This window comes from Rhincodon typus, chromosome 16 (genome assembly GCF_021869965.1).
Source record: "Rhincodon typus isolate 14 chromosome 16, sRhiTyp1.1, whole genome shotgun sequence".
NCBI classification, from domain to species: Eukaryota; Metazoa; Chordata; class Chondrichthyes; order Orectolobiformes; family Rhincodontidae; genus Rhincodon; species Rhincodon typus.
In genome coordinates this window covers 41,675,167-41,741,919 of record NC_063347.1, presented here as the reverse complement: position 1 = coordinate 41,741,919, position 66,753 = coordinate 41,675,167, and the positions used below count along the sequence as shown (strand labels likewise).

Below are 66,753 nucleotides of genomic sequence, written 5' to 3'. Positions count from 1 at the left end.
GGTCTAGGCCCGAAACGTCAGCCTCTCTGCTCCTATGATGCTGCTTGGCCTGCTGTGTTCATCCAGCCCTGCACCTTGTTGTCTCGGATTCTCCAGCATCTGCAGTTCCTACTATCTCTGATTCAATTTTAACCCCAGCTGCCTGCACTTGGCCCATATCCCTCCAAACTTGTCCTATTCATATACTTATCCAAATGTCTTTTAAATGTTGTAACTGTACCCACATCCATCACTTCCTAAGGAAGTTCATTCCACACACAAATCACCCCTGAGTAAAAAATTTGCTCCTCATGTCTTTTTTAAATCTTTCTCCTCTCACCTTAAAAATGTGCTCCCTAGTCTTGAAATCCCCCATCCTAGGGAAAACACAATTCATGATCACATTGCTGTATCTGGAAGCTGATTGTACACAAATTAGCAGTTGTATTTCCTATAATATAGGAGTAACTACACTTCAAAAGATATTTTAATTGCCTAGAAAGGGCTTTTGGAAGTCCTAAGACCATAAAAGGAGTCATACAAATGCAAGCTTGCTATTTTTTCTATGTATCTCATAGCAACTGATTTGCTTATTAAGAGAATCTTCTGCCTGAAACAAGCATTGCTCCAGCTTCGCCATTTCTCTCAATTCTAAAATTTTGTCACATGCTGTTTTTGAAATCTGCATGTTTTTCTTTCATAGAAGCATCATTCAACAGTCCTGTTAATCAATAGTGACCAAATTTTGCCCTAGAGATTAATAGCATTTAGTTTAAGTTCAATGGTTACAAAATATGATAGAATTAAAATGGTACAAAGAAAACTTCTCCTTTCCATATTTATACTTGTTTATTCATTAAAAAACTTTTCTTACCAAGAAGTGAGAGAAATTTCTGACCTTCACAAATTTCCCTTCCACTGTTACAAATGGGCTTAAAATAGGACACAAAAGAGATAGCTTTTTATAACCGACTAAGGCTCCCTCTTATGAAATATTTTGCAAATTGATGTGATGAAAAAGAATTTTCCTATTCAACTTTGAGATAATTCGATTTCAAGAAATTGCTAAAGGTTGGTAATCTCAATATTGTTGCAAAGTCTGTTACAGCTTTCAGCTGCATGCATGAATTTCAGGGTCTTGCATGCTTTCATTGGACTGTCTTGCTCTACACAACATGCTTTTCCAATAAATGGCTCCTCTGATAATTACTAGTAGGAGTATTCAAAAGCAATTCAAATTACTATTCCCTAATATTAGATACAAAACATGCAACAATACTATGGCTTTAAGCGGTGTACTTTGTACTCGTTTTATTTTGTGAAGAAAGCTTAAGGCAGAGGTGAAAAGCAGTCTGCCCAAAACCAATAAAGTAAACAGCTTGTGAGGTCATATTTTTTTCAAGTTGGAACAATAGAAGCAGACAGAATAGTTGGGGTCAAGCTCCCACAGAAGCATGATTTTTAGTTGCTGGTGTCTGGAAGCTGGTTGATGAATCTCTTATTCCTCTCTCTGTTATAACTAAATGCTGGTGTTCTCTTCCTGCTGCTCGAACTGCACATGAAACAACCTATTTTACTGAATTTGCCTTTGCCAAATGGGATGTTACCATATTTGAACATTTAATTCGTAATAGTTTATATATATTATTTTGTTATGCATTTCGATAGTGTTACAATTAAGCCGATTCTTTTCTTTTATTTTTCTTTTATCTGTATTTTAACTGTAGTATAAAAATAAAGTGTATTTTGCTTAAAATCCAAATTTTTGACCAATTGAATCGCATCTGAAATGCAACATCTCACATTTACCTCTAAAAGAAGAAAAAGTTAGGGTCTAGGCTATTTTCTTAATATATTTTGAGAAAGTTTGGTCTGATCCATAACCAACTGGGGGCTCTTAGTGGGATCAAAATCTTTAATTCCATGTTGCATTTAGGATTATTGGACTCAAAGACAGTGAATGGTGATGTTGTTTTTTTTTATTTTGGGTGTTGAATATGGTTGCTTTAAAATAGATTGTGCTTTGTGTAGTAATGGCTCCTTCAGTCACTAAGAGTGTCATGGAGATAAAAGAATTCATGTCAGGAGTTTTTCGGAAAGTGAGCAAGGTAAAGCTTTTAGAATTGGCAGACAAGCTGGAGTTGGAGTTGCCTTTGACCATGCAAAAAGGGGAGACAATCGCAGCAATAGCTCAACATTCACAATTGCTGAAAATGCAATCAGAAGAATTGGAACTGGCTAAAATTCAACTGCAAATGAAGCAGCTTGAACAGGAAAAGGAAACAAATCAGTCTGAATTACAATCAAAAGCAGAGAAAAGCAGAAAGAGAAAATAGCTCTAGTAAAGGAAAAAGAAAAGGCAAGAATACCCCTGGCAAAACAAAAAGAAAAGGAAAGGAAGACCCTAACATAAGAAAGGGAGAAAGAGAAAGTTTTTGAACTTCGGAGGTATGAAAAATGCACCAGTCACCTTTCAAAGACTAACCAATAAAGTCATTTCGGGATTACCCAATTGTGTGGTGCACATCAATGACCTGCTGATTTTTAGTCACACTTGAAGAATCTATCAGAATTGTTTGATCGACTTCAGGAGGTGGGCTTGGTGATTAACCTGGCTAAGGGTGAGTTCGCTGACACCCAAGTCACCTTTGTGAGCCATGTCATTGGACATGGAAGGATGGGCCCATGGAATGTGAAAACAATAGTTATTGGGGAGTTTTTGACAAAGCGGGAGTATATATTTCCTGGGACTGAACGGTTTTTGTCATATCGAATTTTAGCAGTGCGGTTTCTCCACTGACTGACTTGTTGGAGAAAAGCAGAAACTTTCAGTGGACGGAGGAATGTCAAAAGGCATTTGACAGCCTAATAGCTATGTTAATCACTACTCTAGTATTAGCCACACCTAATTATGCAAAGCCATTCAAGGTGGTTATCAATGCAAGTGATGTGGATGCCGGTGCTGTACTCTTTCATGACCATGAGAAGATAGAAAGCCCTGTTGGGTATTTTTCCAAAAAACTGAATAATTATTAAAAGAAATATTCCCCAACTGAGGAAACCTTGGGATTAGTGCTGGCATCGCAACATTTCAACATTTATATTGCCAGTAATGTGCCTGAGACAATTGTATATACTGATCATAACCCCTTGATGTTTTTAGGAAAATTTAAAGATGAAGATTCCAGACTGTTCAAATGGAACTTATTATCGCAGACATTCAATTTGAACATTATACATTTGGCAGGATGAGAGAACATAATTGCAAGAGAACATGTTGTCACGACCTTGATAAAGGAAGACGGAGGTGTTCAGTGGCACGAAGAAAACGGACTGAAATGGACTGGAGTATAGAATTTTTGTATGCTTAGAGTCAATGTAATGTAATGTATGTACTGATAGCTATTTTCTTAATATATTTTGAGGGGCAAAAACAGAAATTGTTGGAAAAGCTCAGCACGTCTGGCAGCACAGGTGGAGAGAAATCAGAGTTAACGTTTCTGGTTTGAGTGATCCTTCCTCAGAACTCCTCAGAATAGAGAACGTCACATCACATGTGAGCAAGAACAGGAGTGAATTCTTCTTTTCAGTAAGGTGATAAATATAGTTCTTAGGGCTAAAGGTATCAAAGGGTACAGGCAAAAGTGGGAACAGGGTATGGAATAGGATGATCAACCATGATTATATTGAATGGAGGAATAGGATCAAAAGATCAAATGGCCTAGTTCTGTTCCTATTTCCTATTTTTCTGTGTTAAGTACGGAAACTGGGCCTATGCTTTCTGTCAACGTAGGTCTAAAAGGCAGATAAATTGTGGAATTTTGCATCATTTATAGAGTCCTTAACTTTTATGACGACTGCCAGAATAGTGGGACTTGATTTCAGTGTACTTCTCCATTGAGGCATAACAATTCTCCTAAACAAAACACTGTGAACATTCATGCAGTTCTGGTGAACTCAGAAGAACATTTCAGACTGCAATTTACTATGCAGTCAGCAGCTGGAAGAGCTAAGCATTCTGGAAGCCTACAGAAAAGCAACATATGGCAAGATTCAATGAGGCAGAATCCACAGTAAATGGAAAAAGCAGTTTATAGTCTTTCCACCCATGGGCCTATTGAGGTCCTCAAACAGGCTAATAATGGCTAGTTACAGGCTTCAGCCCACTACCACCGATATTTTACCCATGACATGGCAAAGCTAACCACACAGGAACCCAACAGCTTGGGTTGTATGGGCTAGTGTTAGAACAAGAGAGGAAGCATCCAACCTCAAATAGTTTTCCCTTTAATCACCCCTAACGTGCTAAACTCTGACACCCGTGTCTCTTGCACCTCTCATTGAGGCCATGTTGGCCTGCCCCAGTGAGATCTGAGAGTTAGCCTTACCTGAGCTCTTCAGAACAGTGAAACCCCAGCAACGACCTCTGCTCCCAGCAGTGTAGCGGGGATTATGGAGCTGCTAGCTCCCATTTAGTGGCAATTCTGCAAAGTTGGAAGCCCTACAAGTAGAGAGGAAGAAGCCTTACCTTAAAGCAACTGACATTGTTTGCAGTGCTAAATTTTTGTAGGGCAGTGTTCAGAGCATTCACAGGCTCCCACCGACATGTTAGGTCGGGGGCAAGGACCAGGGTGCCCTGTAAAATCTAACCTCATATCTCTGCAATGTTGGTTAGATATTAGCCATTTATCTCTATCTGTGCCATTAATTCAGCTACCTTGGTGCAATTTTATTATGCATTCAGATAATGTACCAGTACAATTAAACTCATGACCTCTTCTGTTCCAATTTGTTGTTTCACTATTCTGTTCTTGACATTTTTCTTCAGATTTCTAAATCTCCCTTTATCTGAACATTTCCCCACTGCTCATCCATTAATAAAATGAGTGTATCTGTGTGTCAAGCATATGAGGACATGAGCTCCTCCATTGAAAGAGTGACCACCATCATGGAGAGATAGTTTCCACAATGAGGCTGTTTGCCAACTAGGTGTATGAACAACAAATTGGTATGAACAGATTGTATCATATGTTCTTAGTCCATTACAGTGAATGCCCACTGTTGTATTTTGTTTTATTCATTCGCGGGACGTGGGCGTTGCTCATTAGCATGCACATCCATTGAAATGTTCTCCTGCTCTTGGTAAATAGAGACGAGTGAAAACTTCAAAAGGACTGAGACACGAAGGATGAAATAGATTGTTATGCAATTCAGAGGACCCTGTCACCTGAATCCAATCTCCTCTGAATTAGTCACATGACCAAGGCTGTCCCTCCACAAATGCAGCTGGCACAATCTGCATCAGTGCCATCACATGCGGCCCAACTCTAAGGAGAGGCACGACAGGGCATCTTAATCACTAGGGCACCAGCATAAGCAGCCTGCCTCCACATCTGCTCCAGCCACAGGGATAGCACCAAGTAGGAACTCTTGAAAGAGGGAAGGGAAGTGGAGGTAGCATCACACTGGGGTTCACCTGCGTTGTTGTTGACAAATCCTTTCCTCAATACATAAATTACAGTTTGATGAAAGGGACAATAGTTATATTATTTGTTCTGGGAAATTGTAACCTAACTATAAGGCATTAACTGTAGGTGTAATCTGGACATCCTGAGATAATGTGTGCTTCCAGGAGGTTTGCAGCATCATGTGTGCTAAACCCCATGAGAAGTGAATCTGATTAGGGGGTTACTGTGTGTAAACTTGAGACACCAAAAGTCTGTCTATCCCAGCTTTAAATACAGTCGCTGATGGAACATCCAAACACTTTGGACAAGAGAATTCTAAAGATCCCCAATCTTCAATGAAGTGATTTCCTCGTCTCAGTTATAAATCCTTGTCACCTCCACACTCCCCCACCCACACACCACCCCCCCACCCACCCCCTGCCGAACTTTCGTCATGCTGGACCCCTGTGTTTTAGATGTCCTGGTGAGCGAAAATAATCTCAATGCATCCATTTTATTAATCCCTTCAGAATCTCATATATTTCAATTAGATCATCTCTCATTCTTCTCAACTCCAAAGAACAAAGGCATGAATTACTCAGCTTCTCCTCATAGAACAATCAATTTAATCCAGGGAGGATTTTATTGAATCTTCACTGTACTGCCTCCAGTGTTAGTATATCCTTTCTTAAACATCAAAACTAAAGCTGTTTACTGCATTAGGAATGTAATCTTAGCAAAGCCCCGTACAATTGTTCAAGACTTTTTTTTTTAATTTCTATACTTCAAAAAACATTACTTGGTTCTATTCTTACAACCTAAGTGAACAACTTCACATTTCCCCATATCATACTCCGTTTTCCACTCACTATGTCTCATTGCAGCTTCTGTATCTTCCTAACAGCTTACCAAAGCACCTTAGCTTAGTATTATCTACAAATCTAGATACTTTTTCTCTATCTTCACACAATTTGTTAATGTAGATTGGAACGAGCTGAGGCCCCAGTAATGATCCTTACAGCACTCCATCAGTCCCAACTTACAAACTTGAAACCCTCTTGATCATCTCAGTAGAATAGTTATTAAAAGTGAGCAGTAGCAATGTTACTTAACACCAGTATACTGCCACTAAGTGGAAAGCCCCATCTGTCAATATTACAGATTAATATTATTATTATCAAAATTGTTAGAAAAATTGGACATCATTATCAAGGCCAAAACATACTCACTTTATTTTTCTTACATTATTACAATTGTTTAATATTGTGCCATGCCTCATCTTAGGTCTTTAAAGGTAGAAAACAAAATATGCAAATTTTGAATGGAACAGCCAATAAATATCAGTTCCTTATAGCTCCTCACTTAAACTTGTTATCAGCGTGAAATATTGTGTAACTATGAGGGTGGGGAAGAAGACAGCAGGCCTGGAAAATAATGTAGGAGCTAAGTCTATCTATTTTCTTTTGCTTGATCACTACTGGAGTTGGTCATGTGGGGCATGAATTGGGTGAATAACCAAAGGTCCTTTTCCTAGGGTGGGAGAGTCCAAAACTAGAGGTCATAGGTTTAAGGTGAGAGGGGAAAGTTGTAAAAAGAACATGAGGCGTAGCTTTTTCACACAGACAATGTGGCCAGGATCCCATCATCAAGTCGCCCATGATTTACATGTGGAAAGTCCTTAACACTGATCCAGCTCTCTCAGACCTAGCTCTCAGAGTGAACAGTATCTCTAACACTCCAGTTCTTATCGTTCAGCCAGGGATCCTTGACTGGGGCTGTTAACCTGGTCCAATCAGGAAACTCATATTCTATGAGGTCCACCTGGCTGAGCTCATTAGAATCACAACAAGTGCATGTATGGAACAAGCTGCCAGAGGAGGTGGTAGAGACGCGTAAAACATTTAAAAGGCATCCAGGTGGGTCAATCAAGTGACCATATTCTCATCAGACCATAGGGCTGCTCTATCATTAGAGAGAGACAACTGTTGGTAATTTAACCTGAGGGCCACCATACCTCAGGCGAGAGGGGAGGTTAAGAAGGAGAATCCTTAATGGTAACATCAGCTGGTAAGCGAATTGAACCCATGTTTTCAGCATTGCATTGCTTTGCAAACCAATCTTCTAGGCAACTGAGCTAAAGTTATGAATATAAATGGTTTAGAGGGATATGGGCCAAATGGGACTAGGTCAAATTGGAATGTCTGGTCAGCGCGGATGAGTTGGACTGAAGGGTCTTTTTCCATGCCATATGACTCAATGACTATGACTCTATGATTCCTATAAGCTGTAGTAATTTTCCACTCCACAAAATATCTTGAAGTCTCTAAATTAAAATAAAATTTAAAAAGGTATTATTTCACTCTTACCCAATTATACATTTCAAGATAAAAATGTTTACAGTCTAAGTAGCTTGTCACAACATTTCTTGTTTCATTTGGAGAGTCACCCTTGGCAGACTCCCTCACTTTCTTGCCAGAAATCCCAATAATTGTGAAAAATAAGCTGTTTATCCAACTAATTGTCAATAGGGTGAATATTTCCAAACACAATGAAAGAATCTAGAGAACTTTGTTCCCGTTAAATTGAATGAATATGCTGTTTACAAATGACAGTAAATTATTCAGTGTAAAAGACCAAATTATTTTGCTGCAAAAATGAAGCCATGGTAAAATTGACCTGTTTTATTAAATGCTTTTTTTTTGGCTTGTTGGAAGAAGCCTATATTTTCTGGCTCCAGAATTGCAAATAAAAAATGAAAGCTTTCTTACTTATGAAGCTATTGCATTTGTAACAAATTGTGACCTCTGAACTATGATATTTGAAAAGTAATGACACACATACAAAACTTGGATGAGTGTTTCATCAGTGCCAGAAACCTTGTTTTCTGAGCACAGGATCATTACATTGTGGAGCGCTGAACATAATATTCACCTCCTAAAGTGCAATTGTGTGTAATGTAGCATATCTCTCCCAGGTATTATTGAAACTGCTTGTGTTCATTAGAGGGTAATTGTTCTTGAACAAATTGTCTGGCTCGATTAGAAGTCAATTTGACATTTTGTACCTTTCTACAGTGTGCCATCTAAAGCAATTTACTGTAGATGGTATTTTTTGTTTCTAAGAAAGTTTGGTCATGAAGTTCAGGTCCATTGCGCTACTGATGCCAGCACAACAGGAACCCAAAACTCTAAAACATGTCCTTAGCTAAAATACTGCTAATGGCCTTTGACTTGGCCCAAGCTCTGTACTCTAACTATAAGGGTGCCCGTATCACCCTATCACGCATATACTGTCAGCATGCAGAGTGAGCAGATCGTGACGACAAAAAGTGATCATGCTGATTTGACACAAAATATTCCATTTTGTGATAACAAGGTGTAGAGCTGGATGAACACAGCAGGCCAGGCAGCATCAGAGGAGCAGGAAAGCTGACGTTTCAGGTCTGGACCCTTCTTCAGAAATGGGGGAGCGGAAGGGGGCTCTGAAATAAATAGAGAGAGGGGGAGGCGGTGATAGAAGGTCGATAGTGGAGCAGATAGGTGGAGAGAAGACGGACAGGTCAAGGAGGCGGGGATGAAGCTAGTAAAGGTAAGTGTAGGTAGGGAGTTGGGTATGGGCGTTGGTCAGTGAGGAAGGAGGGGCGGGTAGGTGGGAGAGAAGATGGACAGGTCAAGGAGGCGGTGATGAAGCTAGCAGAGGTGAGTATAGGTAGGAAGTGGGGATGGGGGTTGGCCAGTGAGGTGGGAGGAGCAGATAGGTGGGAGAGAAGACAGACAGGTCAAGGAGGTGTGGATGGGAGAGGGGCTGGTCTTGGGATGAGGTCGGGGGTGGGGAGATTTTGAAGCTCGTAAAGTCCACATTGAGACCATTGGGTTGTCGGGTTCCAAGGCTAAATATCAGGTGCTGTTCCTCCAGTTTTCGGGTGGCATCATTGTGACACTGGAGGAGGCCCAGGATGGACATGTCGCCCAGGGAGTGGGAGGGGGAGTTGAAGTGGTTCGCGACTGGGAGGTGTCATTTGTCGCGAACCGAGCGTAGGTGCTCCACAAAGCGGTCTCTGAGCCTCCACTTAGACTCTCCCCGACGTAGAGGAGGCCACATTGGGAACAGTGGATACAATAGACCACATTAATGGATGCGCAGGTGAACATCTGTCTAACGTGGAAGGTTTTCTTGGGGCCTGGGATGGGGGTGAGGGGGGAGGTGTAGGGGCAGGTGTAGCACTTCCTGCAGTTGCAGGGAAAGGTACCGGGAGTGGTGAGGCTAGTGGGGAGTGTGGAGCAGACAAGGGAGTCATGGAGAGAGCGGTCCCTCCGGAAGGCAGATAAGGGTGGGGAGGGGAAAATGTCCTTGGTAGTGGCGTCAGATTGCAGGTGGCGGAAGTGGCAGAGAATGATGTATTGAATCCTGAGATTAATGGGGTGATACATTGAGGTCAAGGTGAATTCTGTCTTTGTTTTTATTGCAGGGAGGGTGTGTGAGGGCTGAGGTGCGGGAAACGCAACAGATACAGTTGAGGGGGTTTTCAATCACTGTGGGGGGGAAATTGCAGTCCTTGAAAAACAAGGACATCTGGGATGTCCGGGAGTGGAACGCCTCATCTTGGGAGCAGATGCAGTGGAGTCGGAGGAATTGGGAATAGGGGATCGCATCCTTGCAGGAAGGTGGGTGAGAGGAGGTGTGTGAGTCGGTGGGCTTGAAATAGATATCAGTTTCCGGGTGGCTACCAGAGATGGAGACAGAGAGGTCCAGGAAGGAGAGAGAGGTATCAGAGATAGTCCAGGTGAACTTAAGGTTGGGGTGGAAGGTGCTCATAAAGTGGATGAACTGTTCAAGCTCCTCGTGGGAGCACAAGGCAGCGCCAATACAGTCATCGATCTAACGGAGGAAGAGTTTGGGATAGGGCCAGTGTAGCTACGGAAGAGGGATTGTTCCACGTACCCTACAAAGAGGCAGGCATAGCTTGGGCCCATGCAGGTACCCATGGCCACCCCTTTCGTCTGTTGGAAGTGGAAGGAGATGAAGGAGAAGTTGTTAAGGGTAAGGCCGAGTTCGGTTAGGTGGATAAGGGTGTCAGTGGAGGGAGACTGGTCGGGCATGTGGGAGAGGAAGAAGCGGAGGGCTTTTAGGCCATCTGCATGGGGAATGCAAGTATACAGGGATATTCCATTTTGTGCCTTGCACATCCATTAACTGCCTTTCTGAATGACTTTAAGTTGAGGATACCTGTACAAGTGCTAATTAAAGGCTCTGTGCTGGACTTCCAAGTAAGGTGCTTTTGACTTTCTTTTGCTGGTGCAAAGATGAAGAAGTACTGCTTTAAGTAGTTTTGGAGGAGATTAGAATAAAGGTTTTGGATTTCCAGGGATCTGTGTTGTACTTTGACAAGGAAGTCAGAGGTGTTGCAAGGTCTGTCAGCAGGAAGACTGCTGTCAGTAATGGGAGCTATGTGATTTCTGTGTGGCACTTGCAGGATTCCCAATGGTGCAGCATACTATTAACTGCACGCACATGGTCCCACTTGTTAACAAGAGCATGTACCACAACTGCAAGGCTCCCACTCTGTGCATGTACAATTAATACACAACTATGCACAAAATATTGCACCAGAGAAAGCCAATTATTATGGCAACAGCAACAGCCATTTTATCCTTAGGCAGCCAGCCATACCTGCTGAGACCATTAAAACACACAGAATAGCTACTGGGTAACAAAGGTCAACACCTGACACATGGCTCTCCTCTTCCACTCAACTAACTTTGGACAGCACCAAAAATGATTGCTCTGCTTCTACCAAGCCATCGACATCCATAATCAACAATTCCACTCTTTGAACTTCCCAGCAGGGTTTGAGATGGGGATGTGGTGCCCTCTAGCACTCAGTGGGTAGGATTCCAAGTTTGTGATGGTCTGTGTAATCTTCATACTATTGTTCTTGGTAGGCTATAGCTCTCACTGATAGACCAGGAAGAGAAGGAGGAAGAAGAAGAAGGGAGAAGGCATCCAGCACTCTTTCATTGCAGTCAGGCTGTTGGTGAGCAGATACTCAGACTTCACCGCTCCCCTGAAATTCAATCGCCAGATCTCAATTGTTCCACAATTTCCCATCTTTCCAGTCATCTGTATTGGCCCATCACAACACTGTCTTGGTTAAAATGCTTAAATAAAATCACCAATAGGAAAGCCATTCCATTAAAGCTTTAAAACTAACATTTCCAACAATGCATTCAAAGCAATACTGTTCACCTTTGTGCAATTCCATAGCACCTGTCCTAGGGATACCATTTCCTGCCCACTTGCTCCTGCACAACATTACCTCTGTGGCTCTGTAATTGTTGACTTTCAATGGTGAAAGTTGCAGATATCCTTGAGCAGTCCTGAGCCTTGAGGAGCCAACTATAGACTGCAGCATTTAACTATGGGAGTAGCAGTCTGGGTTGGCTGAGAGACAAAGGCAAGAGCACTGGCAGAGTGGCTCTGGTGGGAACACAAACGCTGTCAGGCTGAGAGACCAGTAGGTGTATGCTGCATGGAACCACTGTCACATTTCCAGCACATCTCGACAATCCTTGTGATATGCTGGAGGACTGATTGTTGGCCTTCTGTGTGTGACCCTACAAATTGCTTTGCCCCAATATAGCAGCAGTGTGAGCTCACATGATGACAAGCACAGCTCTCCCACTTTCAGTCCGAACTTCAACTGGAGCATTCAGACAGGTTGCTTCTGCCTGTACTGCATTAGAAACAGAAGCATTAGCTATGAGACACTGCATCACAGTTGAGTTCTAATGCATAGTTGGCAATGATCACACTCAAAGGCTGGACTCTAAACTCTGTGCAAAGTCCTGAGTCAAGTCTGAGCCCAATTCCACCGTGCTCCTTAGAAATGGTCATAGTTAGAATCATAGAATCCCTACAGCATAGGAGCAGGCCATTCAGCCCGTTGAGTCCACACCAACCCTTAGCATCCCACCCAGACCCACCTCCCTACCCTATCACTGTAATCCTGCATTTCCCATGGCTAATTCACCTGGCCTACACTCGTGAACATTATGGGCAATTTAGCATGGCCAATGCATTCACATCTTTGGACCTTGGGAAGAAACTGGACCACCCAGGGGAAACCCACACAGACACAGAGAAAATGTGCAAACTCCACATAGACAGAAGCCCAAGGGTGGAATTGAACCTGGGGTCCCTGGTACTGTGAGGCAGCAGTGCTAACTACTGAGCCATTGTGCTGTCCTGCGCATTCCGTGGCAAACTTCTCATACGAGTGTCTGATGTGCATCTTGAACAACTCTCCCCTGTGCGTGCAACATTGAAGTCCTCACCTGAGACTTCAATAGTAGAACCTGTCTGCAACCTCTCAATCTGTGAACTGAGGCAAATGCTTCCTTCCTTGTTGGCCTGGCTGCTGCCAATTAATATACAGTGACTCATTAGAAGATGATCTTGATTCTGTACAGAACTCAAATGTATGTACAATGGCATTAACTGAATTGGTGGCTGAGAGTGTCAGATCACATGATGACACTCCATCAAAGATCTGGTATAGCTTCCAACCTTCACAGTGAGCTGCACCAGATGGTCAGGCAGCATTTCCTGAGTAGCAGAAAGCACAAATGCAGAAACAGGATGTTCAGCTGAAGAAGGCGGCTGGAGTAGAAAGCACAAGGTCCATTGTTAACTGGTAAACTGCCAGCAGCCTCCAATTCATGCCAGGAGCAGGATGAGGATAATGTGGAATTTCAGAATGCACACAAGGCAGGATAACACTGCCAATCTGAGTGTTCTCAGGGTGTGGGAGCATGGGGAAATGGTAACGAAGGGGGTGCAGAGCCAATGGGGATGGAGGGAGAGATGCCAAGCGAAGCTACATTCATGGCCTTGACCATGCATGTTAGAGGTCATTGAGCTTTTACTGACACTGTAGTCAGCTTCTCTGGACCAGGCTCTAAGAATTAACCTCCCTATATTTTTTTATTCACATTATGTGGGCTTCATTGGCTAAGCTAATATTTATTGCCATCCCTAAATGCTCAGTCAATAACATTGACTGGGTCTGGAGTCACATACAGCCAGATCAGATAAATATGGCAGATTTCCTTCCCAAAGGGACATTAGTGAACCAGATGAAGTTTTCCTGACAATCAACTGTGGATTCATGGTCGTCTTTAGACTTTTGATTCCAGGTTCCAGATCTACTTGTATCAATTGTTGTAAAAGTCCATCCAGTTAACTAATGTCCTTTAGGGAAGGACATCCTTACCTGGTATACAGTACTAGATTAACTTAGGATATCTGGTTGGCTGGACAAGTTGGACCGAAAGGTATGTTTCCATGCTGTATGACTCTTATCGTCTGGCCTACATGTGACTCCAAACCTACAACAATGTGATTGACTCTTAACTGCCCACTAGCAAACCACTCTGTCCAATGGCATAAATGCTGGTGTTGACAGAGATGCCCACTTACCATGAAATAATAATTTATTAAAAAACTCAGCTTAGCAGCAAATAGTGTGACATCTGAAGCAAGACAATTTGATGGTCAGTAGAAATGCCTCAATCATTTATTAGGACAGGATTGTTTTAATGTGTTATACCCAATATAACATTCTGCTGAAAAATTAAGCTTTGTCAGCTATGGTTCAATGGTTGAATTCTCACTCTGAGTCAGACTTTGTGTATTGCTGTTCCATCCAAGATATTTCAGCACATAAACTAGACTGTCACTTCAGCGCTGTTCCAACTGAATGGTGCATTACTCAATGCATTATATTGGATGAGTTGTTAATCAAAGGCTACATCTGCCCTCTCAGGTGGATGTAACACTGGCATCTACCTGACAGTGTGGAAAATTGCCCAGGTATGTCCTGAACACAAAATGCAGGAAAATCCAACTCAGCCAATTACCATCCCATCAGTCTACTTTCGATCATCATTAAACTGATGAAAGGAGTCATTGACAATGCTATCAAGCAGCACCTGCTCAGCAATAACCTGCTCAGTGATGTCCAGTTTGGGTTCCGCCAGGGCCACTCAGATCCTGACCTCATTACAATTTTGCTTCAAATATGAACAAGAAAGCTGAATTTAAGAGGTGAGATGAGAATGACAGCCCTGGACATCAAGACTACACTCAATCATTTATAGCATCAAGGAGCCCTAGCAAAACTGGAAACAATAGGTATCAGGAGATAAACTCTCCATTGATTGAAGTCATACCTGGCACATAGGAAAAGTTGTGACTATTGGAGGTCTGTCATTTCAGCCCCAGAACATCTCTGCAGAAATTCCTCAGGGTAATGTCCTAGACCCAACCATCTTCAGCTGCTTCATCAATGACCTTCCCTCCATCATAAGGTCAGAAGTGGGGATGTTCGCCGATGATTGCATAATGCTCAGCACCATTCATGACTCCTCAGATACTGAAGCAGTCCATGTTCAAATGCAACACAATCTGGACAATATCCAGGCTTAGGCTGACAAGTGGCAAGTAACATTCACATCACACAAATGCCAGGCCATGACCTTCTCCAACAAGAGAGAATCTAACCATCATAGTTGGACATTCAATGACAGTATTATTGCAGAATCTTCCACTATCAAGACACTGGGGGTTGCCATTGACCAGAAACTCAATCAGACGAGTTAAATAAATACAGCAGCTGCAAGTGCAGGTCAGAGACTAGGAATTGTGCAGTGAGTAACTCACCTCCTGAATTCCCAGATTCTGTCCACTGTCTATAAGGCACAAGCAGAAGTTTGATGAAATACTCCCCACTTGACTGGATGGGTGCAGCTCCAATAACACTTAAAAAGCTTGACGCCATCCAGGACAAAGCAGCTCACTTCATTGGCATTATACCCTCAAATATACATTCCCTCCATTACCATCATTCAGTCACAGCAGTGTGTACCATGTACAAGATGCATTATAATATTCACCAAAGATCCTTAGACAGCGCCTTCCAAATCCATGACCACTTCTATCTAATAGGACAAGGGCAGCAGATACATGGGAACACCACTACGTGTAAGGTCCGCTCCAAGCCACTCACAATCCTGATTTGGAAATATATCGTCATTCCTTCATTGTCGTTGGGTGAAAATCCTGGAACTCCCTCCCTAATGGCATTGTGGGTCAACCTATAGCACATGGACAGCAGCACTTCAAGAAGGCAGCTCGCCACCATCTTCTCAACAGTAACTAGGGACAGGCAATAAAGTTAATATAAAAGAAAAGATTGCACATCACTATTCAAAGAGCAACAGAAAATTTTTCCCATGTTCTGGCCAACATATATTTTTCAATCAATATCTAAACAAATTATCGAGTTGTTTAGCTCATTGTTCTTTGGGAGAGCATTTCTTACAGCTTAGAATTGCCTCATTAGGTGTAAATCACTTTGAGATGACCTGAACTCATGAAAGGTTTACGTTAATACAATAATTTCACGAAGATGCATCCTTCATGGTAACTAAGTCCTGTTGTTGTTAAGCATAGGTAAGGTCAGTTCAAGTTTAGGGAATATTATACACACTGTTTGGGGAAACTTGAGAATTGGAACATGCTTGGCACTTTCACACTAAAACTGATAAGCACTCAATATCTTAACTTTGTTTTTCATTTGCTATCCTGTGTGATATCTATGATTGCTGGATGCACTTAAATGTTTTAGTAGTACAGATTATCAAGTTCCAAAAAAAAACAAAATTAATCAATGATTTATATAAATGGTGTGGATGTGAGCGTGGGAGGTATTGTTAGTAAGTTTGCAGAAGACACCAAAATTGGAGGTGGAGTGGAGAGTGAAGAAGGTTACCTCAGATTACAATGAGACCTGGATTAGATGGGCCAATGGGCCGAGGAGTAGCGGATGGAGTTTAATTTAGATAAATGTGAAATGCTGCATTTTGGAAAGGCAAATCAGGGCAGGACTTATACACTTAATGGTAAGGTCCTGGGGAGTGTTTCTGAACATAGAAACTTTTGAGTGCAGGTTCATAGTTCCTTGAAAGTGGAGTCAAAGGTAGGCAGGATAGTGAAGGTGTTTGGTATGCTCGCCTTTGTTGATCAGTTCATTAAGCAAAGGAGTTGGAGGTCATGTTGCAGCTGTACAGGACATTGGTTAGGCCACTTTTGGAATACTGAGTGCAATTCTGGTCTCTCTGCTACAGGAAGAATGTGGTAAAGCTTGAAAGGGTTCACAGAAGTTTTAAAAGGATGTTGCCAAGGTTGGAGGGTTTGTGCTATAGGGAGAGGATGAATAGGCTGAGGCTATTTTCTCTGGAGCATTGGAGCTGAGGGGTGATGTTACAAAAGATTATAAAATCACAAGGGGCATGAGTAGGGTGAATAGCCAAAGGTAGGGGTGTCCAAAACTAGAGGGCATAGGTTTAAGGTGAGAGGGGGAAAATCTTAAAGGGACCTAACACGCAACCTTTTCACACAGAAGGTAGTGCATGTATGGAATGAGCTGCAGGAGGAAGTGGTGGAGGCTGGTACAATTACAACATATAAAAGGCATGTGGAAGGGTATATGAATACAAAGGGTTTAGAGGGACATGGGCCTAGATTAATTTGGGCTATCTGATCGGCATGGACTAGTTGGACAGAAGGGTCTGTTTCCATACTGTACAGTTCTATGACTCTGTAACTGTTCAATGGTGCAAAGCCTAGAATTTAGCATAAACCTATTAATAAAGATTTATTATAAAATAACCAGTAAGTCCTCAACAGATCAATTTACTGCAGATTAACTGCTTGAAAATTTGCGTGTTTTAAAATTCTTTATGCAAGGATTTGTTTCAAAGTATTAATTTCCTTATCACAAAAATAGAAATTTGGTGAAACTCAATAGGTCGGGCAGAACTGAAGAAGAGTCACCGGACTAGAAACATCAACTCTGGCTTTCTCCCCACAGATCCTGCCAGACCGGCAAACAATTTCTAGTTTTGTTTCAGATCTCCAGCATCCGCACTTCTTTATTTTAGTTTTTATAAATCCGTGTAATTGGGTTTTGGCATCTATTTGCAGCAGTTGAAGTTACAGCACTGTCCTTACATCCGTAATGAGTCCAAACAATAAATTATGGTCCCCGCTCCTGAACTCGCATTAGGAGAACGGCTTCTACTTGTTGATGACTTTGGGCAGTTTCATGTTATTTTTTCCAGGTATGCAGCATGACTGAGGGTCTGGCAATTGTGGAACTTCGCTGTGAACAGCGCTGGGACTGACAGAGTGTGTGTGCTTCGACAATGTCAGAGTCCCAGTTCCTAATGCTCTTTCCCAAGTTTGCTGCGCGGTATTTCACGCAGTATTGACAATTAGCAGTATAGCCGCGACCTCTGATGAGTCATGTCGAGCTATGCTCAGGCTCCGTTATATTACAGCCGCCCAGGTTCAGCACAGCCGATCCAGTCAGTCTGACAGGACGAGCAACCGGTGAGACTTCAGCAGCGAGGACCAAACCGCCGAAACTTCATTGAAAGAACACCATGAAGCGACTTTTCCTCACCCTCATCAGCTTTGCTGCCATCAGTTGTATTTCCACTGCCGTGATTACTGGGGTAAGTTCAGGAATTTCCATTAAATCGATTTTGTATGGGTTTGTTCGTCAGCGTTTCAGCTTAAGGACGTGAAAATTCAGGTCATCCTGGAAGAGGTTGCTTGGAGTTGAAATAGACAAGCTTAAAAGTTTGCGATCTGCTCAACATTGCAATCTCTAGAACGGTGACAATTCTCCAATGAGCCTCGCATAGATTTTATTTAAAAGCAACGATTGATATCGAAAATTATAACGAATATTTGCCATTTGAAAAAGTAGGTTTTATTTCTCTGTAGTTTGGGGGCTGTGTTAAATAGATTTTATTCCCTTTAGAAAGTGCCACAGCGTTCTGGTTTAATAACAATGCATGTTAGATCGATTGGCAGGCGTTTCTGGTACATTTGCCCTTCAACCAGTATCTGAGCTCCACAAACAGCAGAACTTCTGACTTCACAGCAGCTTAGAACAGTACAGATTCCTGTCTAATTATTTTTTTCTTGCAACAACACGGACCGCGCACTGTTCTACTTCACCTGCCATCAGAAACCTCCAGGTTACACACCAGGTAAAATCCTTAAAGTGAAAAAGAAAGTGAGTCAAGTGATACATTACTTCGGTTTTGAAGTCACGGAATTCATTTACATCTGTGAAGTCGATCATTTCATTTAATTGTCTCACTGACCAACTAGTGAACTCAAAAGATCATTCCAAACTGCACATAATTTGCACTGGCAGATAACCTCCAGTGCTCAATATTTCACATAAGACATCTTATTTTGACTAAAGTGCCTCTGAAATGTTATACGGTAAATGCAGCTGTTTGTTACAAGGCAGCACAACATTTCTGAGTTTCTATGGTGCAACAAATAATTTGAAAGCTTATTCTATTGTCTCGCCTTCTGTCTCAACTACCTATGTTGCAGTTCTTCAATACACAGACAACTATCTGTCTAACTGAAAATACTTAAAATAACAAATGCTCTAGAACAAAGTATAATTATTAGGTTGCAGCAACACACAGATGTGCATTTATATCTTATGTGAATGAAGAATGTGCATTAGTATCATGCCTCTCAATGTCAGGATATTCTGAAGTGTTATTCAATATTGCGTCGTCACCATTGTAACAACAGATATGCGACAGGCTACAAGTCCCACAAATAACAATGTAATAAGGGCCAAATATTGCCCAAATTTTGACACTTAGCACAGACCCTGAAAAAAATAGATCTAGTGAGTTCTGAGGTGTGGATTTGCACCTTTTCCAAAAGCAGCTTAAATTTGGTGCCAAGTCAAGGGCATGTCTTGATGTGCAACAGCAGGGACTGTGAGCAAGCAGAGGAGCGACCAATCTCATTGAAGTATTCTCAGCAAACCAGGGAGTTTGGGCACAAATATTCTAGTGCAGGAGGCCATTCAGTGCAACATGATTTCACTAACTGTCTGAGCATTTTAACTTTCTTCTCAGAGTATTAAGAGCCTTTGGAATTCTCTTCCTCAAAAGGCAATGGATACAGAATATTTAAATATTTGGAAAGCAGAGGTAGATAGATTGTTGAGTACCAAGGGTGGAAGGATCATCAGGGATGTGCAGGAATATAGAGTTCAGGTTAGCCATGATCTTACCGAATGGCAGCCCAGACTTGAAGGGCTGAATGGCCTACTCTTGTTCCTTGTTCTTACGTTTGTAACTTTGTATCAATCTCCTGCCTTTTCTCCATAACCCAACACGTTGATTCTACTTAGATAATCAACCAATGCCTAGGTTAAGTCTGCCTCCACGTAAAATTTATCATTCATTTCCAAATTATGTTTTCAGATAGTGAAGTAAATGATTCTTACTGGATTAAGAAAAATATTTTTTTAATAGGAAGTTTAAAAAAAAATCCACAGTAAAGATAGCAATTGAGAGCCAGTAAGGATTTTAATAGTACCTATTATGGTAAGCACGAGTAAACCTATTTGCACTTCAATATCTAATATTTGCAGCAAACCTAGCCATGTAAAAGTCAACATTTTCATCAAATTATGATTGCAATGGAGATTGCAGTCTGTGGAGATCTTTACTCAAAAGCATCCACGTTTGATGGGTGATAAGGAAGATAAATGGACTGTTGGCCTTCATTTCAAAGGGAATGGAATATAAAAGAAAGAAGGCTTTGCTAAAACTATGCAAGGCACTAGCCAGACCAAGCTGGAATACCGTGTACAGTTTTGTGCTCTTATCTGAGGAAATATATATTGGCATTGGAGGCAGTCCAAAGATGGTTCATGAAGCTGATACCAAGCGTGGAAGGATTATTTTATAAGGAGGTATTGAGTAGGTTGGGCTTGTCTTCATTGGAATTTAGAAAAAATGAGAGGCAACTTTATTCAACTGTACAAGATTGTAAAGGGACTTGATGTAAAGGATTCAAAAAAGTTGTTTCCCCTTGTAGGATAATCTAGAACCAGAGGGCGTAATATCAGAATAAGGGGTTGTCTATTTAAGACAAAGATGAAGAGGAATTCCATCTCTGAGGGTAATCAATCTGTGGAATTCTTGAACGCTGTAAAGGTTGGGTCATTAAGTATATTCCAGGCTGAGATCAACAGATTTTTAATTAATAAGGGAGTCAAGGGTTATGTAGAAAAGGCAATAAATTTTGAGGATTATCATATCAACCATGATCTCATTGAATGGCAGTGCAGACTTGATGGGCTGAATAGCCTACTTCTGCTTCTCTGTCTTGAGGTCTAGAGTGCACTCTATTAAGAATGACTGTGACTGACAGCAACTTCTCCATCTAGTTTCAGTGGAGTAATGGCAACAAATGCTCAATGTTTCACCATTGTTACTATTGCAAACTGTGTGCCCATTTGTTTCTTGGTCATGCTAGTTGAGGAATAAATTTTGACCAGGTCACTGGGAAGATATTCTTCAACATTGTGTCATGGGATTTCTTATATTCACCTGGGAGGAAGACAAAGGATCCATTTAACATCCCATCCAAGAGCCAGTGTTTCTGACAGGACAACACTTCCTCAGCACCAATACATCAAATTTGAGAGCTTGTGTTCAAGTCTTCGGACCACAAACTTCTATCTCTGAAATTAAAGTGAATCAGGTCTAACTTCTTACTTCTAGGAGGGGAATTAGGAAGAAATGAAATAAAACAGCAGCTGAAATTAAGAGTTTTCAGAAGGTAATATCAAAGACAGTGGAAGGGTCAAATTGTGTGTAAACATACTGAAATGTAGCCACAATCCCAACATGTTATTAGTCACATTCAACAGCATAGACTCTGGATAAGATAGAAATCAGACTAAAGCATCTAAAATAGGACGTAACAGAAGAGGAAATGGTGAATTTCAGGTAACCATGTGGTGTTGCAGACTGTAAAACCTGGCCCAAAAAAGTAAGTGAAAAAAATGTTTGGAAATTTAAGCCTAAGAAGAGCAGGAGTATTTCTCTATGCTCCACTAAAATAAAATGGATTGCCACACTGGCCATCACCCATTCCCAAAAACTACCTTTCAGCCAACCCAAGCAGACTGAGCAATGGTCACATTATAATGATACACACATTGAAATAGATTTAGATTTCTACCTATGGATCCAGAAAACAGTCTGTCGGATCCCTCAACCAGGCATCTGGTATCTAAAGTCTGTTCAGTAAAAGAAAAGAATCAGAAAAGACTCCCCGTCTTTACACCACCCCTCTACACCACACATCATCACCACTGGCTTAAAAAAAATTTACATTTCATTAAATAAAAACCAAAAGAACTGTGGATGTTTTAAATCAGGAACAAAAACAAAGTTGCTGGAAAACTCAGCAGGTTTGACAGCATCTGTGAAGGAAAAAACAGAGTTAACGTTTCATGTCCAGTGACCCTCCCTCTCTGATGAAAGATCATCTGGGCCTGAAACATTAAGTTAACAGAACTGCTGAGGACGTCCCACAATTTTGTTTTTATATCAGAAAAGACTGTACAATCCTTATGATGCCCCTAAAAACTAATATTTCAATTGACAAGATTATTCAAATGCCCATTTGAAAACAGGAACGGTAGCATCATGGTTATGTCATTTGAGCATTAATACAGGTGCCCAGTCTAAGAATCTGGAGACATGATTTCAAATCCTACCATAGGAGCTGGGGGAATTCATATTCAATTAGCTAACAAAATGTTAAACTCAAAGATGACACTCATAAAACTGCTGGATTGTCAGTAAAAGATAAAACCACCATTTGGTTATCAATGTCCTTGAAGGAAATTTGCTTTCCTCACCCACTCTGGCCTATATGTGACTCCAGACTTACAACCAACATAGTTTGTGTGATTGAATCTTAACTGTTCTCTAAAATCACCTAGCCACTGAGTTGTATCAACTACAACATACATTTGAATCAGAATGAAACTGAACAGACTATCTAGCATCAATATAGGCACTAGAAACAATAAAGAGATACCCTATGTACTTGACCCTGCAAAATCCTCTTCACTAACATCAAGGGACTTGCGTCAAAATTAGTGTCAGATTAGTCAAGCAACAGCCTTACATAGACGTATTCATCAAATTATACCATACAACAAATCGTACTTCCACTGAACTTTCATTTCTCCGTAGTAAATAATGTCAAATTCTCATCTCCTCTTGTCTTAGTACAAATACCTTAAACTACATTTCATTTCATTTACTGTTTTTTGCACTACTAACAATGACTGGATAAGCGCGCCATTTGTTGAGTAGAACTTAAACAACAGTGTAGGCGTGGCCATGTCAGTGTCTTCATTCCCCTCCTTTGAGACTTTTCTTAAAACCTAACTCACTGACCAAGGTTTTGGTTATCTGTTCTAATATCCTTTGCTGATTTAGTACCAATTTTGTTTTGTTTGCTTAGGTGCCATGGGATGGTTTACTACTTTAGAGGTACTATATCGATGCAAGCTATTGCTGTTAGACAGACTCATTACTGTGATTCTTGCATTATCCCTCTGGCTATAATAAAAGAATTCCTTACTGCTACAGCACACTGACACTAGGCTCAGTAAACAATTCAGCAGTTTCCGCAGATCTCTTCTTGCTTTGTGTTCTGCAGCCAAGAATCATTGACATTATATACCCCCTCTTATTTCCCTTCTTCAGCAGCTTCATTATGCTGCACTTGTATATAAGTATTATTTCTAAATCATCAGTTCACCTTTTCTGCCTATCTCCCTTTACTTTGTATATACCTGTTCCCTAAGGCTCAAACACCAAAATTTAGCTTTGTTTCTGTTCCAATTACAAACATGCTCTGTAAACATCAAGATCTCCAGCATCAATCCCTGTGGCACCCATGAGTGATTTCTAGGCTGTCAAGTGAGTTAGTTTCATAATCACCCTCTGCATTCACTGATCTAGTCAATTTTCAATCCCCTTCAGGAGCTTGCCTGCTATTCCATTATCTTCCTGTCATGTGGACTAATTGAGACATTATACAATTGTGTATTAAAAGCCTTGCTGAAGACTAAATATATCACATCACAGAATTTTCAGTCGACCAAGTCAGTCAGTCCCACAAAGAACTCAAGAAAATTTTTTTGACAAAATGGTATATGTACAGCTCCATGTTGACTCCGTTAAAGCTCGTCAGACCTATCCGGGCTTTTCATTATTTTTTCATTTAGCATTTCTTCTCATATTTTGCCCTTAGCAGATAGGCAACATATATTAGGACAAAAAAATGATAAAACAATAAAAAGGGTGCAGCTTAGGAATCACAATGTGCAATTAACACTGGTCATTCCTTCCAAACCAGGCCGCATGGGAATCAGAAATTTACAACAGAAAGGAGGCATTCAGCGCATTAAATTTAGACTAGATGACAATTAGCCATCTGGCCTAATCCTACTTTCCAGCTTTGTAGCCTTGTAAATTACAGCATTTCAAATGCAGAGGGTTTCTGCCTCTACCATTCTTTCAAACAGAGAGTTTCCAGATTACCATTCCTCCTTTGGGTTAAAAAGTTTCCTTTTCAATCCCCTCTAACTTTCTACTTCTTACAATGAATCTATGCCTCCTAATTACAGATGCATCATTCAAGGAGAATAGGAACTTCCAATCCACTCTATCTGGACCCCTCGTAAATTGATGTGCTTCAATTAGGTCTCCCCCTAGAGTCCTTTGTTCAAAAAAAAACATATCTGGCCGATCTAATCTTTCCTTGAATGAAAATTCTTCAGACCAGACAAAATGCTCAAAGATTTCCTCTGCACCTTGTCTAGTGCAGTCTTGAGGTGAGTTTTGCCGGAGCATGTATTCCTCACTGTGTACATGCGTGTATCTTGGAGGGGAACTTGCAGATCATGTTTTCCCCATCATTCTAGGTGGTGGCGATTGCAGGTTTGGAAGGTGCTTAAGGACCCTGGGTGAATTACTATAGTCCTTCTTGTATTGTTGGAACTGCACTCAACCAACCAAGTGAGGGATATTCCATCATACTCCTGACTTATGCTTTCAAATGGTGGAAAGGCTTTGAGGGTCAGTAGGCAGGTTACTCACTATGTAATTCCAAGCCTTTAACCTGTTCTTGTCACTACATCATTTATATGGCTGACAGTTCTATTTCTAGTTCTGGTCAACAGTAAGCCCCAGGATTCTGATAGTGAGGCTTCAGCAATCATAAAGGAATTGAACTGTGAGTCTTGATGGTTAGGTTCTAAATATAAGAAAACAAGAACTTAAGAAATAGGAGCAGGCGTAGGCCATTTGACTCCTAAAGCCGCTCTCATCACTCAACATGAACATGGCTGATCTTCCCCAGGTCTCGGCGCTACGTTCAGGCCAGCTCATCATAGCCTTCGACTCACTGATACTTCAAAAATCTATCTACCTCCTCTTTAAGGGATCTAGCCTCCAAAATTCCCTGGAATACAGATGTCCAGACATGCACCAACCCCTCAGAGAAGAAATTCCTTTGCATCTCAGTTTTAAATGTGTGTTCCCTTATTTTGTAACTATGTCCCCTTGTGTGAGACTCCCACACTAGTGGAAATATCTTTTCAACATGCACCCTTTCAAGCCTCTCAGAAACTTCTGTTTCAATAAGATCATCCCTCAGTTTTCTAAACTTTAATGAATAAAGGCCTAACCTGTTTAGTCATTCTTGATAAATTAATCCCCTCATCCCAGGAATCAGTCTAGTGAATCATTTTTGAACTGTTTCCAACGCCAGTTCATTCTTTTTTAAATATGGGGTCAAAAACTCCACACAGCTCTCCAGATGTGGCCTCACTGACACCCCGTTCTGTTGTGAAAAGACTTCCCTTTTTTAAACTCCAACACCGTAGTAAGAAACATCAAAATTCTATTGATCCATTGACACCTTTCTGCAATATATAGCTTTATTCCTCAGTATCAGCCACACGGCCAATTTTTGTATCATCTGCAAACATCTCAATCATGCTTCTTATATTAAAATTTAAATTATTGATATGTACCACAAAGGGCAAAAGACTAAATACCGAATGGTATGGAACCCCACTTCAAATAGCCTTCAGACCCAAAAAAAACCTACAAATAATTACCCTTCACTTCTAAGCCCATTTTGCATCCAACTTGACAGTTTGCCTTGGGTCTAAAGGGCATTTAATGCCTTAACCATCTGTCTTACTGAGACCTTATTGAAAGCATCACTAAAATTCATATGGATTATGTGAAGTACGCCATGCTCAGCCTGTTTGTTATCTCCTCAAAAAAATTTAGTAATTTTTATTAAACATAACATTTTCTTCATTAATCCATGCTGACTGTCTTTAATCATTCCATATTCTTCAAAATTAAGATTTATCCTTTCCCTCAGCATTTCTTCCAAAAATTTTCTCCCACCAAGATATTCTGTCTGACCTGTGATTACTCAGCCTATTTCTTTCTCCCTTTCTAAAGAATGGCACAATTTTAGCAGTTCCCCATTCCTCTGGCACCATGTCTTAACTGCCTGCTGATTTTAATGGTAGTAATGTGCAGCACAGCGTTAAGTCCACTGCTGAGTGGTTGAATGCTTCAGAATGGAGCCCAAGCTTATAGAAACACCACTTAAAGCTAGTTTGTATCACTGAAAGCAAGTCTACATCTCCTAAAGGAGAGGTGTATTCTACTTGCAGCAGGGATGGCAAGTGATGGTTAAGAGTGTCGAAGCAAATTGAGAATAATGGCCCAACAGGGAAGAATGTGTGCTCCAAGATTATCAGACACAGAGCTTAAAAACTTGGGATAAATGGACAGGATGAGTGAGGTCCTCTATCTTCAAGAGACCAGGAGGTCCTCCAAACAGACACTGAGAAGGCAGTGAGTGCAGATAGCTGTCAATAGAAAAAGATAGCTGTTAATGAGAGTTGGGTAGCCATGAGGAGCTAGATATGGCATTGGCAGAGGTTAAATAACTTTACACAAGTCGTCAAGATCAGTTAAATAATCTTCAAATGCCGTATCCCTTTAAATATGCCACAAGCCTCATATAATTCTCAACTCACAAATCTCCCTTAGTTTATATATCAACAATTCTACCAGTCACGATTCATACTTCTCATTCATAGCGTCACTTTCTTCCACCTGGCACTGCCATAAGCCTCATAGCCACATTTCACAGTGGGCACAACCTGCCAGTTCTTTGGCCAGAATGCAAACAGATTGCACCATACTCACTGAGAAGTTTCCCTCTCTTTTGCAGGAGAGCATGATGTATTAACGGAAACAGCAGAAGCTAAAGGTAAGCGTAAAGTTGCATAGTCCTCAGGTGAGGGGAGAGGTTGTGAACAAAAGACAATACAGCACAGGAGCAGGTCCTTTGGCCCACCAAGCCTGCTTTGACACGTGATATTTTTCTAAACTAAAAATCTTTTCCCTCTACATGGTCCATATCCCTTTATTCCCTGCCTATTCATGTATCTGTCAAGCTGCCTCTTAAAGCTGCAACTGTATCTGCTTCTATCACCTCTCTTGCAGTGCATCCCATGCACTTAACCCTCTGTATGAAGAACTTACCTCTCACATCTCCTTTAAACTCCCTCCCCACCCCCTTTTACTAAAACATTTGACCCCAGTAATTGACATTTCAACCCTAGGAAAAAGACCGACTATCCATTCTACCCATGCTTCTCATAATTTTGTAAACTTCTTTCAGATCATCTCTCAGCTTCCAAAGTTCAAGTGAAAGCACGCCAAGTTTGTCCAGTCTCTCCCTCCAAAACAGGCAACACCCTGGTAAACCTTTTCTACACTTTCTCCAAAGCCTCCACATCCTTATGGTAGTTTTGTGACCAGAACTGTACATAATATTCCAAATGTGGCCTAACTAAACATCTATACAACTGCAATGTGACTTTATACTCTATGCTCGAACCAATGAAAGCAAGGATGCCACACACATTCTTTACAAAGTTATGCACTTGTGTTGTCACTTTCAGGCAACTATGGACCTGTATGCCTATATCTCTCTATGGTAATGGTTCTAATGGTTATACCATTTCCTTTATATTTCCCTCCTGCATTAGTCCTTCTAAAATGTATCACCTCGCATTTGCCCAGATTAGATTTTACCTGCCATTTCTCCAGCCTATCTATATCCTGCTTCATCCTCTGGCAGTCCTCACCATCTGCAACTGCCCTAACCTTTGTTCATCTGCAAACTTACTAATCAGACAACGTAGATTTTCCTCCAGATCATTTGTATACAGTACAAACAACAGAGGTCCCAGCACTGGTCACAGATCTCCACTCAGAAAAACACCTTTCCACTATTACTCTCTGTCTTCTATGACAAAGCCAGTTCAGTATCATCTTACCAATTCACCACAGATCACATTGTGAATTCACCTCCTGTATTAGCCTGCCATGAGGGACCTTGTCAAAGGCCATGCTAAAGTCCATGTAGACAGCATCCACCAGACTGCCTTCAATCATCTTTGTCACTTTCTCCAAAACTCCATCAAGTTTATGAGACATGACATTCCCAATATGAAGCCATGTTGCCTCTCTTTAATAAGACCATATTTTTTCCAAATGTGAGTAAATCCTGTCCCTAAGAATCTTCTCCAATAATTTCCCTACCCACCGACATTAGGCTCAAGGACCTATAATTTCCTGGATTATCACTGTTGCTCCTCTTAAACAAAGGAACAACATTAACTATTCTTCAGTCCTCTGTGAGTAAAGAGGATCAAAATAGAGGATATGATGGATGGTGAGGCTAGAGAAGGAATATGTGGATATTCTAGGGCATGTTGATTTTTAAAAAAAAGTTGGTGTTGGTTGTTTTGAAAAGCATTAAGGTAGACAAGTCCCTAGGACCTTATGGGATCCACCCCAGAATAGTGAGGGAGAAAATTGCTGGGCTGTGTGCAAAATCATTGTATCCTCTTTAATCAAAGAACACTGGAGAAAAAGCTAATGTTGTTCCTTTGTTTAACAAGGGCAACAGGGATAATCCAGGAAATTATAGGTCATTGAGCCTTAAGTCATTGGGTAGAAAGACAGTTCTGCATGGTAACCTCCCCAGTGCAGGAATTGAATCCACACTGTTGGCATCACTGCATTGCAAACTAGCTGTCGAGCCAACTGATCTATCTGACAGCCCTTTCACTCTACTTTAAGGAGAAGCTAACTGATGGAGGACAAATATAGCTGCTTTCCCACAATCATTGGAGGAAACAGATTTGGAATGGTTACAACTGCTGTCATGGCCAGTGGCAGGGCTAAAACCATTGATTGTGATGGCATTCCCCTACTTAATCCTCCTTCCCACATCCCACTTCCCCTTCAGCTCACAGTCTTTTCTTATATACAAGCTGAGGCTGGTCTAAGAATGCACATCTTGCCTTCCCCCTCCAAGTGAGACTATGTAGCTTACTCCACAAATCCAATGCATCACTCAAGAAAATTTGTTCAAAGAAAATCTAAAAGGGGAAAATGTGAAGTTATTCACGTATGCAGGAAGAATAAAAAAAAACAATCAGCCCATTATTTAAACAGAAAATGATTGCAGAATTCTGAGGTGCAGAAGGATCTAAGTGTTCTAGTGCATGAGCCACAAGTAATGTTAGTATACAGGCAGAGCAAGTGATAAGAAGGTTAATATAATGCTATCCTTTATTACAAGAGGAATGGAACATAAAAGTAAGGAGGTTGTGCAGCTATACACGTTTCAAATACTGTGTGCAGTTTTGGTCATTTTATTTAAGGAAGGCTGTAAATGCCTTGGCAATGGTTTAGAGGTTTCCCAGTTTGAAAACTGGAATGAGAGAGGTGTCTTATGAGGCAAGACAGGGTAAGCAGATTGAATGCTAGAGAGGCTTGAAGAGCCAAATGACATTCTCCTGCTCCTAATACATATGTCCAGATGCTGTCCATGTTTGATTGGGTTATGCACCTGAGTCATGATCTAGATAGTGGGTAGGTAGCCTTGGTCTCCCAGGAGTCACTCTCTGGTTTGGTGTGGTGGCTCAAATACTGATAGTACAATAAAAGACACAGAAAAAAGAGGCACAATGACTATGGCCACAATAGTTATCATTGTGTCATATGCTAAACATGGTCCAGTTGCATGATCAAGGATCACAATTACTATACATCTCAGCATTTAGAAGTATCACCATAAAACCATGTTTGTGCAGTGATTGGGACCCTACATCTACAACTTGCTAACCATTTAATGGCATTTACACACCCAACTTGCTTCTCTCTGGCCAGAGAGGTTGCAAGTCAGATCATGGGCAGCCGTAATTTGACTGAGTTCAAGTATATCGAGGGTAGAAAATAGGACGCCAGCCATAAGGAATAGAGGTGACAAAGGTATGCATGATGATTTCAGTAGCAGATGAGTTGAGACAGGAACCACTTAAAGGTTTAGAATGCCATCTAAACTCATTTGGTTCAACAGACTATTACTTTATAAGCTAATTTATGCTAAGTTAAATAATATGAAAAACTGCAGTATTGAAGAGAGAGAGCATTAGGAAATGATCATTCTTCTCATAAATGGTTTATCGCATTCAGTAATACAATTTTAGTGATTTGTCCTCGTTTCAGTTTAAAAATAATGTATGTGTTCCGACAATAATTTGATTGATTTTTGTTATGTCAGGACTGACAATGTTTTTCTACAGTCTGTGAACATCTGTGAGATGGTTTCACCCTCTTAAAGAAGCGGTTATGGTTACTTTTGAACTCCGCAGGTCAAGCCGTTGATTAAAATCTAAAATTGTATTATGTGTAAACATGAATAATTTGGTTTAATGGATAGCTGTCATGTAATTGTAACAACCTCATGGCACTTGGTCTGTTTCAATCCCCAGTCTGTCAGCAAGATTCCATCATCTCATAATTTTTGCAGCCCAGGTCAACTCAGTCAGCCACTTCCTGATTACCATGTTTAACTATTCATGCATGGCCATGAATGTTGCTGGCCGATTTACTCTTTATTAGCGGTGCATACTCACAGCCTCAGCATTATTTTTAACATAAAATACAGGTCAACTTTCCAAATAAGGTCTGCAAGAAACTTTGGAATATGTCACACATTCTGAGAAGGCAAATAGAAAGTACAGTAGGATAGTATTAAAGTTGACCAATATATATCTGTTTCTTATGTTCTCCGTTCATGGAATAAAACATCAATGTTGCAAATTGGGAACACAAAGGTGACTGAGATAGCAATAGCTCATCTCGGGAAATGCACGTTGCAGCTAATGGTAATGGAGAAGCAGGTAAATCTTCCTGCAAAAATATTAATGGAGTAAAGCTCTCAACTCCCAACATACCGTAAAATTAGTCATATGCTCAATATTGGATCTTGAAGTAATTGAAAAGGCAAGACAACTCAATTGGAAATTTATAAAAAAAACTTGGCTGAGACTTATTAAGCCCAGATGGATTCTCAGCAGTGAAGTTGGCAAGCTTAAATCAAGATTCAATAATCTATTTGGGAACAGTACAGGATTGAAATATGTGGAGGGTACCCAAATAGATCAGTATTCTGAAGAATCAAAGATGTTTGGAGTTGCACTTCTAATGTTCAAGTAAATTCAAATAGAAGTGATGGAAATGTGTGCTCTGTAGTTAAAATGGAGAGAACGAAAAGAAGAAGTGAACTCAATTTAAGAAAAAGTGAGCCAACAATAAGTCGGAACTTCAGCCAGACAAGAACTGGTCACCTTTCTCTCTTCATCCAGGTGGAATGACATTGAAGAAAGAGGATGGGAGGTCGAATCATTTTTGCAAAGAAAAATCACACTGCAGTATGTGGATGCATACATTGATCCAAAAGCAGCAATGACCAGATAGACAATAACTTGTCTCCAACCCCATTCATTGAACTCTCAACTCAGTGTTAAGCTATTCCTTAAGCTACCCATATAATTGTCAGAGAATTAAAACCCTCAATTCAAAACAATGCCTCGGTTCAAAGAAAAAGCCAGACAACAGCAATATATAACACTCCTAATTAACTTTCTGCTTGACACCTCAGTAATTATTATCCTGCTGGGATCCAGTGAATACAACAGTTTCTTTTTATTAAGGAGGCTGCATCTAGAAAATAATTAGGCATCTTCCATTTGAAATAAAAGAATAAACAACTAAGCTTAATGTACTTGATGAAAAATTTTAAAAATTAAATCGCTGTTTGTGAGCTTCTGTGAAGCTAAAGGGTGGGTTAGTGTTTGGGTGGGCCCTTCAATAAAGAGTATTAATTTTAACACAACTGCCTCAATTCAAGGAGCTGTTTACTCTTTATTTGTTGACAATGAAGCAGATATTTGCAGAAATATTGAATATCTCTGACATTAATATTTTAATCACTTGATCAGTTTATGACCAGTGATCAACTAAATCTCTTACTGAGTTTGGCATGGCAGCACAGAAAAGCAGAAAAATACTGTAATGGTAAAGTTATCATTCCTTTCAAAGTTACGGGAATCATGCACAGATTCCAGAAAAATGCAAGAGAAAGAGTAACAAAAGTGAAAAATGTTTGCAACTGTTTAGTTTGCAAGTTAATTATACATAATCAATAGATGAACTGTACACAATGTTGCAGCAATTGGAAACTGTGCTGAAGAGGAGATTTATTCAACTTGAAATGTTAACTGTTTCTCCTACCACACATAATACCAAACCCAGTGAGTATTTCCAGTATTTTTTGCTTTTACTTCAAGTTTCCAATTTCTGCTTTTATATTACTGTAATTTCCAAATTTAAATGGAAATTAATTACTAATGAATTCTGAATCTTAATTGAAAATAAATTAAACAATATTCCAACAACTCAACCAAAATCTTAATGGAATATCCTTTAGAAAGCCATACTTCTGAAAATAATAGCGCTTGTAGCAATGGGAAATGGACTTGTTTGTGCAGGCGGTAGAGAATCCATTAATGTGAATTATGCAATCTAACAACAGGTTGTACCTCTAAACAGGAGAGCTGAGATGTTGGACCAACTGCAAGCTCTGTTGACATGTTGGCATCTAGTTATCTGGAAAATGGACAGAATAATGTAGCAAATATTCCAAAGTCACTGGATCTGATGCATCAACTTACATTCATATAGAACCTGTAAAAAGACATCCCAAAATGATCCATACAGATGGAACCACAAACTGATGCTGAGTCAAAGAAGAAATTATTGTATATATTAGTCAATAGGCTTGTCAGAGGTAGAGTTTAACAATGGTTTTGAAGGAAGAGAACGAAGAGTAGAGGTGGAGAGATTTAGGATAGAAATTCCAAAGCATAGGCCACTTAGAGCTAAATGCGCATTCATCAGAGATAAGGTAAGGCAAAAGAATGATACAGAGGAATGAGCAGTTAGAAGGGTGGGAACACTTTGTAAAAGAGGATGAAGGTGCCATAAAAGCTGGATCATGTTATTAAAAATAAGATCAGATGAGGCCATGAAGATAAGAAAGGCTGAGGCAACTGCTGAAGATGTTCTGCCCATTTCACAGTGGAATCAAGTAAGGGCAGTACTACAAATTATACAATCAATGAAGGATGCTGAAGAATGGCTGTGTGACCACATTAGAAGTTAGAGTGGTTGAGGCAGATGAAAAGGGATAATGGTATAGTCATAGAGGATTTCAATTGTGACATTGCATATACCATTTTACTGCTCAGTTGGAGAAGGATTCAAGCAGAGAAATGTGGAAACAGTAAAGGTCATGTTCCCAGATACCACCATCAACCTATGTTAATCTAGTTTGGTTAGTTTGTTAGCACTAACCCTTCTTTCTCTATGTTGAGTCTAGGACCTGTCCATGACAATATATTTCCAAGTCAAGATGATGAGTGGCTTGGAGGAGAACTTGCAAGTGGTGATGTTTCCATATATCTGTTGCCCTTGACCTTCCATATGGAAGTGGTCGTGGGTTTGGAAGGTGTTGTCTAAGGAGCCTTTGTGAATTTCTGCAGTGTGTCTCATAGATAGTGCACAATTGAGTGTCAGTAGTGGAGGGAACAGATGCTAATGGATGCAGTATCAATTTTGTTGCTATAAAATTTGCTGGACTACAGCAAAGTTGCAGTAATTTCCTTAACTGCCAGTGTTTTTAAACTCTGCATTGCATTATTACTGTTTTAAATTTAGCAACAAAGCTTTAAATTTTATTAACTGGCTATTCTGCAGTGATTTACTGCTTTAAAGCTTTCAAATTCTGTTCCACTGAGATACTGCATCTCTGTACTGCTTTCTGGGTGTTCTAGCCTTTTGCAACAATCAAAATGGTTTATTTCCACCTTCTACAGCCAAGATGGAGTTTTCCTATCTCTTCCCAAGCAAATTTTCCTGCCTTTAATGATACAAAACATGATACATTTTCTTCTGCACATGTTTTTAAATAAAGTTGCCTGGATGCAGACTTTAGAAATCTTCTCCCAGAAATCCTGTCTTAATTACTGAACCCTCATCCTTTTAAATGTTGAGCTTTTTTCTGATTTTCCTTTTTGCTGTAGAATCTTTCCAAAAATTTCTCTAAATTTGTTCTTTTCCATCTTGAATAAATTCTGCAGCCTTCCTGACAGTGCAACCCTGGCAAAAATTATTTTTCTGACTGTTCACTGCCCCTCTCCAACGTGTCTGCAGAGCTTACTCATGATGGTGACTGTATTTATTTTTGAGAGATGAGTACTTTCTGAAGAAGGGTCCAGACCCGAAATGTCAGCTTTCCTGCTCCTCTGATGCTGCTTGGCCTGCTGTGTTCATCCAGCTCTACACCTTGTTATCTCAGACTCCAGCATCGGCAGTTCCTACCATCTCTGACTATATTTTGTTACTCTTTTTACTCCCTTGTCTTTTCTTTCTGATCTTTGCACTGTTTTCATAAAGCATTTTTCCTCTTTCCCTTAGGGATATCTAAATCCTGGAATCTTCCCCACTCCCTACAGATCTTCCTTCACTAAGACCTCTGCCTTTTTCTTAGTGTGGCTGATTTTTTTTAACTTTACCCACACCCAGTATGTCCCTGGGTCTCTTACCAGTTTCTAAGTGAAGATTTGTCGCTGTGATCACCATGTCATATTTTCCTATATTCTGGATTAGCCAGTTTACTGCCAGCAATCATTCTTTCTAAATGCTGAGTGCAGAACATGTCTATATATCAATGGTAACATATGGACAACTGGTGAATCTCAACAGAATTAGCAATTGTCTTACTTAAAAAGTTTTCGAGATAGGTACAGACAGCAATTGGCAGAGTTTATATTGGCTTAATTACTAAGGACTCTTAGGAGCTGTACAGAATATATCTGCTCTCTGGGTACTCATGCAAATTTAACTGTCTCCAAACAATGATTCTGTGGCATCATCAGATTGGTGGAGCTTAATGCAACATGAACATTAACTCCTTTAGAACTATTACCCCTTCAACTTTGGAGAGAAAAATGTGTCTGAAGATCAGGCTGAGGATGTGTTTTCTGAGCAGGAAAGAGCAGCTTTAAAAAGGAATGAGTCAATATTTGAGAATTCTAATTCAGTTTTCCGCCTGGAGTCAGGTCCAATCCTTGGCGCTGAATTTAAACCATGGACAGGGAAATCAGGCAGATTTCAAATCTAGATGTTGTTGGAAAAGCAACTTCTGAGGAAGGGTCACCAGACCCGAAATGTTACTGATTTTTTCTTCACAGCTCCTGCCAGATCTGCTGAGCTTTTCCAGCAATTTCTGTTTTTGTTCCTGATTTACAGCATCTGCAATTCTTTCAGTTTTTAGATTTCAAATCTATCCCAGCCTGAATGAGAATTGAACCACATGGAGTATGTATCAATTTGTTCCACATCTATTCAACCAATTGAGCCAGTGGGTCCCTGAAAGAGTCTGAGTTCTGTGGTAACATATACTTTTCCATTTGTATTCTGTCTAGAGCCAAGAATAGTGATGGTACAGACTTCAATCAAATGACTGACTAGGAATCACTCCCAGTTTTACAGCATGCCATTGTATAAGTTGGAAGGATTTGCAGCTTAGTACGCAACCTGTTTGGTCACATCATGAATGCACATTCCCTGGTCGTCAGATCCTGAATACTTGAAAATAGAGAATCATTTATAATGTTAGCTTATGTGGGAATTATGGAAAGAAGGTGAATGGTGGTAATAGGGAACATTGTACATAAGAAAAAGAAATAGGATTAGACAATCAGCACTGAAGTCTGGTCCATAATTCAATATAATCAAAGTATATTTTCTGTCTCAACTCCAATTTCCAGCCTGGTCCCCAAATCCCTTGGTATCCTGATACTTAAAAACTGTAAACAATGCCCAACATGTGACCTCAAAGACCTATGAAAATATGGTAAGATTTTATAATTCTTATACTACAATTCCATTGCAATAAAAGCCAATATGTCATTTATTTTCATCATTGCTTGCAGTACCTGCTTAGTAACTTTCAGAGTTCCTCATATGATGCACTCAAGACTCTCTGAAAATTAACATCTTAAAGTTTCACACTTTAAATAATATTTTCTTGTTACTTTCTTAATACTCAAAATGAATAACCTCATACTTCCCCACATAATACTCTTTTTGCCTATCGCTTAACCTGCCTATATCTCTGCCCTCTGCATCCTTCTCATGGCTTCCATTCCCACCAAGCTTTGTATTTGTCAGCAAACATATAAGTATTAATTTTGATCTCTTTCCCAAATGGTTTGTAAATGGCTGAGGGTTCAGCAGTAAGCTGTGCAACACTCCACTAATCACACACTAGCAACTTGATAATGCCTAGTCTATCCCTACTTTTTGCTTCAATCCACTGTCCATGTTAATACATTATTCCCAAATCCATGAACTCTCAACTTGCATATTAACGTTTTATTTGACACCATATTGAGTGCCTTTTGGAAATCCAAGAGTTGGATTTTATGGGGGTGCTTTACTGTCATCAGCTGAAAAGCCAGTAAGGAGGCCACCCATGATCCTAACAGCTACCCCAGAGCAAATTAACATTTGCAACTATATTAGTTACTTTAACATTAGACTTCCAGTCGTATCTTGGAAGCTTGAGACCAATTGAATTGATGGGCAGCTGTAATTCCACAAGCACTGTGGTAATTTTTAGGACTACAGACAGTTCCATGACACAAAGGCACCCAGGTAATTCAGGGGTCTCAGGTCACAAATGTGATGTTGTGAGACCATGTTCAAGAGGTAAAGGGGGAGGGTGAAATGGAGGATGCTGTCAGTGGGGTTGCCACCAATGGAGCCGGCAGCATGTAAAGGAGGTCTTCCCACTTTTACATGACACCAGCCTGCACAGCTAGGGACCTTCACCTGCTACAGGTGAAGTATGGGCAGTGATGAGATGAGACCATTAAAAGGGACTCAATAGGCCTACGAGATGCCCAACATGTACCCTACACCCCATCATAGTTCAGACAGATCAGGAACTGGTTTTCATGTGCCCACAATTTTCAAACCCACCACAGGGCAGGGCAAAATCCAATCCCATGTACACTACATCTGTTGGCTCTCCTTTATCTACCTTCCCAGTTACATCCTCAAAAGCTTTAATAAATTTTTTGAACATGATTTCCCTTTCATGTTGATTTTGCCTGAACAAACTACTATGATTTTCTAAGTGCATTATTAAAGTAATTTTGAAAGCAAGTTCCAGCACTTTCTTGGTAAATGATGTAAAGTTAACTGACCTGGAGTTTCCTCTTTCCAACCTCTCTCCTTTCTTGTATGGCAGTATTACATTTTCTAACTTCAAATCTGTATTGGCAATTATATCAAAATTATTACCTCTATTTGTGTTGTTAGTTTATCTGCCTTGTTACAAATTCTTCATGTAGTCATATGAAGAAACTTTACTTTTATTTTCTGCCACTATCATTAGCAGGATTTTGTTTGCTGATTTAGTATTGCTATTAATCTTTGTATTTACCCAAATCTCAACACTGCACTATTGCACTGAAATTGTTCTTTAGACTTCCAAATTTACTTTCAGTGAATCACTCCCCAGTCTCTTTTAAGTGATTTGTCTCATGACTGAGATAAGATTAGTGAGTTTACGGGATAGAAGAAACATTAGATAGAGAGACTAATATTCTGGTAACATAGGAAAACATGGGCTTGGTGGGCAAGAGAGAGTTGAATATGTATTCCCAATTGTGGTGACAAAATAATCATTGAGTCCCTTGTCTTTGCTGTACAAGCTGAATCTGAAGGTAGAGAAAGTAAAGGATTCAGAAGGTGGTGGTGCTGGAGAAAATAATCCCAAACTGATAGTTGCTTTTTGGGATAATCCTAAACTATTTAACAGTATTCATTGGTAGGGTGGACTGAGACTCAGAGGTGCTTGATGTGATCCATATTTGGCTAAACTCGGTTTCTGCCACATATGCCTAAACCCATTGGGCTTGAAAGGCAGACATTGTGGCCATAGCTGGTGGGGAGACCGAGACTCAAGACAACAAAGTCCTTATTGCTTGCCAGCTTCAGAAGGGTCATGTCGAGTGAACATCCATGGACTAGGATGATGGTGCAAGGCTCATGACTCAGACCAAAGAAGAAAGCATGAATGTATTTTCAACAAATGGACGTAAGCATATCCTGGCATTTGAGTTAACATTGATGCGCTTAAGTTAAACTTATCAAGATAATTTTTGTACAGTTATAGGAAGATCCTTTATCCATTCTGTTGTAATTTCAAGCTCAGTACTCCATGTCCATTTCAGTAATCTATTTTCAGCAGACTTAAAACAGAGAAAAAAAAATTAGGCAAACAATTACACACTAAAATTGTGGTGTTCAATTTTATTCTACCTTTAGGTAGCACACCGCTTAACATTATTCAGAAAACTTAATCCTTATCATGAGTTTACTTAAACGTGTATCAGCAAGCTCTTGAAGGAATGCCCAGGCAGCATCAAGGTCATGACTTACAAAAGCTTGGAGTATGCTGATACCTGTTGTGGTGGAATCACATCTAGCCCACCTAAACTTCTTAAACATGTGATAATAGATGTGCCTAAAAAAGCAGACCACTTATTCAATAATAGCAGCCAGTTTGGCAAAAACAGTTGAAGAGTTATCCAGCTCAAAGAGGCTGAGAGCCCCAAGGCCCAGTAACCAGGCAACAGACTTACTCCCACCCTAAAATAAATTCTAGTTTAGTAATTAGAATTTGTGCTACATTAGCCATGAATAAAAACGTTTGGAGTTCTAAAGTAATTGTAGGGTAAAAACCTGGTTACTTTGTATTTGATCATTGTCCAAAGGTACCAGAATAGTAAACAAGTGGCATTGATAGCAATTCTTTAAGAGGAGAGGACAGCATTTATGTTGCTGCTTTAGTCACTCTATGTTCATGTGGACAGCAGGTTTCTTGAAATGACTAGCCGAGAAAATTCATTTTTGTGTTTTGTACCAGTTACGCTGGAGCTGTATAAATGTTTAAGAAACGTATATTTGAACGTACGGTTTCATTTGCAAGTTGTCCATCTCTTGCAGGGTTATGCATCTTTGTACCACAGAGTGCTGCAGCATGCTGTTAATTACCCATGATTTATACTGACATCTAAAGCAATGCTTCAAAATGAAACAGCATACTGTACGGTGGTCCTTATCGTGCATGAACCTAATTATATCAATGGCCTACTTCTGCCTGGCGATGCAAAAGAATATCATTAGCCAGAACAAAGGAGGATCTGCTTTCTTTCCTAGAATCCATCCTTTAAATTTTCATTCTCCTGAGTGACCATCTTAAAATAAAGGAAAGCTTGCATTTATAGAGCACTTTTCATGAGCTCTGGATATGTCAAAGTACTTTACAGACATTTAGTACATTATGAAGCGTAATCTTTGTGGTAATGGTGGAAAAGCAGCAGCTAATTTTCATTAAGCAAACTCCTCACAAAGTGGTGTGATAAAAAAAACTGCTTTTTTTTTGTAAGATTGATTGAGGGAAAAATTTGGCCAGGAAACCAAGGACTATGCCACTATTATACCTCAAAAAATTGCCATGGGATCTTTTATGTCCACTCAGGAAGATGGTAGGGCCTGATGGTTTTAAGGGCTAACCATACTTTTATAATGCTGTCAAAATATGTGGAACTGGAGCCTAGGTTTACAGGGTTCCAGAAGATCTCCACTCTTAATATTCTCTGCATAAATCTAACTTTAATAAAGCTTTTTAATATTCACTTACAAGAGTGTAGACCTGATCTGACTACACAGTGCCAGAAGTTGATTCGTTCCTTGGAACCAGAAGCAAATAGCTAGAAGGGTATGAAGTGAAGCCCAGAAACAGCAGTGCTACAGGTGAAGGATGAGGCAGCTCAGTGATCTTACCTGAGCAGTGGAGAAAACACCTGAAGGGGAACGGAGCAGCAACAGGAAGCAGCAAGTGACAGAGTTCAAGGCCTACCTAGTCACCAAACCATGGAGAGGAAAAGCCTGTACAAAAGCTGGAACAAAATGGGAGAAAACCCACAGCAGATAACATGGCAAGCAACAAGGAAATTAGTCACCAAAAATGAGTAAAATATTACAGTGAATTGAGAGTCTTTGCAAGGATGGAAAACAAAATAATACTTGGATAGCCCACCTACAAAAAGTATGCTAGGAAATAGGGCATGGTCAACACAATTAAGGGACCACACTGGTGGCAGCTAGGCCCAGACAGCATTAGAGATGGTAATGGGCGCTGAGAGAGAGACACGCAATAGTACAGAGCTGAAGTGTCATATAGAAAGGGAAAAAAAACCACAGTCCGAAAGTGTCTAGTCATTGGAGGGCACTGAGGACCCAATGAATTCTTCATGTGGTATGTGGCTGGTCCAGAGGAGGAATTCACCTCCTCTGACGTTACAGACACACAAGACAAATTCTGCTATCAGGGTTTATGGTATGTAAACTAATTTTTAAATGGAGATCAGGCAGCTCTATCTATTCTTTACGATTATACATTATGGTTGAGGCAGAACATTCTTAGATCATCCTCCAATCAACTTTGGGCACAGGAGGTATTGACTCAGAGGTATTAAAGCAGAAGCACAGTGAAGTTTGCTACACTGCTGGAGAGCTAACATAGTTAATATATTTCATTCTAATTATTATGCTTATTCATTAACTAGAGTTTACTTGCATGACTTTAGAAACTAAAAATACCAGCATTAACTCAGTAAACCAGGAATCACTGCAGGCAGTCCAGCTCAAGGACTACAAAAAAAATCATGCTTACTGTTCATTTATTTCAAAAGAGAGGCCACAATTTTCAAGGGGTAGGGAATGATGGAGGTGGATGCCAAAAGTGAACGCAATTAGCCCCAAAAGGGCTTTCTAGGCCTTAGTCTGCTTCTTCATGACAATGTGACAAAGGAGGAACCCACCGCTCATATTGTTCTTTCAGTGGATACAGAAGCTTTGGACTTTGCTGTATTATTGGATGTGGATAGAGGTAGTACAGTTCATGAAGTCTCCACTGTCTCTTTTGAGAAGAGTTATCCCTTTGTTGAAAAAGGTAACAATGAGGTAAAGTTAACACAGTGTGGAGCTGGAGGAGCATAGCGGGCCAGGCAGCATCATAGGAGCAGGAAAGTTGTTGTTTCGGGTCGGGACACTTCAGAAATTTCTGAAGAAGGGTCTCAACCTGAAATGTCAACTTTCCTGCTCCTATGGTGCTGCCTGGCCCACTGTGCTCCTCCAGTTTCACACTGTGTTATCTCTGACTCCAGCATCGGCAGTTCTCACTATCTTTAAATGAAGTGATGTTGTCTACTTCTTACTCAGAACCCACCACGGGCAGGCAGCAACTGCAACTGCAACCACAATCAGATGAAGAGATTCCTCCCTGTAAAGAAGATCAGTGAAGCAGGAAGAAGACCTTACGATATGATTGAACCAGTATAATTTAATTTCACACTGGGTGGCATGGTGGCTCAGTGGTTAGCCCTGCTGTCTCATAGCGGTCCCGAGTTCAATTCCAGCCTTGGGCGACAGTATGGGGATTGCACATTCTTCTCCATGTCCGTGCAGGTTTCCACTAGGTGCTCCAGTTCCTTCCAAAGATGTGTAGGTTAGGTGGATTGACTTTGCTAAATTGCCCATAGCGTCCAGGCTAGATGGATTAACCATGGGAAATGCAGGGTTACAGGGATAGGGTGGTGGTTCTGAGTGGGATGCTCTTCGGAGGGTCAGTGTGAATTGAATGGCTTGTTTCTACACTGCAGGGATTCTACATGAAATTAAGTAAAGCTTCCTAATTTCTACAACTAGCAAAAACATTTGAGATGTCTCAGATTCTGGAGTTTGAAAAGCATTTTCAATCATACGACAAGGGCTGTCACAGCTCCAACAGAAAATCATGAACATTGAAGCTTTAGGCAGGAAGGATCATGTCTAACTTCAGTGGCAGAAGCTAATTGAACATAACAAATCTTTATAATCATGCGCAAAGACCATCAACATAAACTTGACACGTAGAGAAAAAAAATCAAAACTTGGAGACAGCTCGTCAAGTGATTGTTCAACAACATAAAACAAAACTATCCAGAGAAAAGGTCTACTTAAATCCAATTTGATCACCCCAGTATTTAATATTGAGGAACTGTTGATGTGCACAAGTAGAAACTGAAGGCTCCAATGGAATGCCATCGGCAGGCTATGGATAAGCTCAAGGATTTTTTTCAGTCCAAAACTAAAGGACAAAATTATAGGGCTTCTAGAAACACTGCATATCTGGGCAAAGCACAAATTTAAACATTTAAAGGAGCTAAAATTGATGAAGGTTTAACAATTGGTACAGTCTAATTACCTCAAAGAGAACTTTGCCCTAAAAGTCCAGCTATTTGCAATCACACAATCCCATCAAGCCTTGAAAAAGAACAAATTGCAAATGCTTTCCAAAAATCTTGTCTAATTAAGCTTCCAGCCCACTCCATGACAGCGCTGAGCTCCCATTAATAATAAGGGACACATTCAGAGATAGTAAGAACTGCCGATACTGGAGTCAGAGTGGAGCTGGAGGATCACAGTGAGCAAGGGAGCATCAGAGGAGCAGGAAAGCTGACATTTCAGGTCGGGACCCTTCTTCAGAAAAATAGACACATTCATCTGTTTCAACCTCCAAAACAACTGAGAATGCTTTGCAGAGACTGGAGGGGGTTGGGGTGAAGAGTAAAGAGTTAAATGTTCATGGTTAAATGTTAATGATTAAAGGAGCACCGTGAACAAAAACATGAGGAGGTGTGGAGTAAAGGTTCAGATATACCTTTATTATAACATTGAGGGGATTTAGTTAGCATGGATGGCTGGTGAGTGATGCCAAAAACATGGGCTCAATTCCCATACTGGCTGAGGTTACCATGAAGGACTGTCATTCTCAACATCTCCCCTCGCCTGAGGCATGGTGACTCTTACGTCATCTCCCTCTGACTACAAAGCAGTCCTATTGTCCAGTCGAACCATGGCAACTTTACCTATTTTATAATGATATCAGAGATCATGTGAAATTGGGACCTGAGACTGTAGGGTTCCAGAAAATCCCCACTCTTAAGATTCCTTGGATATAGCTATGTTTAATAAAGGCTGTTAATGTTCACTTATATGAGTACAGATCTGATCTTGCAACAGGTCTTGGTTTAATATCCCTTCTGTAAGATGGCATCTCTAACAGTGCAGTCTTCCCTCAGCATTGCACTGGATTATCAGCTTTGATTTTTATACTCAAGACCAATATGGGACTCAAACATTGGAATATTGTGATTCAAAGATAAGTGTGCTACCAACTTAACAATGGTTAACAGAAATAAAACCTAAAATATAATAAATGGTGTTGTAACTACTGTAATAATACACATCTAAAAATTATTATGAACAAGTAATGATATAAACATCCTGGCAGCTTTTAAACTATTTATAACTATCATCTGAAATTAGGAATCAGTCAAGATCACCTCAGGATATCTGCTCTCTGTATAATGTAAACTGTGGAAATTATTTATTTTCTAGTTTGGTTCACTTTTGGTATCAGTGTTCCTTCTAAAGTGACATGTAATGTATCTATCTTGAACAACAAATGATTAGATATGGCCATTGGACAAGAATAGGTCAATAAGAAAACAGTGCAATTTGTCACGAATGCTGGATTTTTTGTTTTAAATTACTCCTTTTAATTTAAGGTGAAGCAGAAAATTCTAAAAAGAAGGGGATTGTGAATTCCGGCTTGATACCTCCACTCAATGATAGACCGAAGTCATTCTGCTACCATGGAGAAACTCAATTTGAATTGCATCAAAATAATGGTTGTCCATTTTAACATCTTTACTCAGGATCTTGTAGAAAAAAAAAGCTGCTGTTTTTAGAATGGGGGAGGCAAAGAAGCTACTGCTATAGGGAAGGAAGTGAATTGCTTCTTATTAACAACCAAGCAGAATACTTGTGAGAGTTCAGTTTTGCTAAGAAGGAAGGTAAAAGAACATATGGGACTCTTAGAAATTTAAGGAATGGAAAAATGTCTTGCTGGTGATAACTGGTCTGGAAAACTCAGGTGGAAGTGAATGACTGTCAGAAGGCACATGCATGTTTACATGTGGCGTGGCAGCGAAAATTGAGCTTGCTGGAGAGCTAGGAATGACTGTGGAACTGTTTTTTAAGGCTACATTAATGCCAGAAGCAATATATTGCTTCAATTCATTTTGTAAGATGTATTTCAGCTGTGTTACTTAATGAAAAAGTATCTTTACATTATTTTGATGTATTAATTACTTTTTAATTATGTTTGATTCATGTTGATATCTGTTGATTTGTTACAGTAAAAGTCTTAAATCATCTCCTTTGCTTCTTTCAATCATTGGCTAGGAAAATCATCTCTTTTTAAAAGTTAATACACTTTACGGGGAGTTTAGCAATTTGGTATATGCAAGAACTGTTTAATACAAGCTATTAAAAGGTAAACACTGTGGTTGGTATACCCCAAAGCATGATCAGGTACATTGGTTGAAATCTTCCATTCTGGAGTACAAGCTCGCCAATGGTGGGTAACTGGGAGCAACTTCTGCTTGAGGACAGGTCCACCCTTCTCACCCAATTATGTGATTTTCAGGTTATTACATATGCACACATGATGAGCAAATTTTGTGATAGGAAAGGACAGGAAGTCAACATGACTCAGCATTATCTGATTGGGTCAAAGGTCATGACCCCATTGACAGGCTTTCATTCCCTGGAAGCCAGAAGCATCACCCAGTGGATATCAACAGCTAAATATTCAGGATCTTCCACCCTGCCCTGATCAGCTTACCTCCCTTCCCCCGATGGACATCCACACTGGTCCAGACAGATTTCCACCCTTGGCCAGTCTCCTTGGCCTAAGATTTTTACACTCCAGTCTCCCTCCAACAATCATCTTCTGTCCCCTATAAGAGATGGACTATTGCCACACAATTTCAATAATGGCATGGAACGTACAAATGCACTCCAATGACTACTCACTTCAAAATCCAGGAGGATGACTATCTTGTCTGGTGCAATCCACTTTTATGTAGTAGTGAATGCAGAGGTATGTATTTCTCACTCATATAGCTGTGAAGGGGAACTTAACTCTGCCAAGATAACATGCAACTAGCATACATGAAATGCAAATGCATGCAAAAGGGATCCTCAATATATGCCATCAGCAAGCTCAAATGACTTTACAATTCTGAGGACTTAATTGCAATGTTTCGTCCTTTATTTACTACACTAGTTGGAGTCATACCTGACACAAAGGAAAATGATTGTGGTGGTTGGAGGTCTGTCATCTCAGCTGTAGGACATCTCTGCAGGAGTTCCTCAGGGTAGTGTCTTTAGCCCAACTATCTTTAGCCTTTTCATCAAGATCTTCCCTCCAATATAAAGTCCGAAGAGGGGATGTTCACCGATGTTTGTACAATATTAAACACCATTCGCCATTCCTCTGTTACTGAAGCCGTCCATGTGGCAAGATCTGGGCAATTTCCACATTTGGGCTGACAACTTGCAAGTAACATTCATGCCACACAAGTGCCAAGAAATAACTATCTCCAACAGGAGAGAGACTAATGATTGCCCCTTGACATTCAATGGCATTACCATCATTAAATCCCAAACTATCAACATCCTAGGGGTTATCATCAACCAGAACCTGAACTGGACTAACCATGTAAAAATAGTGGCTACAAGTGTATGACTCCTGCAGCAAATACATTTAGCAGGTTGAATTTAACATAGGGTTATCCATTCTGGTCAATAAAATAGAAAGGCAACTTATTATCTAAATGTAGGGAAATTTCAGTGTGCTTCAGTGCAGAGGGATCTGGCCAAACAGGTTAATTATTAATCTACAGATATTTCTAATAGCCTATACTAAAATTTAAGAGAGACAGATTCCTAGAAAGTCACATTTGCCGATCAAGCTATAGGTTCAGACTAGAAACTTTCCAAGAAAAATATGTTACAGAAAACAGGCACAAACATGTGTTTGTGTCTGCCTTCTGCATCTCTAGACACAGGAAGATTCTAAGTCTATAACATAATTAGTAATTTAACTGAGAAATCTTATTAGCTGGTGAATTTAATAAGCATAACTTTGGACTGCCTTTATTATTTTATCTACATAACTCAGCTTCCGCTGGCTTCCAGTTAGTTCACATTGACATTGCACTCATCGTTCAAGACTGCATCTGTGTCAGCAAGGATGCTGGAAATCTGAAAGAAACCCAGATGATGCTGGAGAAACTTAGCAGGTCTTGCAGCATCATGGAGAGAGAAACAGAGTAATGGTCATAACTCTGGTGTGACACTTCTTTAGAGCTGAAAGGTGTTGGAAAATGTTTATTTTTATGCTATTATCATAGACAGAGGAGGAAAAAGAAGGCAGATGGTGTAGGTGCCCAGTGCAAAAGATAAAGGCGTTCCTACTGGTGTGATGTTGAACTCCCAGTTGCATTACATTCAATAAATCACCTTGACCTCATGCTAATATTTCTGCCTTGGGCTTGCTGCAATGTTCCCATGAAGCACAACACAAGTCCTCTTAGTTGAGATGTCGTTAATGTTGGGGTATCATTTTAAGGTGAAAGGAGAGAGATTTAGAGGGGATTTGAGAAATTTTGTTTTTACCCAGAGGGTAGTGGGAATCCAGAATGCATTGCTTGGAAGGGTGGTTGAGGCAAGAAACCTGACAATCTTTAAAAAGTACGTAAATGAACACTTGAATTGTCAAGGTTAAGGATGAAGTGCTGAGAAGTGACACTAGTGTAGATAGGTCAGTGCAGACTTGATGGGCTGGAGAGGCCTCTTCAGTGCTGTGTGATTCAATGAATCAATGGCTCTATTTCCATATAGGGACTTTAAAGCCTGGAGGTCTCAATATCACAGCCTTGTCTTGTTTGGGTCTTTCTTACTTTGCTCTTAGTAGAGAGGACCGACTCTCTCACTTTCATACCTTAATTAACACGCATTTTACATCTCTTTTCCTCCGTCACCACTGTTAACAACAACTTTGTCTTTTACACTGGGCCTCTACACTATCTTCCCTTTATCCTCCTCTGCTTCTGTCAAAAGTATATTAAAAAAATATTTTCCAAAGCCTTTCAGTTTTGAAGACATCATACCAGACTCGAAACATTAACTTTGTTTCTCCACCGACGCTGCCAGACCTGCTGAGTTTCTCCAGCCTTCTCTGTGTTTGTTTCATGTATGGTGAGATTTCTTCTTCAGACTAGACAGCCTGTCTTACCTAACAAGTCCCCAGAATATGTTACCATCCATGTCAGCACATTGCTGATTAACTTGTAACAGTGTGAATCCTTGAGCTTATACAAGCCATTGTAGTACATACTATCTGGTCATTTATGTTTCCTAAGAGGAAATCTTGGTAAATCTTTGACAATAGATGTGACATCATTTCTCACCTGGATTGTCTGTATTTAATAATAGCAATATTTGGACTACAGCCACTTCACATTTTGGTTATATTATGATCAGTGAAAATTAATACTTATATACAAATGATACGCTCAAAGGTTTTTCTGCTCCTTGCAAAGCTTAAACTTAAAGAGATAGTAGGAACTTCCGATGCTGGAGAATCTGAGACAACAAGGTGTAGAGCTGGATGAACACAGCAGGTCAAGCAGCATCAGAGGAGCAGGAAAACTGACGTTTCGGGTCTCGACCCTTCTTCTGCTGCTTGGCCTGCTGTGTTCATCCAGCTCTACACCTTGTTGTCTTAAACTTAAAGACCTTGGTTTTGACCATCTTTCCCATCTACTTGCGTAGTGGGAATGTGTGAGTGAGAGGTTAAAATTAAGTTGAGTTGAATTACCAACCTGACAGCATTCTGTGGTCCAGGCCCATTTCATCTTCACTGAAGTTCAAATTAGCTGAGGCTCGTAGTTTAGATGGGCAGAAGCCATATTTGCATTTTTTAAAAAATGATAAGATCACATCATGACACTGGTGAAACAAAACTAAGGTCAGTGACAATTCCATACTACATGCAGCCTGATGGTTGAACCATGACAGGAGACAACAGCTGGCCAAAAGAGGCCAAGAACCTAGCTCTAAAAACATAATTTTATCAGAACTTCCTGTGAAATAAAAGGAACAGAAATGTGACCAGCAGGCTCCACAATAAGTTGTATGGTATCCTCAAACCCTCCCTGCCCCATTTTCCCAGCATCATTAGCAATGGGAACAACCCCCCACCCCCATGCATCTCTGTATCGTGATTTTCCCCCACCTACCCCTTCCCTCAATCACCATCACTTCCACATCCTCGTGTCCCTACTAACTGTTCCACAGATTGTTCTCATAGTTCCTGCAATCAAATTACCCATTCAGTGACTTAGTTGTGGATGTAATTGGATTTGAGCAAGGCTCCAGGAGCATTTTTAACTCTCTTTTTTAATGGAAGATCATTTTTATCATGACACTTCAACATGAAGCAGTAATGTTAGCAAGGATCAAAGTACTGATCATGCAAATGCATACATAGAATAATTATTACAATATAGTAGAAGCAGGCACACAGATCTTGAAGTACCCTATATTTTAAGGAGTTCCAAAACTTAAACATTTAAAAGCTTTACTTATAACTAATTTATTGTACAGAAAGCTTTCTTCAACCCATATTGTTACTCTGGTTGTGTTCATACCTGATAGAAAATACGTGAAAAATTGAGGCTACTTTATTTGTTTATTTTCACCCTGAAGTTTGAATGTTGGTAAGCACTAAATTTTCTAAGCTCATTCTTAAAAATGCAAATGGACTTTGTACAAAACTGTCAAACGTGTTGTTAGAACATCTCATCATGTATGGTGTGATCGGTATTAATTAAACATTGTTTAATCCAACAAATGTACACATTTAAATGTAGATAATATTTTCAGTGTTCTTATTCTGCTGATTTATGTATTTGATTCCAGGCTTGTGACAAAGACCAACAATGTGGAGGAGGCATGTGCTGTGCTGTCACTCTGTGGCTTAGGAGTCTACGAATATGCACACCAATGGGCAATGAAGGGGACGAATGCCATCCTCTGAGTCACAAAGTTAGCATTTTATATGCTTTGTATACTAAACAGGAGTTAACAAGTTAAAGAAATAATGCATAATGCAGAGTTTCCAGTTCAAAGTCAAGTCTGCAATAATGATAGCATTTTTCATCAATTTACTTACATCTTATATTTAACTATAAATATATTATGTACAGCACATTAGAAGAAATGCTGATTTTAAATAGCTGTAAAAATGCAAGTTAAACCAGTTAAGAGTGTACATCATTATTTATCTTACGCAAACCATTGCAATACTTTTAACCCTTGGACTACCAAGAAATTCTTATATCTTTGGATTGACCTGTTCTGTAATTTCTTTTAGCTTAACTACAATCTTAATGAACAAATCTTTAATGTTATAGCAATAAAGCTACTTCAATACCAGGAAGAGCTTTACTGCTGTGATATTAAAACTAAAGATGAAAATGTCTTCTTATAATATTAAACATCTTGCATGGAGCTCATACTTCATGGGGTTTTAACGCTGTCACATTTGTGCCTTCCCACTTCCAGTCCACCCTCTTCTTGACTCACAGTGAACAATGCCTCAGAAGAGTCTGCGGGTTATCATTCACAGTATAAACACTTAAGTTTGGTTGTTTCATGCCATTTGCTTCCAATTCTCCCTATCCTTTTGTTTTTCAAGTTTAACTTTACTCACTTTTTGTTAATTTTAACTTCTCTTTGTTTAGTCATTCATGGGTGTGGGCGTCATTGACTAGACACCGTTTATTGCCCATCCCTAACTGTCCGTGAAAGGGGGTAGTGAGCTGCTTTCTTAAACCACTGTAATCCATGTATTGTAGCTGCGCCCGAGTACTATTAGGAAGGGAGTTTTAGGACTTTTACTATGAAGGAATGATGTTATTTCAAGTCAGGATGGTATGTGGCTTGGAGGGGAACTTGCAGTTGGTGATGTTTTCATACATCTGCTGACTTGTCCTTCTAAATGGTAGGAGGTCACAGCTTCATTGTTCTATGCATGTAGTTCATTGTTAGCATCCAGAAACGTAATATACACAGAAGAGAGCTGTTCCATGTATAAAATCTTCCACTATTAAATGTGAAAATATGATTATATGAGATCCTCACTTCAAACATAAACATTATTCCATACAATTTTAAATGGCATAAAATAATTTATGTAAATATTTTCAATTTTGTCATTATTCAGCAGTGTGCCCAAAATGCTCCTTGCATTCTCAGTAAATAAAATGAAGCACCTTAAATAAGGCCATGTTTACTCACAGATTTGAGTCTATAGGTGTGAGTCTGGAAAAGCACAGCAGGTCAGACAGCATCCGAGGAGCAGGTAAGTCAATGTTTTGGGCCGAACCCTTTTGCCAAGACCTGAAATGTTGACTTTCCTGCTCCTTGGATGCTGTCTGACCTGCTGTGCTTTTCCAGACTCACACCTGTAGACTCTGGCTTCCAGAACTGCAGTACTTATTGTCTTCTTACTCACAGATTTGGCTCTGTTTGGACTATTTGAGACCACAAGTATTTAACTCCTCTGAAGAGAAAGAACCAAAACTCAAAAGAGAGAAAGGAAGATGGGAAAGGGACAAAAATTGTTTAAGAAAGATTCTTCTCTCTCTCTCTCTCTCTGGAGTGCAATTATGAATTTAAATACAGAGGTTACAATGACATATGCATGAACACAAATGCTGGGAGCTGTTTTGTAATTTGCACCATCTTAAAGTGAATCATTCAGCTATTGTGTAGGAGGAAAGCTCAAATTTATTTTAACAGCTCCAGAATAAATGTAGGATTATTTGCACCATTCCAAATAAATGCGTGCAAAATTCCAGTACATCTGTAATTCAAATTTGTGGAAACTTTTAACGATTTGTTTGAAACTTTGCTAACCTGAATAAGTTCTAAAATCTGTTCCATAACTTTAAGCAAGATGCTTTTTAAAACCAAATTTAGGTTTTCAATTGTTGCTTGTTGTTTCACTTACTTCAAGCATTTGGCTATATGAAGCTCCTTTTCCTTCTAATGACTCATAGAAAAGCAGCAAAGAGAAATGAGGAGAGAACAAAAATCCTAAGACCCAGGTCATTACAATTTTCTGCATTATTCATGGAAGTCATTTCTCTATCAAGGTCCTGCAAATGCCTAATGCAGCACAAAGTACAACAACACTGTGTTGACAGAATGGTGACAATTACAATCCACTGACAGCTTCCTACATCATTCTTCTAACATCTTGCCTCATTTGTTTTCCATGCATTGCTACCTATGACAGCCATCCTTTGAACACATTTTTACTTTCTACAGCAGTGGAGCACATTTAATGGAGTTAGCAGTTTGCGTAGGTTCAGAGATAACACATCAAAAGACATTAGGTGACTTTAGTAGGATTAAAATTAAAATTCATTTAAGTTAATTAGCTACTAATGACCATGTCCTGACAAAAGAAGAGAGACATGGTTGATCCTGCCAGCAGCCTGACCAGTACCTCAAGCTGTTCAGGTCATCACCATGAAATCAGCAAGTTGAAATTACTGTGATGCCTGTCATCGTTCTTTTATGTTACACAAGTTCTATCAGTAACCAACTGCATCATTCATTCAATTGAAGGCGAAATATTAATTTCTCCTATTCTCATAATACTGATGGCTAAATTCTCGGGAATATTCATTATAAATATGCAGAAATAGTTGTAGATTACAGAATGAATTTTTACTTTTGATAGTGCTACCTAAAGTTTCCTATCACATACTCTCACCAGGGAGTCATGTTCAAAGACAGTGTCAATCAGAACGAGGATTACAATTTTGTAGTGCTGATTCCTTTGACCACGATTCTTTGAACCGAGGTTTCGACTGTCCCTAATAGCTCCTCATTGGGCTCTGTTTCTTAAGAAGTGCCAAACCAAAGCCTCCTGTGTTTATTTATCCGACCAAGTAATTCGGAATACAATATCCATCACACCGCTGAGTTTTTCCAGCAACTTCTGTTTTTGATCCATCACACAAAGTTGGTTTCACCAAACTAATTTACTTTTTAAATTGTGTAACACAGATTGCAATTCTACAAGGGATGTCTTTAACGATAAATAAGTGTGAATCACACGCCATTATCCAGACGATAGCTTTAGCAGCAGAATATTAAGCACCTCCATTAAAACAAGCTGTTAGCAATTAGTTTTAACTTAAGGTGCTGCCCTTAGCAGCCTCTTCGTAACTTGAAAGATTTTCTTTCAAATTTAAAGATGAAAACATGTGGTCAGTAACTAGATATATTTATTTTGTAGCAGAAATCACTATCCAGTCATGTTTTTCTACCGCTACCTTTGCTGAAATATAGAATCATAAAATTCCTACAGTGTAAAAGCAGGCCATTCATACCAACCCTCCAAAAAACATCCCACCCAATCCCTGTGATGCTGCATTTCCCATGGCCAATCCACCCAACCTGCATATCTTTGGACTGTGGGAGGAAGCCCACACAAACACTGGGAGGACGTGCAAACTCCATACAGACAATCGCCTGAGAGTGGAATCAAACCCAGGTCCTTCACCACTGAGCTACTGTTGCCCTGCTACAATCTTATCTGCTACAACTGTAGTCCAGGTTATAAATTATTTACTAAACAGCAAGAGGCAAGGAAATACAAAATTTATTGAGCTAAATAAATACTATTTCATAAATCTGTTATTACCAAAGTCTTTGGGTGGATGGTTTATGTATCCTCCTTTACTAGAAAACTTAGGTAAATTAACATCACTTTTTATATAGCTGTTGAAGATTTGTTTAATAGAATCGTGCCAAAGAAACAACTCACTTAATCATTTCTGAAATGCAACAGTCGATCTTTTGTCTGACATAACATTTCAGGAAACATTTTGAATGATATCTTGGGGAAGACAGAAAAATCACTTTCTGCGCATAGAGAGTTAAAGATTAATACTTTAGTTCACGCTTATAAGGATGACTTAACAGTAATGCTATTATTTTTACCTGGTTCACTGAGATGATCATTTTGCTTGCCAGGATTTTCTGTTCTGTTCTTCAATCTCTTGTCTCCGGGTACGTTTCCCTTCCTTGCAGGAGGCACAGGCAATCATGCAAAAATTCCAAAGTCTCTTAGTTACTGTGTAAAAACCACAGCTTGAAACAATTGGTGAGGAAAATAAGTTGCCTTTCTTCAGGTTTTAAATATTTTGCTTGATAGAAAGACACACCATCTACCCCTTGCAACAGTCTGAAGGCTTTTGCCAAGCTATTCAAAGATGCAGAACCCAATCAGATACTTGTTGTCAGACTGATGGCCTTCATCGTCTACAACAGATCACAACTTCACAAATCAATCAGGAACCTGTTGCTGGCCAAGTCTCACTTTGTACATATCCCCGAGTGCTAGCCAGTCTGCAAACCACCTCTCCCACTGTTTGAACGTGACTTAAATAGTTCCATCAACTTGCTTTTTAAAAGTGCAGTCATTCTTTCCATAATCCTTGGTTTTAAAATAGTCCTCTTCCCAAAAAACACAGAAAAATATCAAGGTACAGTCTTTGCACACAATATAGGATTTCTTTATTTTTCAGTTCTATTCACCTGGAAATGATCCCAAGTGTATGGTTTTCTTTTAAAAGGCTTCCTTAATGTTTGTTATTACTATTATACATAATCACAGATCCCTTTAATAACCAATTTAGATTTCTATTCTTAAGTAACATGCAACCTCTTTATTTTTATAACCAAAATGTTATACTTCATATTTATATATCTTGAAATACTCTTAACGATTATAAGGCAATCCACAAATCAGTAAGTATTTTCTTCTGATTTAGTGCAGTCCTCCTCAGTACCAAGTATCATCCCCAATCTTTTTTGTCAGCTGCAAATGTAGTTGTATTTTGATTGCAACGTCCCTGGGTTGAATTTTACTAGAATCAGCTAAGAGTCATTTTCAGGGAGTTTCATAGAGGGTTTCTTGCTTTGAGCTCCAGCAAGTTTATCTTGCTATTGTCTGGAGCTCATCTTATTTTGTATGAACTATATCTCTATGGCAGCCAACTCATGCAATTGTGTGCTCACCAGCAGCAGTTGTACTCTTCACTGCCAGTACATCCTGGAAGCACCGTAATTAAACCACAGTGCATCAGGACAAGAGCTGTCAGTCTGGACCTGCCCTATATGATTGCTGTTTGTGAAGAATTGCTCCAGGGATGACCAACAGAGGCAAGTTAGCTCCCCACTTCGCAGACAGGGACCTGAAGGATGGTGTGATGCAGAGAAGGGCTGACAGTTTTGCTGTGGATCTCCAGAGGAGACCGTGGCACCACACCCTACCAGCCTGGTCTAAGGTTGCCATCCAAGTTAGTGCCATTTCCATGGTCCAGAGAAATGCTCAACAATGCTACACTAATGCATGCATCTACTGCACTCCATGAGGGTAAGTGCTAACTTCTTCTCTCTATCATGTCCGACTCAAACTCTGCCATTGCACCCATGTCCAATCCAGGTTCATGGTCTCACTATTGCGTTCAACATCTTCCCTAAGTCATTCTCACCCATCCCATCCCCTTAGAACACTAAGCCTGCATGCCCTTTGTTGTGCCTACTCACTCAGGATACCTCGCCTCATTTCTCCCACTGGAACCACCTCTAAAGGTAATGCCAGCCACATTTGCCAAACATGCTCTCTCTCTTTGTGGGCCAATAGGCACCTGACCAGAGGAGGGCCTCCAGAGAAATCCTCTCAGGCCAATCTGGAGGTGAATCATGCATGCAGTGGAAGCCCAGTGGAAGTTGGAGCTAACAAAAATAAACCTGCTTCTGGGCAGAACACACTCAGCACGTTTGGGCCCTCTAGCCACAAATCCTTCCAGGGTCTTGCACCCAAAACTCTGTTGTAGGGTAGATTCCTTCTACTCCAACTGTGGAATCTGGGACCAGATTTTGACATGGAGAGAAAGGAAGAGCAAAGTTTTCTGATGGCACATAGGTGGAACGGGTGACATTTCATTGTAAATACATTATCACCTTTGTAAATATATGTTCACTGTTCATCATCAGCTGTGAGTGAATGTCCTTTAAGCTGTAGCTGCAAGAATGAAGAGACAGAGTCCAGCCATTCTTAGCTTAAATGATGCTCTAACAGTGTCTGAGTGCTATCTTTTCCATAGCATCCATACTGACTTGAAACTTGGTCATTTGAATGAGGGAGCATTGGATGTTGTAATGGTTTCCATTCATGCAGAACTTTAACTTCTATTAAATAACATGAGCTGGTTGGAAAAGTCACTGGTTCAGACTCGCAATCTAGCTGACCTGAATGTTCAAATTCCATTCTCCTTTGTTTTTCCTGTCAACCCCATCATCTTTAGTCTTCTGCATATTCCAATCAAACATATCTATGTAATTGTTCATCTCCCCACTTTACCCCTGATCCCAAGGTATACCACGTAGTCATGCCAAACATAGTAGCGCACTCTCCTCGCATTAGAGCTAAGGTACTGATCACTGTTGATGACCCCTCCCCACCACCACACAAGACCCTTTGCCCACCAATGCTCTGTTGTCAGCCCCCACCTATATGTTCTATTGCCCCACCCCTGTGTATGATAGTAATCACAGTTATTATTCTCCCTGTATCCCAGCATGCTGCCTCCAATCCACACCACAGAGTTCTCCAGCATCCCTCTTTCGGCAGGAGTCCTTGGTAACCCCCTTTGACTTTCAGTGGACAGACCCTCCAGATCAATTTCAAGAGACAGCCTCAACTGATAAATGCAGACCTCTGACTGCTGTCAGTGAAGCTCCCCAACTGACTTCTTGTAAAGCCCAAGATTGTTAAACTGGACCTGCGGGACTGATCATACACTCCCCAAACTATGGAGGTGTGTGACCACTAATCCTGGATGCCCCAGTGGCTAAACAACCACGTTCCAGCTGCTGGACCGATGACGAATGACACACTGTGTTGGTACCTCCTGACTGAAGGTTGTCTCCCTGACCTGACTGAGGACTTCTTTCCTTAGACCTTGAGACATACCCATTGTTTGATACACATACAATGTATTTGCTGTATATCTTTTGGCACATGGTGCAGATGTACTAGTAGTGTAGCATGTATCTAGCTGCAAAATGTCCACCCCCTTGTGTTTGCACTGAAAGCTAAGGTGAGATAGAAGCTCTGTGAGTGGAATGGTGGCTCAGTGGTTAGCACTGCTGCCTCACAGTGCCAGGGACCCGGATTCGACACCTCAAGCAACTGTTTGTGTGGAGTTTGTACATTCTCCCCATGTCTGTGAGGGTTTCCTCCAGGTGCTCCAGTTTCCTCCCATTGTCCAAAGATGTACGGGTTACATGGATTGGCAATGCTAAATTGCCCATAGTGTCCAGGGATGTGCAGGCTAAGTGGATTAGTCATGGGAAATGTAAGGTTATAGGACAGAGGGAATGGGTCTGGATGGGATGATCTTCAGAGGGTTGGTGTAGTCTCAATGGACTGAATGGCCTGCTTCCTCACGGTAGGGATTCTATGATTTCAATGATTGTGGCAATGTGCAAAAGTGAAGACAGGGCAGAAATACAATGAACATCCAAGTGGGCACAATGTGAATGAGCAAACAACCAGGCCTGAGATGCGCTCTGGTCCAAACCATGAGATGGGTGTGCCAAGGGCCCTGTGCGCCAAGTGTCTGGCAACATCATTAATATGCCAGTGCATTGCAAAGTGCAGCATTAAAATGGAGAACTGTATTGGAAGTGGATCAGAGATGTGCCATGAAAATGCTGAGAGATTGGTACATGATCAATACCAACATCTGTGACCAGGTGGTCATGAGATATTGGTGATTGCTGTCTGAGATCAAAGCCTGAAGAAGCAAGTATCAGCTGGATTGTCGTAGTCTACTTTTTCTCTGATGTGTGGGAGAAAAGGAAAATACATGTCAATGAAGGGCAATTAGGTACCAATGGCCTGCTAATAGGCCTCTCGTCATTCACTAGTGAGATCCTCAAAACTTGGTTGAAGAATCAGATTCTTTTTCTCACCACAAGAATCTAAGGTCTGCTGATCTCACCATCTCTTCCAACAAATCCGCCATTGCACAAATGTTCAGTAGATGGGAAGATACTGCACGGGATCATAATATAAATTGTTAACAAAAACAGTTCCAGCATTGACCCTTATGAAGTATGACTTCCACACTTTCTGTTTTTTTGAATAACTAGCCCTAAGTCCTACATTCTGTCTCTGCCTTGAAGCCAGTGAGCAATCCATTGTTCAACTTGGCCCAAACCATGCAAACTCTGCTCTTATTCATTAGTCTATTGTACGATTCCATATCTTTGAAGATTAAATAGATAACAAATGCTGCATCAAGGTTGTTTACTCACTTTGATATCTCTTCAAAACAATTCAACAAGGTTGGTTGGACAAGCAAGGCTTTTGATTTTAAAATTCATGGTGATTACACATTATTCTACTTTTGGTTTCTAGACTTTCTTCTATTCTCTCCAATTGTAGTAATTCCATTATTTTTCCTTCAATCAATGTTAAACTGATTGGTCAATTGTTTCTTTGATGTATCTCCCTTCTTAAGTTTAGATATAAATTTTATTATCCACCTTTTTTTTAATGCACTTTTCCCTGATGAATTATTGAAAACATGTGGTGATACCTGTGCTATTTCTTACCTAGATTCTTCAAAAATGTGTGTATGAAAGCTTCTAGACAAGACGTTTTATTCCCTTTAAGTTTTACTTAGGTACTTTATACTTCACTTCATGTTATACCATAGCACCATTTTGAAAAAGAACAGGAGAGTTTTTCCATGTGTCCTAGCCAATAATTAGCTCTTAATCAACATTGCAGAAACAGATTGTCTAGTCGTTACTGCATTGTGGTGTCAGAGAGTTTACTGTATTTCCAACACCACAGCAGCAATCACATTTCAAAATACTTCATTATCTGTAGTGCACTTCGAGAGATTTGATTGTCAGGAAAGATGCTATGTAAATGCATATCTGGCTTTTCTCATTATTTTCTCATTACATATGTCATTATCCAGTCTATCATTATGCAGCCCTATTCCCAATCCAACCTTCCCTATTTTATATGCCCAAAAGTGTTATACCATTTTGTTTTAAATTACATAAAATTATACAAGTTAATTTCAAAGTTTTTCTTTGATCTCTTAATCTAATCACTTTTGATGGTCATTTGTCATGTTTTCACTTGCTGTCGATGTTAATGTTGTACGTCTCTTTACTTACCCTCAATTTCTTCCTAATATCTTTCATCACTCAAGGTGTCTCATTAGTGTTTAGCATATTTGTGTTAGTTTAACAGAGTTTTTTTTGGCACTTGGCACTGTTTTAATAATCCCTATGTTTGCTAATATTGTTACCCATTTTTTCCTACAAATTTTATTCTCAGTTCCTCAAAGTGACCTTTCTTCCAATCCATTTCCCTGGTCTTCAAATTGATGATCTCTTCAACTTTTATTTTAAATACAGTACAGGATGGTCGAGTGGTTATTGTTGCTAAACTGTTAATCCAGAGACCCTGGTAATGTTCTGGGGACTGGGATTTAATTCCCATTATGGCAGATGGTGGAATGTGAAATCAATAAATACCTGGAGTTAGGACTTTAATGATGACCATGAAACCATTGTCAATTGTTGGAAAAACCCATCTGATTTATTAATGCCCTTTAGAGAAGGAAACTATCGTCCTGACCTGGCCTGGCCTGGCCTATATGTGAATCCAGACACTGAGCAACGTGGTTGACACTTAATTGCCTTCTGGGCAATTAGGGATGGGTAATAAATGCTGGCCTGGAAAGTGGTGTCCACACCCTGTGAATGAAGAAAAAAGAAATAGTGATCACTATTGCTGAGATGTTCACCTACTTTTTTTTACTGCTCTTTCTTATTCTCCTTTCCTTGAAACAGCAGCAAATTCTCCCTCATTGGGCTTCTTACATCATGGCTTAATTGGAATCTTGTACACATTGCAGAAACTTCGTTCTTTATCTTTTCCCTCTTCTGGCCAATTAACATCAAATTGAATGAAATTGCATGTATTATTTTATGCTCTTTACTCATTTCTCTCATTTATTTATGCGTTTCTTCTCCCACTATTAGGCATCTATTCTACTATCCCCATCAGTATGCCTGGTTCTTGTTTCTTCCCTTTTATCTCTAGCAATGTGACTCCTATTTCTACATTTCTGATAGCTGAGTCACTTTTTCCTACCACCATTATGTTATTCCCAAAAAGTGCAGCTACTCCAACTTACCCTTTTTCTTCCCTATCTTTCACAAATACGTTGTAACGTACTACATTTAATTCTTAATCCTGGTTTTTCTACAGATATGTGTCAGTCGTCCCTACAGTAGTGTCTAAACCCTCACAATGATTGATTGTCTCCAGTTACCCTCCTTTATTACAGACATGCCATTCCATTGCTCTTCAGTAAGCTACAAACTGTTTAACTCAATTTTAATCACAATTCCTTCAATTCCATAATTCTATTTACCAGGATACCTAAATCCTCAGACAACAAGGTGCAGGGCTGGATGAACACAGCAGGCCAAGCAGCATCATAGGAGCAGAAAGGCTGACGTTTCGGGCCTAGACCCTTCATCAGAAAAGGGGGAGGGGAAGGGGGTTCTGAAATAAATAGGGAGAGAGTGGGAGGCGGATAGAAGATGGATAGAGGAGAGGATAGGTGGAGAGGAAACAAACAGGTCGAAGAGGTGGGAATGGGGCCATTAAAGGTGTGTAGGTGGGGAGTTAGGGAGGGGATAGGTCAGTCCACGGAGGACGGACAGGTCAAGGGGGCGGGATGAGGTTAGTCGGTAGGAGATGGGGGTGCGGCTTGAGGTGGGAGGAGGGGATAGGTGGGAGGAAGAACAGGTTAGGGAGGCGGGGACGAGCTGGACTGGTTTTGGGATGCGGTAGGGGGACGGGAGATTTTGAAGCTTGCGAAATCCACATTGATACCATTGGGCTGCAGGGTTCCCAAGCGGAATATGAGTTGCTGTTTCTGCAACCTTCGGGTGGCATCGTTGTGGCACTGCAGGAGACCCAGGATGGACATGTCGTCTGAGGAACGGGAGGGGGAGTTGAAATGGTTCGCGACTGGGAGGTGCAGTTGTTTATTGCAAACCGAGCGTAGGTGTTCTGCAAAGTGGTCCCCGAGCCTCCGCTTGGTTTCCCCGATGTAGAGGAGGCCACAACGGGTACAGCGGATGCAATATACCACATTGGCAGATGTGCAGGTGAACATCTGCTTGATGTGGAAAGTCTTCTTGGGGCCTGGGATGGGGCTGAGGGAGGAGGTATGGGGGCAGGTGTAGCACTTCCTGTGGTTGCAGGGAAAAGTGCCGGGTGTGGTGGAGCTGGAGGGGAGTGTGGAGCGGACAAGGGAGTCACGGAGAGAGCGGTCCCTCCGGAAAGCAGATAAGGTTGGGGAGGGAAAGATGTCTTTGGTGGTGGGATCGGATTGCAGATGGCGGAAGTGTCGGAGGATGATGCGTTGGATCCGGAGGTTGGTGGGGTGGTACGTGAGGACGAGGGGGATTCTTTTTTGGTTCTTATTGCGTGGACGGGGTGTGAGGGATGAGTTGCGGGAGATGCGGGAGACACGGTTGAGGGCGTTCTCGACCACTGAGGGGGGGACGTTACGGTCCTTGAAAAACGAGGACAACTGAGATGTACGGGAGTGGAATGCCTCATCCTGGGAGCAGATGTGGCGGAGGCGAAGGAATTGGGAATAGGGGATAGCATTTTTGCAGGAAGGTGGGTGGGAGGAGGAGTATTCTAGGTAGCTGTGGGAGTCGGTGGGCTTGAAATGAATATCAGTTTCTAGGTGGTTGCCCGATATGGAGACAGAGAGGTCCAGGAAGGGAAGAGAGGTGCTAGAGATGGTCCAGGTAAACTTAAGGTTGGGGTAGAAGGTGTTAGTGGAGTGGGTGAACTGTTCGAGCTCCTCGTGGGAGCACGAGGCGGCGCCAATACAGTCATCAATGTAACGGAGGAAGAGGTGGGGTTTAGGGCCGGTGTAGGTACGGAACAGGGATTGTTCCACGTAACCTACAAAGAGGCAGGCGTAGCTTGGGCCCATGTGGGTACCCATGGCCACCCCCTTTGTCTGTAGGAAGTGGGAGGAATTGAAAGAGAAATTGTTGAGAGTGAGGACGAGTTCGGCTGAGCGGATGAGGGTGTCAGTGGAGGGGGACTGGTCGGGCCTGCGGGACAGGAAGAAATGGAGGGCCTTTAGGCCATCTGCATGGGGAATGCAGGTGTAGAGGGACTGGACGTCCATGGTAAAGATGAGGTGTTGGGGACCGGGGAATTGGAAGTTCTGGAGGAGGTGGAGGGTGTGGGTGGTGTCACGGACATAGGTAGGGAGTTCCTGGACCAAGGGGGAGAAAATGGAGTCCAGATAGTTGGAGATCAGTTCGGTGGGGCAGGAGCAGGCGGAGACAATGGGTCGACCAGGGCATTCAGGTTTGTGGATTTTGGGAAGGAGATAGAAGCGGGCAGTGCGAGGTTGGGGAACGATGAGGTTGGAGGCCGTGGGTGGGAGGTCACCTGAGGTGATGAGGTTGTGGATGTTAACTATACACTTGTTTCATTTTTTATTTGCATTTGGCTGATTTCATTTCCTGTACCATTCATGGGACCTGATCAGATGTATCCCAGAACTTTGTGGGAAGCTAGGGAAGAGATTGCTGGACTCCTGCTGAGAAATTTGTTGCATCAATAGCCATGGGTAAGGTGCCAAAAGACTGAAGGTTGTCTAATGTGGTGCCATTATTTAAAAAAGATGGTAAGGAAAAGCCAGTGAACAATGGGCCTCTGACGTCAATGCTGGGCAAGTTGTTGGAGGGGATTCTGAGGGACAGGATTTATATGCATTCGGAAAGGCAAGGACTGATTAGGGTAGTCGACGTGGCTTTGTGTGTGGGAAATTTTGTCTCACTAACTTGATTAAGTTTTTTGATGAAGTGACAAAGAAGATTGATGAAGGCAGAGAGGTAGAAATTGTCTATATGGACTGTAGCAAGGTGTTCAACAGGATGGTAGACTGGTTAGCAAGGTTAGTTCATGTGGAGCTGGGGGAGGTAGCCAATTGGATACAAAATTGGCTTGAAGGTAGGAGACAGAGGGCTGTAGTGGTAGAGGATTATTTTTCAGACTGGAGGCCTGCAACCAGTTTTGTGTCGCAAAGATCGGTGCTGGGCCTACTGCTTTTCATCATTTACATAAATGATTTGAATGTGCATGTAGGAGGTACAGTAAGTAAGTCTGCAGATGACACCAAAATTGGTGATGTAGTAGACAGTGAAGAAGGTTACCTCAGAGTATAACAGGACGTTGATCAGTAGAGCTAAGGAGTGGCAGATGGCATTTTAGATAAATGTGATGTGTTGTAAAGGTGTTGGTAAAGCAAATCAGGGCAGGGCTTATATACTTAATGGCAGGGTGCTGAGGAGTGTTGCCAAACAAAGAGACCTTGGGCTGCAGGTCATACTTCCTTGAAAGAAGAATTGCAGATAGACAGGTTAATGGAGAAGCTGTTTGGTACACTTGTCTTTATTGGTCAATGCATTAAGTATAGGAGTTGGGATGTCATGCTGTAGCTGTACAGGATATTTATTAGGCCACTTTTGGAATAATCTGTTCAATTCCAGTTTCCCTGCTACAGGAAAGATGTTGTTAAACTTGAAACGGTTCAGAAAGGATTTACAAGGATGTTGCCAGGGTTGGAGGGTTTTAGGTATAGGTAGAGGCTGAATAGACTGGGGCTATTTTCCTTGGAGTGTCAGAAGCTGAAGCGTGACCATATAGAGGTTTACAAAATCATGAGGGGCATGAAGAGGATGTATAGCCAAGATCTATTTTCCAGGGTAGGGGACTTTCTGGGACAAAACTAGAGGGCATAGGTTTAAGGGGAGAGGAGAAAGATTTAAAAGGATTTAAGGGGCAATGTTTTCATGCAGAGGGTGATGCGTGTATGGAATGAGCTGCCAGAGAAAGTGGAGGGGGCTGATACAATTACAACATTTAAAAGGCATCTGAATGGGTACATGTATAGAAAGGATCTAGAGGGATATGGGCCAAATACTGGCAAATGGAACTAGATTAATTTAGGATATCTGGTCAGAGCACACGAATTAGGCCAAAGGGCCTGTTTCCATGCTTTACAACTCTATGATTCTATGACCTGGATTTTGCATATCAGATTCAATCCTGATTATTCATTCATTTTTATTTATTGGTTTCTGATGCATTCCCGGATTTTTCTAAAGTAAAAATTATCTCTCTCACTTATGTTTAACCTTTGAGCATGATTTCATATTTTGTTTGCATTCTCTTTCTGAGCCGCAGCAATATCACTTCTTGTTGTCTTAGTCCTCTCTCTTGACCTGTTAGGCAATCCAATTTTTCCCCGGGTTTTGAATGTAGGACCTCCAATAAAAACAAGGTTGGTTGTTTCAGGAAAAAAAAGATGTCCTGTAAGAAAGTGTTTATTTTCAGAATAATTTCAGAATCAGATAAGTTTGCTGTTTTCTGTCAGTATACTAATCTATAAATCTGAAAACAGGAAACAAGCTGTAATAATCCATAATTATTGTAAGTTACAAAATTCATTCATTAAATCATGATGTGGAGGTGTCAGTGTTGGACTGGGGTGGACAAGGTCAGAAATCACACGACACCAGGTTATAGTCCAACAGGTTTATTTGGTGTCGTGTGATTTCTGACATTTTTTAAGTGGAATTAACGTAAATGAGCACATTTAGGCACATCTTTGATGTTCCATTTGATAACACTGGGGTTTCACCTCATGACTCTTGTCAAAGAATTTGTTAATCACTCAATGATGCCAAATTCAGTGAGGGATAAAAGTGAACAAGGATCACAGGAATTTAACGATAGCATTAAAAGTAAAAGGCAAAGAAATTTGTATTTAGAAATGATTGCAAGTAATGACAATAGATTTAATCAAGAATCATTTTGAAAAAATATGCCTTAAAGTACAAAAGTAACCGATTAACTGATTTTAAAAAGTAATTGTTGATCTTTACCCTGAGTAAGCATCATCTTTTTTACGTGTAAAATCGTAAAGCTGTCAGGTGCAGTCAAAGATTGCTGAAGTTAGGGGAAATTGAGTCATTCTATGCCACCCCCACCCCCACAGACATACAATTTTACCAAATTCCATTTTACATCATACAAACTATATCTTCCTTTGAGAAGACTTGATCCAATTCTTAATAGATATGGGCATGTAGTAGGAACCTCCCAAAGGGAAGTGGCAATATGGTCAGAAATGTAGAAATGTAAACAGTGCTGTTTTAAGGTTGGGGTGAAATAGAGTACCAAACAGTTTCACTTTATTGTGTGTGGATTAATATCTGATCTGATTAATATCTTTCTAGTGCTTGACATTGACACTGGATGCCATAAAACAGAAAAACAATGCAAAAGTATTAGGTTAACTCAAAGCCACTATATTACAAGATTTATTTCACTCTGTTTTCAAACAAACCAGACGAAGCTGCATGTTTTATTTTTCATCATTGATTTTTCGCACTGACCAAACTGAAAAATGTAAGAAATAATTCCTTTCAAAAATTTCTAAACACTCATTCTTTAGTTGAACCATGCTTGATTGAAATATAACTGAGGGAATGGTATATAATTTTTTTCATAAGTGTTATTTTTTAAAAGCAAGTTACATCAAAAAGTTGTTTACTGCATATGACAATAATGTTTCAATGATCCATTATTTATTCATTGTTGTGTTTCCTAGGTACCATATATTGGAAAACGAATGCACCACACCTGCCCTTGTTTGCCAAATCTCACTTGTGTGAGGTTTGAAGATGGCTACTACAGATGTTTACCACAGTTCAAAATTGAAAATGTCTTCTTTTAGCAAATATAAACATCACTGTCATCTTCATTTTGTGAAATTGTAGTCAGGCTGATTGTTTAAATTTAAGTAAAGACATGTTGTGCTGGAGTATTTTACCCATTTGTCCATCACCTTTTGGAGTGTGTCTAAATGTACTTGCTGTTACAAATTTCTGTTCATAACAGAAGGAACTTTTCCTTTGTTTCTCATATAAAGCAAACATTAATACAAAATAAACATTCTTTGGGATTCTCTGGGAAGGAGGGCATCAATAATAGAGTGCTATGGATCATGCAAAACAGCCGCACTCCCAGGTCAACATTGTGAGTGTGCCATTTCACAAAGGCATTTCAACTGCTTTCATTTTCATCACCCATAGGTACTAGTAGACAAGTTGTCAAGCTTTTCCACTTCAAAGAGTATTGTTAAGGAACTAATTTGCAAGCAGTGTAATCTTTTACATCTTTTCCAGTGATTTGAAATCAAAATATCCACAGGTGGAAAACTGGACCTTCTTATTAAAAACACTTATTTTGATAATTCACTCATTTATTAATAAAACTAGATGAAGTTAAAACTTCTAAATACATCACCAAGTACTTTGTAACATAATAAATAAGAATAAAGAAATGATTACATTCTATTACACTGCCTGGTCGGTCTGGTTCATAGAAGACTCTAAATTGTTCAAATGATTTTTATCAGAAACCTGCGCTGAAACTTAATTGTTGGAATTTTGAGTGCATTTTCGGTGTTATTTCCTGTAAGAGATGGATGGGCAGCATTCCTTGTCTCCAAACAGGAAATTCAATTGGAAGGGCTCCTGATAGTAACTTAGCCTACTTGCTTAAGAAAGCAAACACAAGGGTATTGTCAAAAATCATGTTCAATCAGAGGAGGAATCCACTCTACTTCTACTTTTCAGTTATGTTTTATAGATACAATCTTATGCTGGTGAGTGATGCATTTACAGAAACAGGATTTTCCTGTTTCAACTACTCACATACCTTTCTTAAACAATAGTTTCCATCATGAATATAAGTTATACAAATGATGACATTGCCCTTTTACATCGCTTATACTGACTGCAAATTTAATAAATTTGGGCAAGTTCCATATGGTCCTCAATAGCTTATTTTCTCAACGATTATCCTGATAAAGTTATTTTGAGTGACAATCCCTGCAGAAAATCTGATATAAGAGGTACAACAGGTGTTCTTGTCAGCTTCAGTTTTTAGTGTTGTCAGAGACAGGAGGTTGTGATCGTGATTGGGGCAGTATAGGGATTAACAAGGTAGAGGTGATAAAGCCTCAGGCTTTGTAATTGTCCAAGAGGTTAGAGGGGCTTGCAGCTGATACAGAGGAAAGCTAGCTGCAACGTGAATGAGCAAACTGACCATGACGGCAAAGCAAGGAGACTCAATATGAATGTTTTAGAATGTACAGGAATGTAGGAATTGTTGCAAATGTAGTAGGAGGGAACAAAGTAGTCAGTGGAATAAACAGAATACATTGCAATCAAAGGCAAGAACCTGAAAGACTGCATTGCTCTCCAGTGTCAAAATCCAAGACATCTGTCCTGGGTTGGGAAGAAAAAAAGGTGGGAGTGGGAGAATCTAGTTGTCATGATTCACAGAGTACCAATGGAACACGTAATTTGAAGAAAGACATCTTGCTTAAGGAGTATGAGTAGCTAGGGACTAAATCAGAAAGAAGAACTACAAATGATTATTAACAGAGATAGTAGGAACTGCAAATGCTGGAGAATCCGAGACAACAAGGTGCAGGGCTGGATGAACACAGCAGGCCAAGCAGCATCATAGGAGCAGA

At 40.3% G+C, this 66,753-nt stretch overlaps 1 protein-coding gene across 1 annotated transcript; it reads left to right on the top strand.

The window, feature by feature from the left end:
- The first annotated feature begins 7,473 nt into the window (after nucleotides 1–7,473).
- LOC109930095 (toxin MIT1-like) lies at nucleotides 7,474–65,501 on the top strand. The gene is made up of 4 exons (XM_048606619.1): nucleotides 7,474–7,493; nucleotides 17,828–18,004; nucleotides 48,893–49,018; nucleotides 64,819–65,501. Exons 2-4 carry the CDS (start codon nucleotides 17,933–17,935, stop codon nucleotides 64,942–64,944), a joined length of 324 nt encoding a protein of 107 aa, XP_048462576.1. The 5' UTR covers nucleotides 7,474–7,493; nucleotides 17,828–17,932; the 3' UTR covers nucleotides 64,945–65,501.
- Nucleotides 65,502–66,753: the final 1,252 nt, after the last annotated feature.

Bases quoted from the DNA above. Each gene is read 5' to 3' on its own strand.
- LOC109930095 (XM_048606619.1), top strand. From the start codon at position 17,933: ATGAAGCGACTTTTCCTCACCCTCATCAGCTTTGCTGCCATCAGTTGT. The intron at 18,005-48,892 runs GTAAGTTCAGGA...ATTTGATTCCAG, and splicing joins CCACTGCCGTGATTACTGGG to GCTTGTGACAAAGACCAACA. The intron at 49,019-64,818 runs GTTAGCATTTTA...TGTGTTTCCTAG, and splicing joins GCCATCCTCTGAGTCACAAA to GTACCATATATTGGAAAACG.